The 61,956-nt window shown below is 45.5% G+C and overlaps 1 protein-coding gene across 1 annotated transcript; it reads right to left on the reverse strand.

Moving 5' to 3' along the window:
- Positions 1-3,897: 3,897 nt before the first annotated feature.
- On the reverse strand, positions 3,898-58,294 carry LOC308280005 (scavenger receptor cysteine-rich type 1 protein M130-like). The gene is made up of 16 exons (XM_080720245.1): positions 58,154-58,294; positions 52,371-52,456; positions 52,140-52,247; positions 49,008-49,192; positions 26,639-26,844; positions 26,188-26,364; positions 25,695-25,849; positions 25,327-25,420; positions 24,188-24,493; positions 22,972-23,283; positions 22,394-22,699; positions 17,347-17,661; positions 15,862-16,164; positions 8,286-8,597; positions 6,871-7,173; positions 3,898-4,728 (listed from the first exon to the last, which is right to left on the reverse strand). Exons 1-16 carry the CDS (start codon positions 58,221-58,223, stop codon positions 4,406-4,408), a joined length of 3,561 nt encoding a protein of 1,186 aa, XP_080576371.1. The 5' UTR covers positions 58,224-58,294; the 3' UTR covers positions 3,898-4,405.
- Positions 58,295-61,956: the final 3,662 nt, after the last annotated feature.

Here is a 61,956-nt window from a genome sequence, read left to right on the forward strand (position 1 = left end):
ATTGTAATCGTTACAAATCATTCGCCCGGACTGGTAGAAAATTGATCTGCCTTGCTTGTCGGCGGTGTTAGAAGGAGCGATGATCCGGTCGGACTTGTGAACTATGGGGGAGGAGGGGCTGGGGAACGGACCCGAGGATATAACGGTGGAGGACGTGCTGTGGGAGTGGAGGCTGATTTGTTATGGGTCGTTTGGACGGCCGTGGTGCAGGCTGAGGCGGGGTGGGACGGAGCACCGCACATCTCGCAGGCCAAGGAGGCCCTGGCTGCAAACACTCTGCAATAGAGTTCGTGGTCCAGGGCCCCCCAGTAGGTGGCTTGGTTCAACTGCTGAAGGCAGGCAGCAGCCTTGGTGGAGAATATGATATGGTAATTATAGTACCCCGTACCGCCGAACCGAATCGCCAACTCTAGGACCAAAGTTCGGCCCGGCGGTCGGGGTAAACTGCACAGATAACGTCCGTGTAGAGGGAGAAAGCAAACGCGAATTCTGGTGCCGTCAGATCACGGGACCGGGAGGGGAGGGGCTGGCGGAGTTGTGCTAGGCAGCCGGATGGAGTCTGTATTTGTCTATTGCGTGAAGGGTCTGAAATGGATGGTAGAATGAGTTCTGCTAGGTCAACATACGCACCATTGAGGATCTGCTGTCTGAGATTTGCTGGAACTGGAGAAGGTCGGGTTAGGGTTAGGAGGGTTTTGCGCCTGAGGCGGGGGAGACTGAGGCGAGTGGTGGCGAGCTCTCCGCTGGGGAGGAGCTGCATGAGCAAGTTGGGGTGGAGAAGTGTGGCGGCCCCTGCGGCGTGCACGGCGCCGGGGCGGTGAAGCGCGAGCGGGGTAAGGAGACTGAGAAGTAGGAGGCGTGCGCCGACGTGGCGACCTGTCCGGAGATGGTGATGCAACGGGGCGGCGACGGTGATGGAGGATTTACATGGCGTGTTGGTGATGGAGGATTTACACGGCGTGCTGGTGATGGAGGATTTACACAGCGTGCTGGTGATGGAGGATTTACGCGGCTAGCTGATGGAGGATTCACACGTCGAGCTGATGGTGAAGGGGAGGAATCCGCCGCGACGGCCGGGCTCTGGGTTCGCGAGACGTGGCTTCGAGCTGAGGAGAAGAGCTCCTCGTCCGAAGCATGAAGAATGATCTCTCGCTCCATTGCAGGTAAGAGGAAAGATGCTGCTGTTGTAGCAGCAGCAGCAGCGCTGCAGTGCTAGCAGCGTGCTTCACAAGATAGTAAAGTAGAGGGCTAAAGCTGCCTGATTCCTTCCTATATAGAAATTCTTTATTAGGATAACCCCTTGAGATGTATCATCTCGTTTTCGAGGAGCTCCCACAGGTTTACAAACATCGTACATTTTATACATATACACATAGAACTTTCACATACAGGTAAGACAACATCATCAAGACAAGGGGACAACAACAGAACAAAACAAGACCAAAACAAAACATACTACAAATAGGACAACACTAACAACAGTAATAGAAAAGTACAGAGCACATGGTGGATCATATGGTTATAAAGTTATAATGATAAATTATTCAAAGCACGCACAGGTAATCTCGAGGTAAGAGGACAGCGCAGTTTTGAACAGTTTAAATGAAGTTATTGACCGAATGTGAGCAGGTAGGTTGTTCCAGTCAGAGGGAGCTTTAAACATAAATGATTTTTTGCCAGCTGCGTTGGATATGTTTGGTGGGACCTTAAAGTAAGTCTGTGCACAATGTCTAAGATTGTGATCAGAGGTGTATGGGTCCATATACTGTTTTAAATACTGAGGATAATTGAAATGAATACATTTGAAAATAAACTGTAACCAGTGCTGCTGTCGTCTTACTGTGGGAGATGGTAAGTTGAGATTTTCATATAATATGCAGTGATGGGTCATGTAAGGGCAATCAAGAACAAATCTACATAAGCGGTTGTATATGGTGTTTAGAGGTAGAAGATTGGTTTTAGTAGCAGACTGATAGACTATATCAGCATAATCCATGATGGGTAATGTGACTTGTAGCACTATTTTCTTTCTGGCTGTGAAGGTGAAACAATTTTTGTTGCGGTACAGAACACTTGTGCTGTAATTGATTTTTCTTACAATATTGTCTATGTGGCATTTGAATGTTAATTCTGAGTCCAACCAAAGGCCGAGGTATTTGGTGTGATCTACTCTACTTAAGTGTGTACCATCAAGACAGGTAATAGTAAAAGAATGGTTTAGAATTTCGGGTTTGTTGAGATTATTTTTTGTTCCAAAAAGCATAGTGTTAGTTTTGGTTTTGTTGATGACAAGTCTATTAGCTGAGAGCCATGATTCAAGTTTATTGAAATTAATTTGCAAGATTGACTGATTTTGTAATAGATTTGGTTGTGAGCTATAAATAACTGTGTCGTCAGCATAAAGTTGCACCTTGCAGCCAGAGAGAGTTTTTGGAAGGTCATTGATAAAAATGGTGAACAAAAGTGGGCCTAAGGTTGAACCTTGCGGCACACCTCGTTCTTGTACTACCAGATCAGATTTATTGTCCTGTATGATGACACATTGTTTTCTGTTATGGAGATATGAACTGAACCAGAGTAGGGCATTACGTGAAAGGCCAACTGAGTAGAGTTTGTCTAAGAGCAGATAGTGGTCAACCAGGTCAAATGCTTTGCTTAAATCTATGAAAATTGCTCCTGTAAGGTTGCCATCAGCAGATGAGGAAAGTATGTCATTAGTGAGTTTTAACAGAGCAGTCGTTGTAGAGTGATTTGAGCGGAAACCAGATTGAACAGGTGATAGAATATTGTGTTTACAGAGGTAGTTAGATAATTGTTTGTGAATTAATTTTTCAAATATTTTGGCTATAGAACAAATGATTGAGATTGGTCTGTAATTATTAGAATCAAGTTCACTACCAGCTTTGTGTAGTGGAGTTATGCGTGAGCACTTCCATATGGATGGTATTTCACAGGTTGTTAAAGATAAATTGAATAGATCGCATAGAGGGTACATAAGAATATTTGCCGCTAATTTAAGAAATTTATTTTCAATACCATCTAAACCCGGGCTGCTGGCAACTTTCAACTCATTGATTGCATTCATGACTTCAACAGGAGTAATTTTTCTGAATGTGAATGTACTGTGGCAAGGTGGTGACAAATTAGAGATGACATAGGGATCAGACACTGTGGGGGCACATACTGAGGAGAAATGTTGATTAAACCTTCCTTACCTTTAAGCGAATGAATATACGAGTCGAGAGAAACAATGAACGAAAATGAGTTTAGTTTAGCAAGCGATAGGTTGAGAACACTATATGCGCGGTGGTAAAAGGTTTTTTTCTTTTTCTGGGAATGACCTATATGGACTTTTATACCCTGAGAAATCTCCTAGCTTGTCTGACTGTCAGTACAGGAAGTGATGTCACGTGACATCCTTTTTATGCCCATATGAGTCATTCTGTACCACATCACTGTGACTCACTGACATCACACTGACATCACTTCCTGTACAGAAGACAGACAGTCAGGCAAGCTACGAGGTTTTTCAGGGTATTATGCGACCTTCGGTCGCAACAATTAGAAAAAGGCTTTGATGTGTTTTATCATCAACACACCCACGCACCCACACACAAAGCACATGGGGTGGTGATGGTAGGAGGTAGTAAATGTTTGTACACGTAGTGTAAGAGATAAGTAATTATATACAATGTGTAGTGTTATTAATACTGAATATGAATACAGTATTGAATACAGTAATATTAAAAAATGTTTTTCACAAAGAATATGAAAATTTTTTTTTCTTCACATTTACTGTTTAAAACGCAGATTCTTGACCAGTCACAATAAAGATTCCAATACCTCACAATTGATTCAGAAAACACAGAAAGAAAGCCAATGTCCACACTGTTCGCATAAGGTTATAATAGGAAAAGGGTGATTTATTATAAAATCATAAAATGTATGTACAATCAGACTAGCATAACTATGTCTGATTCCTCAAGCAAATGATAGATAATGGGTTCTTATGCATAGTATCTTTATTCGTTATTCGTGAACCGACAAACAAATGAACATATCTATTTTAAAACTGTCAAATTGTTGTACAAAATAGGTTGCTGACTACTGTACATTGTTATTCAGTTTTGCATAGCGTTTCCCCAAAAACGTATAAATCAAACAATTACCAAAAGAAAAGAAATAAAAGAAATGAAATAACAAGATCATTAAACATATGATATCTAATCTGCTCTACAAGTTGCCACGTGACATTATGTAAACTGCCTTGCCTGAGACCCGTGTCCAGTTTCGTCACGTGTGTGTGAAGAGGAGGAGAAAAGGAGAGAAGGGCTCGCTGCTAGCTGTGTTAAAACATAACTCATAACTTCTCGTGTTCATATCTGGGGTCCATAGGCCCTACAAATTAATATTTACCTTCACAAACAACACCAGCATCTTCACTGTGTTTACAGTTGTGCTTTATAAACCCTCTATGGCTGCAGTGTGTTAGATGTGATTCACTGCCTGAACAGCCGACTTCATCCAACCAGATGTCTCCATTACCCTGTCCAAAGTATGCTCCACATGGTGCTGACAGAGCCTTTCCACAGTCTAACTGTCTACACACAACCTGAGCATCTTTCATATCCCACCCATCATGACACACCGTCCCCCAACTGTCATTATGGTACACCTCCACTCTGCCTGAACAGGAGGTTGGACCACTGACCAGCCTCACCGGAACACCTGAATGAGAAGAAAAACATTAAAACATAAACATTAGCAGCATGAAATAATTCTTCCCTCCATACATGCAGGAGTTTCATCATAACAGAGAATTGGACTGTACACCATGTATGATGAATGACATTACACTAGGACTGTACACCATGTATTGTATGATGAATCATGAAATACGCACTAATTGTATTAATAGTGTGAGACTTAAACCAATGAGGATAAACACACCTCCGTTAGAGCTAATCAACAGTAAAAACAACTCATTGCTGTTGATAAAATATGTTTTATTTTAGGACAGTAGGCTATAACTTGTTTTAACCATTTGGAAAGCAAGGCTGCCTTCATGACACGTGAAGCATAGCATTAATTCATGCTGAACACAAGTTCTGCCTGTTATAATTATTATAACACACTGTAGTTTTGTGGAAAGTATCTTTTCACTAGATAAACTTTTTCCGCTGCCATTGGAAATTGATGGAAACTAGATCTTTCTGGGACCTCCAGGACTTCCTGGGATAGCAGCCTGCATTACAAAACATTGTGAACAATGGAGCGATGGTCCCAAAATATGAGTTCTGTTCAACCAATTTCTTTTGACCAAGTCGACAAATGGGCAGATGACAACATCAACATCCCCAAAATGATTAAATAGAAGGTAGTGATGCGCGGGTCAGCTTTTTTTCATAACCCGCACGACCCACAGCCCGCACGAAACGTAACCCGCCCGCGCCCGCGCCGCAGAACAATATATAAATCAACGAATCCGCCCACCCCGCAACCCGCATTTAAAAAAAAAAGATGGTATATCATCTCCACAATAGCTCACCTTTATATACGGCTCTCTAAGTACCCAGACTCGCTTTACAGAAAGGTCTACAGTAGCACAATATTGTCATGGGCTAAATAAACAAACGTGTTGTTCAAATTGGGGTTTAGCCTATTGACATTCATTCAAAGAAGTTCATTCTCTCTGGGGCATCGTCGGGGTAAGAATGGCGTTTCAGGTTTTATGTCAATCATATTTATACAGCGCCTCGCACTTTAAACAGACAGCAAAAGACAGACAATATTAAATCCAGTTGGTTATTGATTAATCACCAGATTGGAGAGATGGGAGCGACTGGAGTCTCGAGGTGAGCGTGGTTGGTTCATTCAGTCAAAAAATTCCGTCTCACTTGCGAAAGTTGTTTATAAACGGACTTGTGTGGATGACAGAGACATATAAGTGAAATCCTGATCAGCGACACACGCTGAATTATTTGTGCATCTTCTCTGCTGTGCTCACGTTGTGTCAAATGTTGGCAAAATGTGGTTCGCGGCCCCAACAGGAGCGGAATTGGGACGGTCCTCGCACCAAGGAGCGGAGGAGAAACCTCGCTCCTCTCTGGCGCATTTTAAAACTTGCTCGCTCGTCGTGCTCGTATTCAAACGTAGTATTCTTATTCTTATAGGCCTACTCCTTTTAAGAATAAAAGGCAAATAAGAACAGGTGATTATTCTTATTTATTTTTTGCACATGAGAGTGGCGGGCGGGTTGGCGGGCGGGTGGGGGCACCGGGTCAATCCGCGCATCACTAATAGAAGGGCTACAGTAGATTGATTACATCCATGGTAACAATATTCAAGGTAAGTTAGGTTGCAACCTTACTGTGTACAAAGACTTTCTATCTGTGCAGTGCTTGCTCCATCATATCAACTATTTGTTGTTAGATTGTCCCTGATTAATATGCAAAACTCACAATACAGTAATATCAACTATATGATGGCAGAGCAAGCACTAGTCTGCACAGATAGGCTACTGTAGCAAGTCTTTGTACAGAGTAACAGTGTAACCTAACTACCAAAAATATTGTGGATGTACCCTTCTATTTAATCCTTTTGGGGATGTTGATGTTGTCATCTGCCCATTTGGCGATTTGGTCAAAAGAAAATGGTGCTGGCTGGAGGATTAGAAAATGGTGCTAGCTCGAGGATTAGTCTGGCTTGACATGACAGTTAGCTTGATGCAGAATATAGTCATGGCAACCGCACTTGCAATTTCCAACTGCATCGTTCTAGTTGTTATGTATTGTACATTTTTTCTATCCTCACAATGCATCATATATTTTATGGCCATACATTAATAATCAATGCTAGTCTGTGTTTTACCTGAGCAGGTGAGTCCAACAGTCTTGTCAGGTGAGCAGGTGTTTCTAGTTGAGTCTGAGGTTCTACAGTTCAGGAGAGCAGACTCACTGCCTTCACACTGGAACTCTTTGGTCCACATTGGAGCCTTCACTTCTCCATAGAGCGCCCCCTGGAGGACTGAAGGAGGCCCACAGCCAAGCTGCCTACAGACCACCTGTGCATCCTGCTGGTCAAAGTAACCTTCACACACTGAGAGCCACGACTGATCAGACTTCACCTCCACTCTGCCTGAACACTTACTAGTCCCATTCACCAACCTCACCCCTAGGGGGGGAGAGAGAGAGAGAGACAGAGACAGAGACAGAGACAGAGACAGAGACAGACCGACATAGTGAGATCGGACAGAGAGAAAGACAGATACACACACACACACACACACACACACACACACACACACACACACACACACACACACACACACACACATACGTGTAGATGTGATTTAGGAGGACACTTCCGTCGGTGTATGTGTATTAACCGGACATCAAAAAAAAAGGTGGATTTGGGCTCTCTAGACCAATAGAAACACTTCTGCTATTTCAGAATTGTCCATGTTTTAGCAGGACACCAGTTCCGTCGGGTGTATGTGTATTAACTGGACATCAAAAAAAAAAGTGGATTTGGGCTCTCTAGACCAATAGAAACACTGCTATTTCAGAATGAAAATGTTTTATCCAAAATGTCCTGTTAATGGGGTGTGTATTCTTGCCAATTGTCCCCCTAAACCACATTTACCAACACACACACACACACACACACACACACACACACACACACACACAGAGAAATAGAAGAGGCTTTAATGTATTTCATCATCAACACGCACACAGTCGCACTACACACACACGCACACAAGCAAACACACACGCACACACAGAGCATGTGGGGGGGGTATGTGTTTTACACATTACGCATTAAAAATACACTGATGAGCGTGAAGATTTGTGCTGCCATCTCTCTCTCAACTAAGGGGTCCTTGGCCTGAAAACATTGAAGACCCCTGAGGTAGATGATCGGGAGTGGTTGAAAATAATAAAACAATTGAAAAATAAATAAAGATCATTTCTATGTGTCCCAATTAAAAAAGAAATGTTCCACGTTTAAGTGATTCTTGCAGAAAATATGTGATATTTTCACTAATTTATTTACATCTACCAAGTTATCCCACTTACGAATTCTGCGCTTGGCAGATTTTCTTTGAAAGGCACTCAAGCACATTATACTGTAGGTGGATTTTGGTTTCTTTATTTTGGGCTGTAAGAACACCAGAGGGCAGTGTTGGGTGAATTCAGGGAGCATTCCATTGTAGTCTGCCTTACCAAGAAATGGAGGCTGAGTTTCATGTAATCATATTTCATATCTAAATGCATATTTACCTTCACAAACAACACCAGCATCTTCACTGTGATCACAGTAGTTTTTTCCAAACCCTCCATGGCTGCAGTGTGATAGATGTGATTCACTGCCTGAACAGCCGACTTCATCCAACCAGATGTCTCCATTACCCTGTCCAAAGTATGCTCCACATGGTGCTGACAGAGCCTTTCCACAGTCTAACTGTCTACACACAACCTGAGCATCTTTCATATCCCACCCATCATGACACACCGTCCCCCAACTGTCATTATGGTACACCTCCACTCTGCCTGAACAGGAGGTTGGACCACTGACCAGCCTCACCGGAACACCTGAATGAGAAGAAAAACATTAAAACATAAACATTAGCAGCATGAAATAATTCTTCCCTCCATACATGCAGGAGTTTCATCATAACAGAGAATTGGACTGTACACCATGTATGATGAATGACATTACACTAGGACTGTACACCATGTATTGTATGATGAATCATGAAATACGCACTAATTGTATTAATAGTGTGAGACTTAAACCAATGAGGATAAACACACCTCCGTTAGAGCTAATCAACAGTAAAAACAACTCATTGCTGTTGATAAAATATGTTTTATTTTAGGACAGTATAACTTGGTTTAACCATTTGGAAAGCAAGGCTGCCTTCATGACACGTGAAGCATAGCATTAATTCATGCTGAACACAAGTTCTGCCTGTTATAATTATTATAACACACTGTAGTTTTGGGGAAAGTATCTTTTCACTAGATAAACTTTTTCCGCTGCCATTGCCCAAAATATGAGTTCTGTTCAACCAATTTCTTTTGACCAAGTCGACAAATGGGCAGATGACAACATCAACATCCCCAAAATGATTAAATAGAAGGGGCTACAGTAGATTGATTACATCCATGGTAACGATATTCAAGGTAAGTTAGGTTGCAACCTTACTGTGTACAAAGATTTTCTATCTGTGCAGTGCTTGCTCCATCATATTAACTAATGTAGTTGGGACAACTAAAGTTCAGGAGCAGGGCCACACCTTCAGTTCTGTTATCTCCACCTCCTATCTAGTCACCTCCAATCCCTTATCTACTCCTCCCATCAAGCCCCCTCCAATCAGGTCACCTCCGCCAGTATATAAACGCTTCCTAACCATCATTCTCCCTCTGTTCTCGTTTTCGTCAGTCAAGTACGGTACGTAGCGAGCGCATTCAAGCACGAAATTTAAAAAATTAAATAAATAAATAAATAATTAAAATAAACAAATCATCTTAAACAACTAAGAGCCGTCTCACTCACCATGGATTCCGATGAAGTGCTCGACCTCCAGCCATCAGACGAAGATGCCTTTGGGCCAACTCAACCCCAAGTAAGCCCAAACGAAACCTTCTCATATCCAGACGCTGATGAGGAATACAGAGCCGTTTATGAAGTCCCCGACACTCCAGCTTCCACCGCTTCCGTAGCCATTGTTCCACCCTCGTCTTCTCTCCACATTTCCGACTCCAGTACCTCTTCTGACTCAGCCCATAAGTCCCCCACGGTTTCACAAAGAGGCAGAAGTCGCCACCGCCGCGCCACACCGGTTCCACTTTCTCAAAAACCCCGCAGGTCCAGTAACGTCACTCCCGCTCGTAATCTCCACCCTAGCAAGATTCCCCCACCACCCACTCAACCTAAAGATACAGTTATGCCCGACTTGACCGTTGTCACTCTCCAACAAGCACTCAGAAATAGAGGCATTCATTTCCATAGATCAGACAATAAAGCTTCTTTGTTTTTAACGCTAACAACAGCCTGTAGCCCTCCACACAGCTCGCGCAGCCCCCGCGCTCCCTGTCGCTCACTTCCTGGTCACGTCACCACTCCCCACGCGTCCACCAAACGTCGTGACGTCACCACCCCTCCACGACCGAAACCAGTTGGAAAAAAACAGAAATCTGAAAACCACTCAAACCAGCCCAAAGCCTCAACTCGCTCTTCCACCACAAGTAAGAAACATTTTTCTGACTTCTCACAAGTCCAAGATGGCGGTACTGGCACCGGGATGTTAGCATCCCATGCTGCACAGCAAAGTGCCACTACAAGCAGGAAAAATGTTTCTGGCTCCCCACAAATCCAAGATGGCGGTACTGGCACCGGGATGTCAGCATCTCCTGCTGCACAGCAAAGTTCCAGGCATCATTCAAACAGAGTAGGGGGCGCTGGCACCGGGATGTCAGTGTCCCCTGCTGCACAGCAAGGCTCCAGGCCTCACTCCAGCAGAGTAGGGGGCGCTGGCACCGGGTTGTCAGTGTCCCCTGCTGCACAGCAGGGCTCCAGGCATCGCTCCAGCAGAGTAGGGGGCGCTGGCACCGGGACGTCAGCGTCCCCTGCTGCACAGCAAAGCTCCAGGAGCCATTCTAACAGAGTAGGGGGCGCTGGCACCGGGATGCCAGTGTCCCCTGCCGCACAGCAAAGCTCCAGGAGCCATTCCAACAGAGTAGGGGGTGTTGGCACCGGGATGCCAGTGTCCCCTGCTGCACAGCAAAGCTCCAGGAGCCATTCTAACAGAGCAGGGGGCGCTGGCACCGGGACGTCAACACGCCCCCCTACCCACCCCAGACATAGGAAGACAAACGACACGAGGGTCGTCATCGCCACCACGTCGGCGCCCTCCGGTGCCTGCCGAAAACGCTCACGCTCCCCCTCAGGTTTGGACAGTGGTTCCGACACCTCGGTGCCTCCCGCAGCCCGCCGCAGCCGCTGGCAGCCACCATCCTCAGCTGGGGCTCCCGTCCCACCGGATTCAGCACCAACAACGGCTAACCTGCAGCCCATTCAACCGGCTGCCTTCGGCACTAGTCAGATGCCAACACCGTTCGGCACTTTCTACCCCCATCAGCAGTTTTCACAGATGGGGGTTCCTGGAATCGGGACTTCAGTTCCACCAACTACCCACTCCAACCTCCAGCAGCTCCCCATGTGGGGAACCGGCCCGCACGGTGCCGTACCCATGCAGCAACCCTTCCAGCCAGCTCCAGTAGGAGGACTCCAACCAACTACCTTGTATAACCCTGGCCCATCAACCAGCTCTGGCCTCGGTTCACAGCCTTCCGGAGCAAACTATTCTCTAGCCACTGCCTTCCAACCCACCTATCATCCTCAGCCGTTTATGTCCCGCCCTTCTCCAGTATCTACCAATCTCCGCAACCAGATCCTCCATGGTAACTACACAGACCTGGCTCTCCTCATCTCGCCATCCCTCCTCGATTCCTCTTCAGCCAACTCTCCAGACAATAACGACAAAACAAATAAACCATCCCCAAGATCCAGGGATCTCTCCGCCATTGAATTCACCTACGCTTTCTCTCTTTTCAGAGATATAATATGTTCTAAATTCCCAGGCCGTCGCCAAGAACTTGACGACTATCTATCCATCATTCTCAACCTTGCTCTCCGTTTCGGAGGGGACGGATTCTATAAATATCATATCCAGTTTGCCTCCGAAGCCTCCGCTCGCCTCCAGCAGTTTAACCAAAGCACCTACTGGGGAACTCTAGACAACAAGCTCTATTGTCGCACTTTCGCAGCTCGACAAGAAGGGCAGACCCACAATGCTTAAGGGAGGACGTCCGATCTGTAACAACTTCAACGACGCCGGTTGCCTGATGTCCTCATGCCGTTTCCTGCACGTCTGCACCTTCTGCGCCGGAGGCCACGCCCGCCCAGCTTTCCCCCACAATCCCACAAAATTGAGTAAGCACCTTTCCACACCAGTTAACATACCAGCTCTAGCAGCTGCACTTAAAAATCACCCTGACCCTGCATTCGTTCAGTTTCTTATTAATGGTTTCAAGGAAGGATTTCACCCCGGACTCACTGCAGAACCGTCTTCAAATCTGGTATGCAATAACCTTCAGTCAGGTTTGCAAGAACCAGAAGAAGTCGATCGTCTCCTTGCCAAAGAAGTCAAGGAAGGCTTCATGATCGGACCCTTCAACCATCCCCCTTTTGCCACCTTCCGCATCAGTCCCATAGGGATCGCCACAAGGAAATACTCCGGGAAAAAGAGAATTATCATCGATCTCTCAGCTCCACACGGTACCTCCACCCCAAGTATCAACAGCTTAATTCCGAGCGAAGACTTCGCCCTCCGTTATGTCACCATCGACCATGCCATCGCCCTCATCAAACGTGCCGGGAGAGATCCTGGCTCTCAAAAGCCGACATCGTCAGCGCCTTCAAAGTCCTTCCAATACATCCAGACTTCTGGCGGTTCTTCGGCGTCCGCTGGCGAGGAGCCTACTACTTCGCCGTTAGGCTCACCTTCGGCTGCAAGAGCAGTCCCAAACTTTTCGACTGCCTGTCAGAAGCCCTCTGCTGGATTCTCTCTAACAACCACAAAATCCCATACCTGGTTCATCTCCTGGACGACTTCTTGATCATTTCTCCTCCTTCTTCCCCACCCGCTGATGGCCTGGTCACACTCACTTCAGTCTTCAAAGACTTAGGAGTCCCCCTTTCCGTGGAGAAAACCGAAGGCCCATTCACTTCACTCGAGTTCCTTGGGATCACTCTTGACACCCTCAAGTTCCAAGCATCCCTCCCGAAGGAAAAGCTCGACAGGATATCCCTCTTGATCTCCAACTTCCTCATCTCTCCTAGTTGCACCAAACGTCAGCTTCTTTCACTCCTGGGCCACCTCAACTTTGCTATCCGTATCATTCCTCAAGGACGAGGGTTCCTTTCCCACCTCTTCTCCATCGCATCCTCCGTTCCGTCACTCACCGACTCTATTTCTTTCGACAATCCAAGCCGCACCGAACTCCGTCTCTGGCTCCATCTCCTCGGCAACTGGAATGGCATTTCCTTCTTTTACGAAGATCATCTTACTCACCCTCAGGACATCAACTTGTTCACCGACGCCACTCCTTCTGCCGGTTTTGGGGGTTTCTACAACGGTAGATGGTTCGCTGCGCAATGGCCCCCGGAGATGGCAGGAGGACGCCAATTGTCATCTTCTGCGCTCTTCGAAATCTACCCCATCGTAGCAGCCGTCGTCTTGTGGGGCCATGAATGGTCCCGCAAAACCATCGTAATCCACTCAGATAACATCGCTGCAGTGGACATCATCAACAAAGGTCGCTCCAACTCTCTATCCATCATGTAATTTGTCCGCCGCATCATCTGGCACTCTGTCTCCCACCAGTTCATCCTCCGCGCCGCTCACGTTCCCGGTCACACCAACGCTATCGCTGACTCCTTGTCTCGTTTCTCGTTTCAGAAATTCAGACGCTTGGCCCCTCATGCAGACCTCCATCTAACTCCCGTGCCTCCTTATTCGGCCCTGACGTTCAACCTGTGAACCCCTCCTTACTTCCCCTGGTCCACTCATCCCGAAACCTGATCCTCAACAGTTTGGCACCTTCAACTCTCTCCACCTACTGGACAGCTTGGCAAAGCTTTCGTCACTTCCATAATGAATTCAACCTACCGTTTCCTTCTTACGATCTCATCACAGTATCCAGCTTCATCACACACGCGCATTCAGTCTCACGCATCAAGACTCCTACCATCAAGGTCTACCTCAGTGGCATAGGGTTCTTCTTCAAACTTGTGACTGGTAGCTCGGACCAACTTACCAACCACCCTCAGATCACGTACCTTCTCAAAGGTCTCCAACGCCAGGAACCTCCACAAGAACCCCGTCGCCTGCCCCTCACATCTGACTTGCTGGCCGCTTGCATCACTACTCTCCGTTCAGGCTATAGCTCCTACCACGTTCGTCAAACCCTAGAAGCCATGTTCTTACTGGTCTTCTTCGGTTTCCTACAATGCTCCAAGTTCACCTCATCCACCCAGATCTTAAACTCCCGCCGCCACGCCTGCATCTCTGATCTGTCATAACACTCTAATGACACCTTGGCTTATTCCATCAAACAATCCAAGACAAACCAAACCGGCCCAAGTACTCCCGTCTTCATCTTCAGAAACCAAGCTACCCTCAATCCATTCGAAACCATCCGGAACTACCTTCAATACCGGAAGCTCCAGTCCAATTCTCCTTCAGACCCACTCTTCATCTCGGAATCCGGCCTCGTCGCCTCCCGAGCCTGGTTCCTTGGTCATTTCCGCAATATTCTTGTTCTTTCCGGCGTCCCCTCCATACATTATTCTGGGCATTCATTCAGGATCGGCGCGGCCACTTCCGCATCCCGTAACGGCATTCCCGAGTACATGATCCAAATCATGGGCCGTTGGTCTTCACAGGCGTATCTTCGCTATATCAGGTCCGATCTCCATGATCTCAAGGCAGCTCAATCTCGTCTCCTCTAACTGAAGCTTTGGGGGTTCCGTCGTGCCCGGGAGCTACGGCGGGACCCCCGGAGTCTTCCCCACCTCGGCTCAAAGGTTCGGCCTGGACGGCAAAGGATTATCTTCATTATTGTTCTAAATGTTTTTCGTTAATTGTTTGCCTTATTTTTTCTGTTAATAAATGTCTTGCATTAAAAAATGGTGTGGTCCTTGATAGTGAAATGTAGTTGGGACAACTAAAGTTCAGGAGCAGGGCCACACCTTCAGTTCTGTTATCTCCACCTCCTATCTAGTCACCTCCAATCCCTTATCTACTCCTCCCATCATTTTCCCGTTTCTTTCTTTATTAAAAGGGTCCTTAAATTATGACTTCACTGTCATCTGGGCTGGGGAATGACAAAATCATTTGGGGGCATTACTTGATTGAAGAGAAACAACCCATTAAAGCAGGGAGAACAGAATGTTCAATGGAGCAGAGATATTTTGCGCTAGTGCTCTGGTTTCTTTTAACAAACTGGGATAATCTTCGAATAATTTATGCTTGTGTCGCAACGTGAATATCGATATGAAAACAAGGTGTCGCGCGTCAGAGACAGGGGAGCACACACTGAACGCGGACGGCTGCGCAGCGTCGCATCGTGGTATCGACGCACGTTGTGCCGCACGGTAACCCCAACTGGATGCGGCGCGCTGCCACACAGCACATCCATTTCCCCCGGTGGGGAGAACCATGGGAGAACAACATCCATGCAGAAAGAGAGGCAGCCGTCACGGGCCGTCGGGCCGTGGCACGTCGCGACAAACTCTGGAGATAAGATTACAATCCTGCAAACGTATTCACGTTGATGATGTTTAGCGTGAATGAAACCCCACTGATTTATAACTAGTTGCATTGTTGGTGGCTGCTGCTGTTGCTGCTGCTCCGAAAACATCCGCGGTCTGTAGCAACAGCCTATCAGCGCATCGTTGTCAAAGACATGACAGCCCATAATACTTTGTTGCCAGGCATCAGCCAATCACCGCGTCGTTGTCTCTCTCTCTCTCTCACACACACTCAGCGCATGCAATGAAAGTGAATGAATACGAGAAGTGGAAACAAAAACGTGGAGATGTTTTTCCACTTTACTATAATTCGTCCTGGGTCCGGTCGGCGGTGCCTCTTGGTCCGGACATGGACCGCGGTCCGCCTATTGAGGACCCCTGTTCTAGTTGTTATGTATTGTACATTTTTTCTATCCTCATAATGCATCATATATTTTATGGCCATACATTAATAATCAATGCTAGTCTGTGTTTTACCTGAGCAGGTGAGTCCAACAGTCTTGTCAGGTGAGCAGGTGTTTCTAGTTGAGTCTGAGGTTCTACAGTTCAGGAGAGCAGACTCACTGCCTTCACACTGGAACTCTTTGGTCCACATTGGAGCCTTCACTTCTCCATAGAGCGCCCCCTGGAGGACTGAAGGAGGCCCACAGCCAAGCTGCCTACAGACCACCTGTGCATCCTGCTGGTCAAAGTAACCTTCACACACTGAGAGCCACGACTGATCAGACTTCACCTCCACTCTGCCTGAACACTTACTAGTCCCATTCACCAACCTCACCCCTAGGGGGGGAGAGAGAGAGAGACAGAGACAGAGACAGAGACAGAGAGAGAGACAGAGACAGAGACAGACCGACTAGTGAGATCGGACAGAGAGAAAGACAGATACACACACACACACACACACACACACACACACACACACACACACACACACACACACACACACATACGTGTAGATGTGATTTAGGAGGACACTTCCGTCGGTGTATGTGTATTAACCGGACATAAAAAAAGGTGGATTTGGGCTCTCTAGACCAATAGAAACACTTCTGCTATTTCAGAATTGTCCATGTTTTAGCAGGACACCAGTTCCGTCGGGTGTATGTGTATTAACCGGACATCAAAAAAAAAGTGGATTTGGGCTCTCTAGACCAATAGAAACACTTCTGCTATTTCAGAATGAAAATGTTTTAGCAGTCCTGCTAATCCAAAATGTCTTGTTAATGGGGTGTGTATTCTTGCCAATTGTCCCCCTAAACCACATTTACCAACACACACACACACACACACACACACACACACACACACACACACACACACACACACACACACACACACACACACACACACACAGAGAAATAGAAGAGGCTTTAATGTATTTCATCATCAACACGCACACAGTCGCACTACACACACACGCACACAAGCAAACACACACGCACACACAGAGCATGTGGGGGGGGGGGGGGGGGGGGGGGGATGTGTTTTACACATTACGCATTAAAAATACACTGATGATCGTGAAGATTTGTGCTGCCATCTCTCTCTCAACTAAGGGGTCCTTGGCCTGAAAACATTGAAGACCCCTGAGGTAGATGATCGGGAGTGGTTGAAAATAATAAAACAATTGAAAAATAAATAAAGATCATTTCTATGTGTCCCAATTAAAAAAGAAATGTTCCACGTTTAAGTGATTCTTGCAGAAAATATGTGATATTTTCACTAATTTATTTACATCTACCAAGTTATCCCACTTACGAATTCTGCGCTTGGCAGATTTTCTTTGAAAGGCACTCAAGCACATTATACTGAAGGTGGATTTTGGTTTCTTTATTTTGGGCTGTAAGAACACCAGAGGGCAGTGTTGGGTGAATTCAGGGAGCATTCCATTGTAGTCTGCCTTACCAAGAAATGGAGGCTGAGTTTCATGTAATCATATTTCATATCTAAATGCATATTTACCTTCACAAACAACACCAGCATCTTCACTGTGATCACAGTAGTTTTTTCCAAACCCTCCATGGCTGCAGTGTGATAGATGTGATTCATAGCCTGAACAGCTGACTTCATCCAACCAGATCCTTCCATCAACCTGTCCAAAGTGTGTTCCATTTGGTACTGACAGAGCCTCTCCACAGTCTAACTGTCTACACACAACCTGAGCATCTCTCATAACCCACCTTTCATTATCACACACCGTCCCCCAACTGTCTTTATAGTAGACCTCCACTCTGCCTGAACAGGAGGTTGGACCACCAACCAGCCTCACTGGAAAACCTGAATGAGAAGAAAAACATTAAAACATAAACATTAGCAGCATGAAATAATTCTTCCCTCCATACATGCAGGAGTGTCATCATAACAGAGCATTGTACTTTACACCATGTATGATGAATCATGACTTTACACTAGGACTGTACACCATGTATGATGAATCATGAAACACACACTAATTGTATTACTAGCAGTGTTGGGAAGAACGTTACGTAACAAAACTACTTTTCTCTGTAACTAATAACGTAACTCGTTACCTTTCCCCATTCAATAACGCCGTTCTAGTTGCTGTGGTGTAAAGTGGCTTGTTACTTTCAGTGGTCCAAATGAACTGTTTCTCTCCGCACGCAGAGCGGAGTCTGCCTGTCTGCTGCCTGGGTCATAAACTTGCCTCTGTGTCTGTGGTAACTCTCATGGTGCACCCATAGTCAAGTCAAACACATGCCTGGCTTAGCACACTAACTTGATGCACTGTAGAGGAGCAATGATTGGTTGACCTAGCTTAAAGATTCAGGCTAAGCCAATCAGAGACGGCCTTGGGCGGGTCTTAAAAAATACACACAAACTCAAAGCCAAGGCACACACATTGTCACATAAACGGTGAAGAGAGACGGAGGCACGGAGCGGAGAGTTCTCCTGTCTCCAAATGCTGGCGAGATCTCGAGACAACAGCAGCTTTGGAACTTGGAAACATTATTTTAACTTTGTGGAGATAAATGGCCCTGAAATCTACTCCACCAAAATCGCCACAGCATGTCACCCAGAGTGAACCAAACTGATTGATTGCCAAGCCACGTAATGCAAGTGCTAGCTAGATATGAAACATGCTTGATCAATGATGCTTTCCATGCAACCTTTGAGTCTGTTAACGCAGTCTGTTGCCTTCAGATAACTACTAAGTGTTGCACAGCAAAAAGGCTACAATGAATATATGCCTGTCAACATTTCTAAACATATCTTTAGCTTTATTGTTCCATTGCATTTCTATATGCATAATTGCTACAATGTCAGGGAGTTGTATTTTTTTCTTTATAAGGTCATTATTGAAGCCCCCTTAAAAAAAAAGAAAAAAAGTGTAACAGAATGCTTCGTTTTGATATTTTTTTTTAAAGTAAAGTAAGGTAACTAGTAACGAGTTACTTTTATAATTTAGTAACTAGTAACGTAACAAGTTACTTTTTCAGAGCAGTAACTAGAAAAGTAATAAGTTACTTTTTTAAAGTAACTTGCCCAACACTGATTACTAGTGTGAGACTTAAACCAATGAGGATAAACACACCTCCTTTAGAGCTAATCAACAGTAAAAACAACTCATTGCTGTTGATAAAATGTTTTATTTAGGACATAACTTGTTTTAACCATTTGGAAAGTAAGGCTGCCTTCATGACACGTGAAGCATAGCATTAGCAGCAGCAGCGAGAGCCTAGCTAGCCGAGAGCCTGTATCTTACAAGAAGTTGGCGGCCCTTCGGGCCACTCACCTCTAGAGTTCGGCCCACTCACCTCTTCACAGCAACATACTGTCTGTCTGTCTGTCTGTGTGTGTGTGTGTGTGTGTGTGTGTGTGTGTGTGTGTGTGTGTGTGTGTGTGTGTGTGTGTGTGTGTGTGTGTGTGTGTGTGTGTGTGTGTGTAGGGGTGTGTGTGTGTGTGTGTGTGTGTTGCTAAAATGAAAACATTGAAATAATGAAAATAAAACATTGGCAGGCCTATTATAGTAACTAGTCGGCGACCTGGCCAACTCGGGAACGATGTAAATAGGGAATGAATCCCCCGCCCTTTAATGCAAACCCCATTATACCTGTTGTCATAGAACCCGTTTTGACCATCTGTTTGCCTGTGTCCATTTATGCCCATATATGGAGATATCTGTATCTGTCTGTCTGTCGGCGTCCATTTTATGTCCATATATGGAGATCACTGCAGATATAGTTCTGGGTCCATTTTATGCCCATATATGGAGATATCTGTCTATTTGTGTCCATTTTATGCCCATATATGGAGATCTCTGTATCTGTCCGTCTGTGTCCCTTTATGCCCGTATATGGAGATATCTGTTTATCTGCGTCCATTTTATGCCCATATATGAGATCTCTGTCGCTTTTTGTTTGTTTCTTCTTTAAGCAGAATACACAGCCTGCTTAAATCTGCATCATTCAAGTCATCCTCCCAGTCCCACGCTTTGTCGCTTGTCTTATGTTTGTTTTTGTCTCTTTTATTTTCTTTTTTGGAGCGGACCCCATGAATGCCCCATCCTTTAATGCAAACCCCAATATACCTGTTGTCATAGGACCCGTTTTGACCATCTGTTAGCCTTTGTCCCCACCCTTTAATGCAAACCCCAATATACCTGTTGTCATAGGACCCGTTTTGACCATCTGTTTGCCTTTGTCCCCTTATGCCCATATATGGAGATCTCTGCACACACAGTACCGGTTGCGGAAAACTCTGATGTCAGACATCAGCTCCGCATTCGGGGATTCATTTTATGCCTATATCTGGAGAAAGCGTGTGCCGGTGGGAAGAACGGTTCTCGAGATTCACATACATACATACACATTCACAGAGATTTTTTGTTGACTCATGTGGCGTACGTGATGTCACAGCCTTTTATGAAGTGATGTCACAATGAGTCAGCGCTTGCGCCGATTTCCTCTGGAACAGTCTGATGTCAACAATCAGCTCCGCATAAGGAGATTCCGAACGTTTCGCGCCGGTTTCGGAAAACCGCGAGTCGGGTCGGGTCGAGGCCCGGCACTGCACTCCGCGCGGCGGCGGGGAACGCGCGTGCCGAATCTGAAGCCGGTGGGACGAACGGTTCTCGAGATACGCGGATTACAAACAAACAAACAGACAGAGATTTGTCGCATTTATAGATAGATAATAATAACACAATTAGGCCAAAACTTTTTTTTTCAAAAAACTTTTTTTTTCTCAAAAATTTTTTTTTTCTCAAAACACTATTTTTTCTCTAAAAAAATTTTTTTCTCAAAAAAATATTTTCTCTCAAAAAAAGAACTACCCATATTTGCCCATTACAAATCCATTTCATTGCTGGTATACCGTGAGGGCCCCCGAGCTCTAGATTTGAGGGCCCCCGAAGGGGGCCCGAAATTCTAGTAATTATTAATTAGTGTGGTTGCCCGAAGCTTTGGGGAAACTATCTTTTCACTAGATAAACTTTCCGCTCTATAAACCTTTCCGCTGCCATTGGAAATTGATGGAAACCAGATCTTTCATTGTTACAAATGGAATTCAATGGGGGAGTGGTGCTAGCTCGAGGATTGGTCTGGCTTGACATGACAATTGACCAGTCGCTATGCCCCTCCTAAAACCGTCCTTGTCCAATGCCAAGTTAGCAACAGGTTACTAAGACAGGTGACTTGGCAAGCTGCCATGGCGGCGTGCATCGGTGTACCGAGTCTGGCTGCTAGATAGAGATGGGATTTATGGTTCTTTGAAGTGAGCCGGATCTCTGAGATCCGTTCCTTTCAAAGAGCCGTTCAAAAGACTGGCTCATTTTAGTAACTGGTTACTTTGAAGATTTTGATTATCATTGCAAATCACTTCCACCCTGATAGGCCTATACATTTTGGCCATTGGATACATTTCTGGCATTTGAAAATAGCCGATCTACAAGCTCACAATGTGTCACGTTGCGATGCATTGTGAGCTTGTAGATCGGCTATTTTCAAATGATTTTTCTACATTTTACTCATTGGAAAAACTGTGAAACAGGACATTCTGCATAACGAGTACGTTCTAATATTGGTACTTTAAGTACATTTTGATACCAATACTATTTTACTTTTACTCAAGTACATTAACATTCCAAACTTGATTGCAGTATTGATATTTTTAAATTGAGTACTTTTCCCACCACTGTTCATTAGAAAGGAACGGCTCCCTACTGTGAACCGAATCCTATCGTTCATTTAAAGAGCCGTTCAAAAGACTTGATTCGTTTGTGACCGTCCCACCCACTCGCTCTGTGTCAAACAAACACTGAAACAAAAACAGAATGGATTACACTGACCTACACAAACCCACGGGGGTTACCAACTCTAGCAGCCAGACTCGGTACACCAATTTACGCCGCCATGGCAGCTTGCCAAGTCACCTGCCTTAGTAACCTGTTGCTAACGTGGCATTGGACACGGACGGGTTTAGGAGGGGCATAGCGACAGGCTCATTAGCTTGCTGCAGAATATAGTCATGGCAACCCCACTTGCAATTTCCAACTGCATCTTTCTAGTTGTTATGTATTGTAAATTTGTTGTCCTCATAATGCATCATATATTATGGCCATACATTAACTCAGTCGGTGCCGTATGTAAAGTGGGACCTCTTATATTGCCGTTTCGCCAACAAAGGGTTAAAAAAATAGTGTGCACGCTGGTGCACACATTCGTGCACAGATCATGCACTATGCATGTGCATGCTTTTCACAGCTTTCAAACAAAAAAAATCTGCTTGGAAATCCGTTCAGGCATTCAGGAGAAAGCAGCCCTTGTGTTTTCTTCAAATGTAAACAAACATGGCTGCCATGTTTGAAAGATGGGGTTGGTATGGGGGTTAAACATGCAATTTCGCGATCGCGATCATGCCTAGTACATTGTTGGAGATCCATTTTTTTTTTATTATTTATTATTTAAAAAAGAAAGACGTCCAGAAGACGTCTGGCAGGGAAGGCCATAGTTAAAAAGACGTTTTTATTATAGAAAACGTTGTGTTTTACCTGAGCAGGTGAGTCCAACAGTCTTGTCAGGTGAGCAGGTGTTTCTAGTTGAGTCTGAGGTTCTACAGTCCAGGAGAGCAGACTCACTGCCTTCACACTGGAACTCTTTGGTCCACATTGGAGCCTTCACTTCTCCATAGAGCGCCCCCTGGAGGACTGAAGGAGGCCCACAGCCACGCTGCCTACAGACCACCTGTGCATCCTTCTGGTCAAAGTCACCTTCACACACTGAGAGCCACGACTGATCAGACTTCACCTCCACTCTGCCTGAACACTTACTAGTCCCATTCACCAACCTCACTGACTCTAGAGAGAGAGAGAGAGAGAGAGAGAGAGAGAGAGAGAGAGAGAGAGAGAGACACACACACACACACACACACACACACACACACACACACACACACACACACACACACACACACACACATACACACACAGAGTCTTTAATGTGTTTGATCATCAACACGCACACAGTCGCACTACACACACGCACACACAGAACACATCAGATGTTTGAGAAGTGGTAAGTTCCGTTAATTCAGTTCAGTTAATAATAATGATACCAAATAAATATTTACCTTCACAAACAACACCAACATCTTTACTGTGACCACAGTCTTCATGTCCAAACCCTCCGTGGCTGCAGTGTGTTAGATGTGATTCACTGCCTGAACAGTTGACAACATCCAACCAGATCCTTCCACCACCCTGTCCAAAGTGTGCTCCACCTGGTGCTGACAGAGCCTCTCCACAGTCTAACTGTCTGCACACAACCTGAGCATCTTTTATATCCCAGTAATCATCACACACTGTCCCCCAATAGTCTTTATAGTAGACCTCCACTCTGCCTGAACAGGAGGTTGGACCACCGACCAGCCTCACTGGAAAATCTGAATGAGAAGAAAAACATTAAAACATAAACATTAGCAGCATGAAATAATTCTTCCCTCCATACATGCAGGAGTGTCATCATAACAGAATTGTACTGTACACCATGTATGATGAATCATGACATACACACTAATATTTATAGTGTGATACTTTAACCAATGAGGTAAAACACGCACCAGTCCTTTAGAGGTAATCAACTCTAAAATCACAACTCAACTCTCTCTCTCTCTCTCTCTCTCTCTCTCTCTCTCACACGTGCGCACGTGCGCACACACCCACACCCACACACAAACACACACACACACACACACACACACACACACACACACACACAGCTCTATTATGCAAATTAGGACAAAATAACTTTTTTTTATAAAGTTTTGGAAAGCAAGGCTGCCTTCAATCTATGTGAATCATAGCGTTAACTCATGCTGGACACAGTTGTGCTTGTGTATCAATTATGACGTATTTGACCTAATGATTTTATTATCCTGTCTTGTTTTTTTTTTATGTATTTCTATGGTTCACTAATAAAAGTTGAATTGATATATATATATTATATAGTATATGTATATATATAAAATATAAAAAAAAAATATATAGGCTATGTAGGTTATTATGCCTAATGATTATTATTGCATTATGAGTTCTTATAAGTGCTTATAACTGTACTTTCATCGTATTATAAGCAGATTATGATGCAGTTATACTTGACGTAAAGCAATTCATAAAAGTCTATATAAAAAGTTAGGATCATTGTTATGAAGCACGGGTATTTATGAGCTTCAATAAATATAATAGTTATACAGTGTTATGAACAGATTGTAATACATAACAAGTATTCTTATAATGCATCATAGATAAGAACTTAATCAATCCTAAAGTGTAGTGTGTGTCTTTTACCTGAGCAGGTGAGTCCAACAGTCTTATCAGGTGAGCAGGTGTTTCTAGTTGAGTCTGAGGTTCTACAGTTCAGGAGAGCAGACTCACTGCCTTCACACTGGAACTCTTTGGTCCACATTGGAGCCTCCACTTCTCCATAGAGCGCCCCCTGGAGGACTGAAGGAGGTCCACAGTCAAGCTGCCTACAGACCACCTGTGCATCCTGCTGGTCAAAGTCACCTTCACACACTGAGAGCCACGACTGATCAGACTTCACCTCCACTCTGCCTGAACACACACTAGTCCCATTCACTAACCTCACTGACCCTGGAGAGAGAGAGAGAGAGAGAGAGAGAGAGAGAGAGAGAGAGAGAGAGAGAGAGAGAGAGAGAGAGAGAGAGAGAGAACGTCGCACTTTAACAAACTCCTCCTAGGGGGTTAATCGGATCAACTTCAGATTCGCTCAGCATACTCGAGACACCTTAACGATGAAAAGTTGTGCGAATCGTGAGTTTTCGTAAAACGGCGTGACCGTGGCGAAGCGTCAAATTTCCTTCACCAAACAGAAGTGCCCCCTCTTCTGATTGGTCGATACTTGATTGTTCCTTTTTTTGGCTATTACTCATCAACCGTTTGTTGTACAAACTTCTGGGTGGAGTCATTTGACTTGTTTCAGAGTCCTTCACCTTAATTGGTTTAACTTAGCCCCGTCCCCTCTTCTGATTGTCCGAAACTTTATTTGGCATTATCTCGTCAACCGTTTGTCGTACAGACTTGTGGGTGCAGTAATTTGACTTGTTTCAGAGTCCATCCCCTTAATTGGTTTAAGTTAGCCCCGCCCCCTCTTCTGATTGGCCGACACTTTATTTGGGTTTATCTCGTCAACCGTTTGTCGTACAGACTTGTGGGTGGAGTATTTGACTTGTTTCAGAGTACTTCAGCTTAATTGGTTCAGCTTAGCCCCGTCCCTCTTCTGATTGGCTGCTGCCCCTTGTGACGTGGGTAGAGCTGCGAGGGCCCGGTCATCGCTGCTTGCAGCTTTAATAATCTTTGCAATTACGATAGGGACCTCACACTGTGTGTGCTCGGGACCTAATAAAAATTGCGATTACAATAGAATACTACATGAATATAGAAGTCATTGTTCAGTCTCTACTCACAGCAGTCAGCAGGTTCATCTGACCGGTCCCCACAGCCATCTACTGAGTCACATTTCCATGACAATGGAATACACTTGTAGTTCTGACAAACAAACTGAAGGGGGAGACATAGGATTGTGCTTAGAATCAGTTATGCATCAAAAGCAGACATGAGACAGAGCTATATTTTCGTCCATGCCTTATCCCTAAATTTCTTTCCCCCCCCCCTTTTTTTTTGTACTATTTTGAAAAACATTTACAAATACTTCAAATAGCCAATCTACATCAACACATTGTGAGCTTGTAGATCAACTATATGAAATATCTAAAAATAATAATTGAAATAGTAAAAACTATTGTTAAACGTTTAGGGATAAGGCATGTATCACCTGGCTGGCAGTGCAGCTGGACATGCACTGCTTGTCGTCAGCTGACCAGTAGGAGTAGAAGTCGGTGGGACAGGAACACTTGTAGCCTCCTCCAGGTGAGAGCAGACACAGGTGACTGCAGCCTCCATTGTTGCTCTGGCATGGATGACCAGACACTGCAGGGTGGAGAAAACATGCACACATGGAATGAATATGAGAACACACACCTATATGTTTCTACACAGCTTTAGAAACCTGTAGGACCCAAAGAACAACTATGTGGCAAAGTATTCATAGTGAAAATAGCTGTTCTATAAGTTTTGTGTTGTGAACTTGTAGATCAGCTATTTAAATACTTTTTCGTAGGTAAAATAGATGATAGGCTCAATACAATAAAAATGACCAGGATAGTGATGCCAGATTATGACAGATACAATTACTTTTCATTACAGATGAAATGATACAATAATGTAGAGTAATAATGAGAGTGGTGTATACAGTAGGAGGTACAGACCCTCAGGTTGTCTATAGGGATGGTAGATGAGGAGGTCTAATGGATAGTTCAGGTTGCTGATGACTGTGGTCTTGTTGGTTCCATGAGTCTTGTTGGCTCTGTAGATGGAGCCTCTGTCGTTCCAGTAGATGTGATCCTCAAACACAGTGATAAAAAAGATGTTGTCCTGACTCACAACTATGGACACACAAAACCAAAATAGTCTCAATATTATAAGATAAACCAACTAAGTATTATAAATAATGTTATATAACACTAGTCAAATGAATAATTATAACTAATAGTAAATGGGTAGATGCTGTCCTCACAGCTGTGTGTGTGTGTGTGTGTGTGTGTGTGTGTGTGTGTGTGTGTGTGTGTGTGTGTGTGTGTGTGTGTGTGCGCGCGCGCACATGTGTGTGTGTGTGTGTGTGTGTGTGTGTGTGTGTGTGTGTGTGTGTGTGTGTGTTACCTATGTGTCTGTTGGTTCCATCCAGGTTGGCAAACTCAATGTGTTTCTTCTCGTTGGTCCAGTAGATGTGATCGTTGATGTAGTCTAACGTCAGGCCGTAGGGCTTGGAGATCTTATCTTTCACGATGACCGTCCTGTTAAAGCCGTCCATCCCCATCCTCTCTATGTGGGGGTTATTGTCACTTATGTCTGACCAGTACAAGTATCTGTCAGGGAGACACTGTGTCACTTACAGACCAGTACGGTGAACGCATGGGAACGGCGTTCCCACACTTCTCTAACCCCCCCAAAAATAATTCAGGGGTAAAAGTGCTTTTTGTTTTACATTTAAAGACAACAAATTTGTAACAACAGCATAATATTGCGTTGTGCGACTTCTAGCTTATCTCTCTATTGGTCGTGAACTCGTGATGTCAATGCGCAGCTACAGTGAATGCTTTATAAGGACTACATAGGATGTAGAGGAAGCAGGGGCGTCAATTGGGTATGGCAGGGGTATGCAGCTGCCATACCCTGGGTTCAGGGGAGGAAATAAAAGTTACTTTTAAATATAAATACATGAATGTCTCTTTGTCTATCTGTGCTGGTTATTATGTTGTTAAAATCATAGACTGTAGAAAAATATGGACGAAGCGACGCCATTGGTTTCTATGCAGCGCAAATGGCACTTTTCCACGCCTTGAAATGGGTGTCGCCATCATAGAAATAAATAGAATTGTAAAGGCACCAGAGATGCTATTGGCTGCCAACGGTCACGTGCAACGCAAGGATACTCGGGAGAATGTGTTGACCTCTGCCGAAAATATAGCAGACGAAGAAGAAAACGTGGACCGCCCACAAGCCAGCCAGCGAAAAACAAATCCAGTATGGCTGACACAGACGGACCGCAGTGACAGTAAATGTCCGAAAAACTTTTTTATTTTACCACGGACTACGGAGATTTGTGCACCGAAAGTTTGGACTGCAGCCGCCGCTAACCTGACCGGGCCGTCTAGGACTCTGTACCCCGCATTGGAAGCCTTGTTGAGGACTCTACTTTTGAAAGTGCCCGTGCAGTTCCACTAACGCTATGGACCAGAGCTAATAATAATCCAGTTGTCCACTAGACTTTTCACAAAGCAAAGAGGCATTCGTCCAGATAAATATGCATGGGTTTATTCATATTTATTAACAGGGATTTGTGATGTTTATAGGACTGAAGTTGCACTAATAGTTTTCATTCACACCTCTTAACAAAAGCTGTCAACAATGTCAATGTGACACCTATGTTAACAATGCGATTAATGTATAGGAATGGATGCAATGTGCATATGAATTGTCCATTGTGACTACAGTCTATGATTGTGACATGCTAGGCTACAGTAGTGAGAAGCTGGATTAATGAATTGATTCGTGAACTAATTATTGAGCTGACATTATGCAGTATGAGGTTATTTCAATCAGCGATCGCTAACGTAAATGCGCTTGATTTGTGTCATTTTTGTTTGATTGAGGTATTTACAGTAGTAGCCTACATCATTCAGCCTATTCCTCCTCTTTGATTCAGTCAATTTCATTCTGGTTTATATTTTGGAAATAAAATGTGAGATCAACCAATGCCTATTTGTGTGCGTTCCTATGCTAATTTGTGTGACATTTGTATGTGTGAATGTAAGTGCTAACTTTGTTTGACGTGCAGACTGTGACAATTATACTGTAGCCTGTCGTTTTCAAATGTTTTAATTAATACCATTTGGCGAGGCGCTAAATGTTGAGTGTTTCTTTTGTTTAGTTTTATATTCTATTATATGCTATACCACTTTATATACGAGTGGTTACTTGGGGGAAATACATTATTATACTAGCCGTTCTAAACCTACAAAAAGCCAGATAATTGCCATAACATCACGTCGCCGAAGCCTACTATGACCAACTTCAAATTCCAGAAGAGCTCCCGACCAAGATCTCCCATACTCAGCTGGCTCCAACAACAGGTATGAGGTATGCCAAGGGATACAGGATAGCAGGACATGCAACTTATGTAAAAAGTGCTGTTTTCAGTTTCCAAAATGTTACATGAAATATTTGATAAATGGTCTGAAGTAGGCCTAATGTAAAGTAAGTCTGTGGTGGGCATACATGACAAATTATCAAGAATGCCATATGCCAATGTTAAAGACGAGTTCATAAAATAATATAGGCTTCCATAACTTCCATTGGCTTAGAACATAGGCTATTTTGGCAGTGAGTGGCGGCAGTGGCCACTGATAATCTGTAGGCTCATGTCGATCACGGATTGATGTGGCACGCCATACTTGCACAAATCATGACGAGAAAAATAAAATAAAGACGCATTGTTTTGGTGGCATTATATATAGGCTCTCATAAGTTGTTACACAATCGGGCAGGTATAGCCTTAATTCATAATAAATAAATACCAAGTCGTGTGGCTGATATGCCTATAAGACTAAATAAATTATAACAAAAACGATGTTTTAACATTTATAGCCTATAATTATACAGAATTGCCTATATGTGTGTTTATTTATGTCCTCGCTCATTTTAATAGCTCTGGATTAAGAGCGTCTGCCTATATTGTACAGTGTAGCCTGGGTTTGTATAATAGTTTTATATTGTAACAATGTTTATACGCCGTTGTACAAAGAAAACCGACCTACAAGCTAACAGTGCGTCGCATTACGACCGACGCTGGTGAGCTGATGTGGGCAAAGGCTGATCTGGGATCAGCCGCGCCCCTGCAACTTTATCATCTATTTTAAAATAAATTGACCAAATTTCGACAAAACGCATATGATGGTGATTGAAAGGCAATTTTTAACTAGCGATAGGAACCATAAAGTATTCATGAAAATGTTAATTAAGGCTAGAACACAAAGGGGAAAATGAATGGGATCCAATGGAGAACAATTCTTTTTGCAACCGACCGGGGGGGGGGGGGAAACAGCGCAACTAGCGGCCAATCATAGGAAGTTTTACTTCCGTATTGGAGTCATTTTAAATCGGCAGAACTTGCCCCTTGGTTAAAATACAGTAAAATAACTACAAATGCAAAGTTTTTACAAAATGCTCACTTCCACATTTCAGCTGCACAGGTGCAATGTCTTATTGTTAATTGTGGCACATTTACTAACATGCCAAGTTTAGCTGCACTTGAACAACCGTTCCAGGCTGCCATATATCCCGCCCAAGAAACCGTAGAAACGGGGGGAAAAAGGAAAATGTACTTCTCAAAATAAATGAATGATGCCTGTTGATAAGGTATGGAAACATAACTGGTGTCTTGAACGCGCGCGTTCAAGACACCAGTCATGTTGCCATACCTTAGCTTTTTCTGAACTGACGCCACTGAGAGGAAGAGGCGTTCCACGCACACTTGTGCCACTAGTCAACTGTAATATGCTCAGCTCATCCCATGCAGCCTGGCAGAATGCGAGCACGGCTTTAGTTTGATGAACCTAATAATAACATCACTCCGTTTGTGACTGCATACAGAACGTGTGTCGGCTCTAATGTTCATCAGACAGCATGGACCTCCGCTCCGGCTCTGGAAACAAGAGCCCTGTAAGGACTTGGTTTGCGAGCGCATCTCGCCACTGAAAGCACTCAAACCAGAGTGGCACACCCTGTTGTGTCAGATAACCCACTCTGGGAGTTGTTATAACTAAACAGGGGAACTTACTCCAATCTTTTTGGTTAATTTCTGTTAGGGGCCCCGGAGCACCTGCTCGTGACCCCAAGGGTGTGGCACCCAGGTCATTCAAGCCATACTACAATGACCGTGACCACCGCGATGCCCGCCGCAAGGGAGACAACCGCCAGGAGAAGCGCAGAGGATCTGTGGGCTCAGACAGACAGCAGTCACCTGGACCCACTGCCACTGCGGATCGCCAAGCCATGCCACCACCTCCACCACCCCAACAACAACCTCTGCAGCAGATGCAAGCTCCGGTGGCACAGCTTGGGCCTCACATGGCCTTTTATCCCATGCAAAACCTGCAACCTCTGTACCCAGCACCTGCCCCAGTGCAGGCTCCAGCCCAGGCACCTACAACCCCTGTGACCTCTGCCCCAAAGGAGAAGCAGGCCGGGAAGAGGAAGGAGAAACGCAACCACGTTCCTCGCCAGTGAGCTGGTGAAGAAGTAATGTTATGGCCCAATATATTCTCCATATGTTAATCAACAAAAAGGGACATACATTTTATTATGCAGTTAGTGTGCTAGTACTGTAGATGCATATATACTGCAAATGTAGAAAAGCTTCCTTTAAGCATAGGCTGTTGATTTCTGATATACTGTATAATGTATGCTGTATTTCTGATATACTGTATGTGCATGTAAGAACTACATATATACGTGGTTTCTTCACTGACATGAGTAAAGGTTAAAAAATGAATGTACTCATAGTTAGAACATGACATACTGGTTACACTAGCCGCTTCGTTGCCTGCACCTGCGAGGCACGGCCTTGGACTTGGGGTGGAAAAGGGGGGGTTGTAGATGGTGCCAGGCGGTATCATTGACTCCCCGACATTCCTGTACCGCGCTAACGAACCGTTATCTTCTTATTGCCAACATGAGATAACGCTTCCTGAGGGAGTAAAGGGCAACATGTCGACTTCTAACATGTGAACCGGAGAACTCCCCAAATTCACGTGGACTGGGGAGTTGGTCTGGCCTTCAACTGTCTCCATTGCGAAACATCGTGCATGTTCATGCATGTACGTGCACAAGCGCGTGCCAAATGTGTGTGTGCTAAACTGAAGTTGTGTGTGTGTAACTCTATTGAGATGTTGTAGCGGAGCACCCTATAAAAGGCTGTGTATCCGTAGCTCTGGGCAGTTCTTTTCTGTCTACTTAGAGAGAGTTTGACTCTGTTTAGTTAAGTACACATACTGTACTTCTTTTTGATTTTCATTACCAATTTCTGTATTGGTGAGCTTATAATTTGTAACTGTTTTTACTTCACTAAAAGCTTTTTATTCACTTTTGCTTGGTGTCTGTCTGAATTCATTTTCCAGAGTTTACAACTTTTAAGGTTTTGACTTTTTAACTTCCCTTCGGGGAAGTTCCGCTTCCATGGGAAAGAGGTGTTAGCACCTCAGGGCACTCAAGGCAACTTCTGGCTGTTGGAGCTGAGTTAGACTTTTGGTAAGAATCAACAAGTATATTTTCTTAATTTAAAAGTCTTTCACCTTCTCAGTGACTGACCCTGCGCGGGCAGGTGTCAGTTGGGTATGCTTGGCAGACAATAAAATACAAATTCCCAACCCTAACCGGACGGACAGTTTGTCCGCAGTGGGCTCTTTTGTATTAAATAAGTCAAGCTGCTTTTCTCCAAAAAACAGTCCCTGGGAGAAAGCTACAAGGTAACAGTTTCACACTTTATATTGTCTTTGTGGTTTTGGCATTCTCCATCCAGACTTATGGTCTACATTTCTCAAGAGAGGTGCAATATTCTTGGTCTATAAAATAAAGTAGCTGTAGATAGTAATAATATTCACCAGTTAAAGAGGGTTTCATAGACAGTTCAGTCTTTATTCAGAGAAAGTTGTATTCGTACAGTAATAGGTGCATATACAGTAATAGTAGGTTTATACAAATGAGAAAGGTTATAACACCTGTTTGTGTTAACTTAAAGGTATAGTGTAGTGTTAGTGACAGTGTTTATTAAAAAGAGATCTGGTAACTTTGTGGGCCTAGCAAGCTTACGGAGGGTTCCGGGCGGCTTAGAGGAGTGCTTTAAGGTGAAAGGGCATTCAGTAGCTCCGAGCTCATTACATGGCGTCCCTGGGTGGACATTGATTGATTATTGATTATTGATTAGTAATTGATTAATTAAATTCGTGTCCACCGCCACATAAAGAATAGCCGAGAGACCCTTGGAATATAGTTATTACTACAGAAGTAAAGGATAGTTAATATTATCAAGGCTTAAGTGTTTTTATTCACAAAACTCCCCGGAGCGTCGGAGATTTTGAACATAGTGAAGTGGAGGTCTGTGTGCGCAGCAGACGGCCAGTAATCGGTAAAAAACATCTCCATTAGGAACTAGATAAAATAGCAGTTGAGAAACATCTAATAATATTATAACAACCTTTGCGACCAACCTAAAAAGTTTCAGGCATGGACTCTGCCTATCCCACCGCCACAGACAACGCTCCTGCGGGAGCGGTTGGCGGGGCGAGGCCTGCCTCCCCTACTCCCTCGACTGGCACCATGGCACCCCCATCGGTGGACTCGTGGGACGAGGACATTGACAGCAGTACCTACGACAGTATGGGCGTAATGGCCCCAGTAGTACTGCATAACACATGCGGAGGACAAGCGGCCCGTTACGAATCCAGTACGGGGAGCGCATATCCTGATCTCCAAACGTTGCTGAATTGGAATCAGGGAGCAACGCGAGCCGACGCTACAGCCCCCCTTCCTTGGCTACATGGCCCCACAGGGACCGGTGGCCTAGAATGGGATCCCCAGACAAACGACGGGGAACAGGCTGAACCTGAGCTGCAGGGGAGACTTCCCCCGCCGCCTCAGGTGCTGGACACTTTCTCCTGGCAAATCCCCGCCAGGACACACACCATAACCCCCGAGAGAATGGTGAAACTAAAGATTTCCTCCGAAAGGTTCGAACAACTCGTGCCTGCAGGAAACAGGCCCTTTGTGGTGAATCCCGCAAATAGGTACCTAGACAACAATGCGGGCATGGCGGCAGCCATAGCACACGGTGCAGGTCAAAGCTACGCCACATGGTGCCGAAACATAGTGGAGTCCAGACCAAACCGAAAACTCGAGAATGGAGAAGTACTGGTATGTGCACCATACCAACTTGCCCATAAAGGATATCAAGGTATTATCAACATGGCTATGCAGAATGTTGCTAGAGGCACCAGGGAGGAAGACCAAAGGTCTACCCTTCTGGCATACTATGGCAAGCTCTTTGCTCAAGCCTATGACATGCAAGTTTATAACCTAGTTATGACCTTGTTTGGAACTGGTACGTGGGATTACGACCAGGCCCTCAGCATTTGGTGCTTTATGGAGATGTTCCAAGGCCTGCCCGACGACCGGCTAGAAATAACTTTGCTGGTCCCAGAGGCATGGCTGGCTAACACTCTCCGTCGAGCCCAGATGGAGGCCTGGCCGCCACACCAGAGGCACGGGTGGGGCGACACATTCGCAAACGCCCGAAGGACTAACGTGGTGCAAGATCTCATACAAAGGGTGGAGAGTCACCGCATAACGGCCAATCGAACTTGGCCCATGACAGGCGAACAAAACAATGGGATGAGAGGCCCTCCCCCGGAGGACCGGAATGTGTGGTTAACCACCTATCCCCCGGCAGGGCCTTCACAAAGCCCACTTCCCGCGGAGGAACCTAGGGGGCAGCCTCGAGAGGTGAGAGGTCCTGACCTCGGAACCACACCGCTCCAAACCCCCCAGGCCCCCGTTGGGGCACCTAGACAGCTGCCGGCACCCGGTCCCCTATACCAGGATACAGGCCGGGTGCAGACACGGTCACAGAGAAGAGGGGACGCCCACAGGGATCCACCGCCCCTCTACCGGGGAACTATCCCTCTGGACCCCTCAAGGATTGTGGCGCCAGAACAGGCCCCGAGGTCATCACCTGACCTCGGGAGGCCTTTGGCCGCCTCAACACCGGGACAGGTTGAACAGCCCATACCTATGGAGCGAAATCCTGTCTCACCTACATCCCGACGACTCGAGGTGTCAGATCACGGGGCATTCCCCGGACCCTCCAACGAGGATCTGGGAGTGGTGCTGGAACCCCCTAGGAACACCCCCATGGAGATCGACGTTCAAAATGGGGACCTAGTGGAACACCCCACTCATGGCCTGTGGGCAATACTCACCTTTACAACCACGTCTTTGTCAACGACGGAAAAGTGGGAGACGTATCTCACAGGAAAAGGTGGTACTCCATACAGAAACCTCCGAAAGGACGTGATGGAGGCCAGAATACCATACAACCTGGATGCCGGTATACCTGTGGTGACTCCCTGCCTGGGAATCCTCCCGGGTGCCTCCAAAATAGTCCACCTGGCTCTTAGGGAATCCACGCTACAACTTAGAGCCCTCAAAGACCAGGAGAAGGCTAAAATGGAGCGGGACATAAGGAAAGCACTGCTCGCACGGTCCTCTTTCGAGGGGACCGGAGCGCCAGGTAACCCCTACAGACTGGCGATCATGATGAAATGGGGTAGATTCAAGGTCCAAGGCTTGAGGAAGACATGGATGCAAGAGGCCATACTGGCCGCCATTTATTCCCTCAGAAACACACACAACATGTTCATTCGGTTGTTGGTGAACGATGGGGACTTCGAGGCAGTCTCGGCTCTGGTACGGGCCAGAGAGGCTGCCGAGGCTTCAGAGGCTGGATCCGTCAGGTCAACGGGCCGAAACAGCCAAAGAAGCAGTGCCGGTGCGGAGTCCCGATCTGGGAGCTCTGCTCCAGGCACCCCAAACCGCTCCTTCTCCGTCACGCGGAGAGAGCAGAACCAAAACCAACCCCCAAGGGGTAGACAAGCTACTAGAGGGACCCCTAGGGTGCGGTTCAACCCGCCACCGCAGGCCCCTCGCCCGCTTGAACCCCCAGGGATTCTAGTTCGGAACTCCCCCCGTATCGAGGAGGAGGAAGAGAGCGAGGAAGACTCCGACCCGGACTACGAGCCGGAGGACGAGGAATCCCAGTCTAGGGCATCCTCAAGGGCCTCTTCGGTCTCTGAGTCAGAGTCTAGGTCAGGCTCTCGTTCCAGGTCCAGGGAAAGGCAAATGTACCCTCGGGGCCCGCCTCCCAGAGCTAGGAACAAGAACGCCAAAGCCCGGCTACTGAGGCCTCTAAAAGTGGAATCTCCACTGAAAGGCAAGCTCTTCCAAACCCGCAGTGGACTTAGCTGGACCACGGGTATCGAAGGTGTCCCGGCTGGGGACGAAGGAGAGCTTAGGGGCAACGAGTCAGGACAAATGTGCGACGGATACCCTGTCGAGTGGGAAACCGCCAGAGCACTGGCGCGATCACCCTCGGCGGAGAGAGTCCTCTGGCAACATGGCCTGACCGGGTCCTTCAAGGATGCTTACCTGCACGCGGGTTATGAAGCGATGCGGGAACAGGTCATACTGAGGGATCAGGCAATGGCAGAGCCTGCAAGGAGGTTTGTACATTACAACAACACCCCCTCGGATCCCGGTATAACCATGAGGGAAGATTTATCCCCATACCAAGCCAGGCGGGAATATTCATTTCCTTCCAGATTGGCACCCACCCCAATAACAAGCAGCACCAGAATGGGTGCTTCGTTTCGCCCGGAAGGGAACCGGCTCTCGGGCCAAGGCCACCTTTCAGGGGAAGAATCATACGTTAGCGACCTCCTTAGCAAGGCGCAGTTGATGAAGAATTTGACCACGGCGAGAGACCCGGGCGAGACGCAAGCAAACTACTTGCGGAGAACAATCCCTCTATTTGAGGGGTCTATACTCTATCACGATCCAGAGGCAGCCCGCATACTGGGCCATGTCAGGGGCTTGGACGTCCCCGGAGGGGCCTCCCTCGAGTCCCTGAGCTCAATGGACGTGAGAATTCCCGGGGTGAACCCTGGAGAGAGGATGGTGGAAGAATTAGCCACCCTGGTAGCGGAGGGGGAATTGAACTTGGCTGTTGCAGCCGATAAAATCTCCTGCTCCGTGCCTATCAACCAAGCTACCCTCCTGCTGGAGAAGTTGTTCTCTAAAATCCCAGGAGGACTAAACCTGGCCGTGGGCTGTGCCCACTGGACACAGGCGCAGCTACGGACTGAATGTATGAAGTACGATCAGACCAAGGCGCTGCTCTCATTGAAGAAAAAACATGGGAATCAAAAAGGGTCAGAGCAACCCAAGCCGCAAGGCAAGAAGGCCCCGAGGAAAGAAACCCAGCCTAAGGCTGAGACAACCGAGGCCAAGGATTCAAAAAACGGGGAGCGGGGAGCCACCAAAAAGGCTCCCCCGAAAAAGGCTCCGGCGCAGAAACAGGCAGGGAAGGGGGGACCGAAGGTCCCGACCTTCCTGCCTGCAGAAGAATGGGCCGCCCTCCCACAGGAGGAGAAGGAGGCACGGATAGCTCTGAGAGCGGCGGCAAGAGCCGCGCGCGAGGCTCAAGAACAGGAGAAGGAACAGTGACCGAGCCTCCCTCAGCTATCATACACCTGACAATAGACCCCACCAAACGACCCCTGTTGAACGCTATAGCAAGCAAGACAAGGGAGTCAGATGGGAAACTTTTGTGTCAGTTAGGGACAGACCAGTATCGTTTAGATACCGGGGCTGAAATAACACTGCACACAGGTATTCCCATTACGGGATCCATGGAGGTGGAACTAGGTGATGGCTCAATCACCACTATGGGGACGGGGGACAAGCATGGAATACACGGGGTCGTTGGCCCCGTATATGCAGAACCCTTGATAGCCCCCAAAGACCTGATCATGATCAACCTGGAGGAAATAACTTCAGATGATTATGAGAAGGAATTCCTTTTCCCCGGTCTTGATACCCCAGAGCCACCTAAGAACGTATGTATTAAATATAGCCTTAAATACATGCGTCCCATAGATGTGGCAAAGGAGATTGAAAAGATTGTGGAAGCGTCGGACGGCCAACAGAAAGACCGAATCAGAGGAATTCTTAAGAGAGGCCGTCATGCGACGCATAAGAATGACGCTGGCAGGGTCGACCCCAAGTATACATATACTATTAGGGGTCGAGTGCCAGACAGACAGCCCCAGCACCGAGTAGACCCTCGGTGCAAAGCCGAGCTCACAGCTACCATCGATGAGCTGGAGCAAGGCGGGCAACTGAAGCGACTGGACTCCGCCCTCACCAACACACCTATCCTAGGGGTTCCAAAACCAGGTGGGGAAGGATGGAGACTAGTACATAATCTCATTGCCCTGAACGCGAGGTCGACCTCGGATACCAGGTCAATGTTCAACATTGCGCAGACAACCAGGAACTTGCCAAATAAACGGTTCAAGTCCTGTCTGGATCTGAAGAATGGCTTCTGGTGTGTGCCAATAGACGAACTGTCCACCCAAAAAACTGCGTTCACCTGGAACGGAGTCTCCTATGGCTGGACCGTTTTACCACAGGGCTTTAAGTCTAGCCCCTCGCACTTTCAGAGTGTCGTTGAGGACATCCTGAAAGGCCTGGATGTCACGGTATATGTGGACGACATTTACTGGACAAATGAGACTGAAGACGAGCACCTTGACCTGCTAGACCAGGTGGTCACCCGTCTGGCTTCCTCAGGGCTCAAGATTGGCCTCAAGAAATGCGAAATCGCAAAATACTCTTTGAGGTATCTGGGTTTCAACATAACAGACACTGGGAAATCGGTCAGCAAAGAGTACCTAGAACAAATCGCTGCCCTTCCCCAGCCTACCTTGTTGGCTCACCTGGATCATGCCCTGGGAAAGTGTGGTCACATAATGAACCACGTCCCGGGGTACGCTGCCAAGGCAGCACCCCTACATAGACTCAAGGGAAAGGCACTACAGGGTAAGAACCCCCGCAACCGGAACATACCGATAGCGGACGCCAAACCCCACTGGTCTATATTCCAAACCCATGTGCTGGAACATTGCACCGATTTGGAGAAAAGAGACCCCGGGAAGCACTTGGAGGTTTTCCCTTGCCTGGAAGGTGAGGGAATAACTCTCAGGTGCATGAACCGTTTGGGCAAAGCCCCATGTCTCTTTTTGTCCATGCAATTCTCCAGCCCAGAGCAGAGATATCCCGACCAAGAGCGAATTCTCTGCGGAGTATTCAAGTTCTTGAACGGACTGAAAGACCTCGCTCAAGACCGAGACGTGATAGTCACCACGGAGTACCCCGCACTGCAGTGCGCATCCAAGGGGACTATCTCAGGGTCACGAGCCATGTCGCAGAGGTGGGGACACTGGGCCGGAATGCTTACTGACCCTCGGGTTAAGTTTATAACCACCGGCACCAAATGCCCCATCGAAGCAAAGCCTAAGCCCCAGGCCCCCGTGGAGGAACCCCCCTGGGTCCTGTACACTGATGGGAGCCAGCAGAAGGCCGACGGTGACCGGGCCAAATGGGCATTTGTCCTTAAACACAAGGACAAGACCGTGAAATCATCCTCAGGATGGATTGACGGTTCGGCCCAGATGGCCGAGGTGACTGCCATACTAGAGGGAATTATCACAGCTAGGGGTAAACATATCCAGAAGCTGTTGATCGTGACCGATAGTGACTACTGCTACCAAGGTGGGGCTGAGAATCTAGAGTTCTGGGAAGCCAAAGGCTATGAGACAAGCTCAGGCCGCCCCATGGCTCATGGTGAACTCTGGGCCCTTATAGTAGAGCAATCCAAAAACATGAGGCTCTCATGGAAATGGATTAAGAGCCATACGGATGGAGAAGGCATCCACTTCACCGGGAACCGGGAGGTGGATGCCCTGGCCCAGCGCAGACAGCTGGCCAATGCAGTTGGGCTGAAACGCCTGCGCCTAGCCCTGCCGATGGCGTGGGGCAAAGGCAAGGTGGTGGAAGTGCCCGAAGACGAGGCCGACCACATAATCCGGACGATTCATGTGGGTCTCGGTCACGTGGGCAGCCAAAGGCTACTCAAGTACCTGCGGACGCAGGATTTGCTGATCCCAAAAGCTAGGCAAAGAGCTATCACAGTGCGTAAGGCATGTGAACGCTGTGCCCTAGTAAGGGGCACAAAACCGGAATTTGTACCTCCAGGGCAAATTGCGGTGCCCATAGCGGGCACGAATTTTTCCGCCGATGTGTTTGGGCCTATGTCCCAGACAACGCGGAAAGGACACAAACACGGGCTGGTTATCGCTGATAACGGGCCTGGTGCCATAAGGGTGTATCCTATTAAGACACCTACTGCGGCGATCATTTGCCACTGTATATCCCAATTCCTACGGGAAGAGAACGGGGTACAGTCCCTGCGAATGGACAATGCGACTTATTTTACGCACACTAGCGTTAAGTCTTTGCTGGAGGATGAGGGTATTCAGGTGGAATACTCAGTTCCGTACCATGCTAAGACTAACGGAGTTGCGGAGAGGGCTGTTCGCTCAGTAAAAGAACAGATAATTAAAGAGGGCATGGAGAGCTCTTGGGATGAGCCTTCTCCTCTTCTCAAAATTCACCAATCGGTCAACCTTGGGAGAGAGGAGAAGAGATGTGTGTCCAAAGATAACACGGGTGTCTCTTGTCCTTTCTCCACAGGTGAAGCTGTTTGGGTGCTGAGAAAACCCCTGCCAGGAAACCCCAGCAAGAAGTGTGAATCAAAAGACACCGTTGCTGAGATCCTTGGCCCACATAGGCTTAGGTTGGAGAACTCGGGCATAGTTCATATAGACCAAGTTCGCAAGACCAGGTGAGCACTGAGAAATGGCCGAAGCTTCGGGTTGTACACCCTTAGTCAGGGATGGTGAGGTTGCGCCAGGCATGGGGCAGGTAACTGTTGGTTCTCGTAAGGAGATGCCCTTCGCTTTGGAGTGCGCCAGACAAAAAGTGTTGATCTGTGTAGCGCCAGGACGGTCCCCAGCCTCTGGGGACAGTGGAGTTGGAAAGAGTGCCAGCGCCTGGTTAGGCGTGTCCGATGGAGCGGTGAAGTTGGCCAGAGAGGGCTTCATGCCAACGGTGAGGTCAGTGGTGCATAATCCAAGCCTGGATATGGCAGAGGATGGATGGTTACCTAAACCAGAGTATGTGGCGGGGCCTGCGGGCCACCCCATTCTCTGGCAAAGGTATGGACACAGTCTGGGGAAGTGCATGCTATGCCTGATCCCAGTGACCAACCTGCTGTGGCAGGGTCCATCTCGCAACCGCCCGCCCCAAGTGCCGCATGATAGCAAACCCCTCCTTCGCCCTGGTGGCGAGGCCTTTACCTTTGGGCCTAAAGAAGGACCCAGGGGATGTAGAGCGTTGGTATGCCCGGGGTGCTACGTCCTGTACGGACCGCGCATTGCTCTGGCTGCCTATCCTGTCATGACCGCTGAAACAGCGGCCAGTTGCTCATGCACATGGCTAGGTTTCGCCCTGGCCAAATGCAAATACCATGAGGGAGTGAAGTTGAACTCAGGTATCCATCTGACCAAGGGCGGTGGTTTCCTGCAAGCCGGTGACGCACCGGTTCGCAAAGGAGCCCACGGCCGTGGAGGTATCACCTTCAAGGGCAGCATGGAGAATCTGGACAGTCTGATGGAAACCTCCCTCGAGCGAACTCTCAGCCTCTCTTTCCCCAGGGCTATGCCCTCCAGGGGATCCAGGTTGTATTCAAACCGTGGTCCAGATACTTTCTGGGTGAAGGACACGGAGGAGCGAGCCAAGCTTTTCCCCAAATATCAGTTGCCTAGCGAAGCTAGCAATATCAAGGGGATGGACCTGCTGCTTGACTGTGCTAGTCTGTTTCGTATGATGCTGGCGGCCAGGGCCCTTCTGGCGATACCTGGCCTGGTGGCAGTGTCGTTCCAAACAGATATGCCTAAAGATGGCGATACACCTGACTGGTTTACCACAGTCAGCGGGGAGTTAAATGATAAAGGTTTCAGAGAGACCTTATCAACCAAACTCCTGGTGAGGAATGGCCCCGTTGTGACCCGCAAGGGGTCAGGAGGTGAGCCTATCGCTGTGGGGTCTACTATCCGGCCTGCCGGAGGGGGAGAGTACCAATTCGTGGTTTTCTCAATCACTCTGGAGGTGGGGGCTATGCCACATCCCATTAGAGGGATCTCTGTGGACATAACCCCTGGTACCGAGAATCCAGTGGTGGGAGACCCATTAAGGGTCTCACGGATCAAACCACGCAGGGTGCACTTCCAGGGCAGTGCAGGGTTGGGGCCTAAGGGGGATACCCTATGGAAGTTCTTGGCTGGCCTTTCCCTTAAAAAGGAGAGAAGGTCAAAGGATTCCGAGTAATTGATGCTGTTCCACGGCGGGCCCCTAACCTTGTTGCTCTCTCTTTCAGGTAATCCTGCCGGTAAGAGAGAGTGAGAGGGGGGGAAGCCGAGATGGATGCCCGCCTGGTCCGTATAGCCCTGTTGGAGGCTCCTGGAATGGGTAGGACAATCACCTTGGCCCGCTCAACGCATCTTGAGGAGTCGAGAGAGGGCCTGATATCCTCGACAGAAGAGGAAACCGTGCAGTCTGGGGAACCAGTAACAGAGCCCGAGGGGATTGCACCTAGTATGGCTCACAAGCCCAAGGTTTCCATCACCAACCTAATCACCAGGCACATTATGAAGGGGACCCTTCTGATAATGGCAGTGGTGATGGTGCTGGGATTCGTAAGGGCCCTCAAGTACCCCAAGACTCGCATGGAATGGGAATTCAGAGACCCAACTATCAGAGAGCATGAGGGGGTGCCGGTAGTATACGCACGTATAACCAGCCCTATCCCCTGTGTTCCTGAAAATCTCACTGACCGGTGGTTGGCCTATAATAATTATAAGGCCACGGCACTGGGCAGTAGCCCGCCCGCAGGCGGCTGGGGTGAGCCCCCAGAATGTTCAGTAGCCAGCATGGAACCTGAGTGTTGGGTGCTTGAACCTAGACATGGTTGTAACGGTCATATCACATGGCAGGATCTCAGTGACCAAGTAGACGAGGTATCCCAGGGGGCAGAGGGGGCGGTAGTACTGAGAGTCTACCCATCCGACCCTGTCGGTGAGATATCTACAAGCGTCAAACTGGCCAAAGGGATTCAAAAAGTATACCAATGTACCACGGTCACTGCCCGATCTCGCTACAGCAGTGAGAAGGAGTGGGGACTGTGGGAAGACATATCCAATTGCTCCGATGCCTCAGTGGATGGAGCCGAGGCGGTGGAACTACGGATACATCGCAGAGAGTTAGCCTTGGAAGGGGATATAGCCGCTGAAAAAGTGACTTTGCTCACTGTTTGGCCACCGTCCCCTGAGAGGGAACTCCAAGCGCTGCTGAGCTACGTGTCACCACTGAGGAATAATTCCTCTTCCCCGAGAGCAAGGAGGGCTACGCCTGGCTACAAGCCACCACCGGTCACCGACCAAGCGGGTGGCTGTCCCCACAGAATCACTACCAAATGGTTTAAGTGGATTGTGGGGATAACCAAGCCAGGCAAGAAGATGTACTCCTACCCACCTGGCTTGCTGTGGATGAAAAATCGGCCGCTCGCTGGTGGGAAAACTCTATACTACATGGACACTCCGGTGTTATCAGCTGACCAGGTTGGGGCAATAGAGGGTCCATGGGGAACCAAGGTGGTTGATTCATTGCTCACGTGTGTAGCAGCCAAGCTCGACCCCACCGACCTCCCATGGAGGGGACTTACGGTGGAGAAAGTCATCAAACGCCTAGCGAACAAGATGGGGGAACTAATACCCATCTGTCGTGAAGGAAAACGGATGGGGATCCCACGGGACTCCCTAACTGTCCGCACGAATGGGACTATAATCCCTGGTCAATCCTCATGCAGAGTAGACTTCAGAACTATGCTGAGGAGGTTTAGGGTGTTCCCTGACTTGACAGCCTCACAGACCTCGTGGGGTAAATGGGATCATGAAGGGCCTTTAAACAACATAAAAAACTATGCGGGTTTGGGCCTGACGAACGAAGAAGTGAAACTCCTCGATAAGTGCTGGGCTAGACCTGGGAACACAGAGGAGGAAAGGCTGAAGATGTTCCTTCATCAACAGTTTGCGGCCCAAGTTTTGGGATTCCAACTGTATTCATGGCGCCAATTAATCGGGCGGGGTGAAGGGACATCAGGGGCCAACCCTACTCTTTACCCGGGCTCCTTCATGGTCACTCTGGGGGGAAATAACAAAGATCCTCCAGAAGAGACCAGGCCGAACCCTAATATCAATCCGGACAAGACTGAAAGGCCTGTTCGGGAATGGATATTGGATTGGAAGAGGGAAGACCCCCAAAAGCCGTTCTCTAGACTACCAGAAGACGATCGGAACCAAGGAAAAATCTCTCTTCCTCCACCCCTCATATTAGCGAAGAAAACCGACACTGGTTTTATCCTGCGCTGGGGGTTGGAACCTACGTACAAGGCCACAGGAGCCCAGGTGGGAGCGTATCCTCAGACTACATATGGTATCAGGGGAAAGCAGTATTGTACCTTGGAAGATCAGAGCCAGTGTACAACCCAAGACACTCATCCAGCAACCCATGTGGATGAGGCGACTTCTGCCATGGTGGATATAGCTTCCACCAGAACCATAACCCACGTGACCGAGGGCGATGGTCATGAGGTCGCATGGATCAATTGGGGTCCCCTTAAAAGGGACCAAGCTGCCGAAATAGGTTGTGACGCTAAGAAAATGGTGGCACGATATTATGTCACACGCAATCCTCCTCCCCAGGAGCATGCATGGAACAACATGCACTGGTATGACTCTCCTGTGTTGGAGAAAAAATATGATTCCTGGAGGTGGAGGCCTGTGATAGGAAGACAAGAAAGGGAGTTTGTCAACCCAACAGAGGGAGTAGGGGCACCGGCGATGTTGGTACGTTGCTACCAGGCCTCCCCTACGTCTCCACTAGGACCGAAGCAGGACACCCTAGACTGGGCAGGGCGGACTGAACGGTGTGGACCCCTTGATTCTGTGTCAGCTAGGCTCTTGGACAAGGGGTTTCCTTACTTCTGGCCGCCCGATGCGTACCTACTGAATCGTTGGGGATTTGCCAACGGTCCATTTTGTAACAACAACGGCAAAGGCAATTGCCATTGTTATGGCACCTGTGGACAGGCTGGTTGGGTGGGAGCCCTTTTAGGGCCATGTGATTCAGTGTTCATGGACTTCGGCACGCCATGGGCTCCCCCATCTGATTACCTAGTCTCAGGGAGGCCATCATTGAATCCGGGAATCGGATGGACGGCCCGAACATTCTCCATGCAGGCCGTGTACCCCAAAACTCATGCAGTCAACATGACTAATGGTACGTGTCACCCTAACCGATGGCCTGAGGCGGATTACAGGAAAAGGCCTAGGACCGGCTGGGGTGATTTCAAGTCGGCCACATTTCTGTTAACCTCAATAGTAGGTTATGCGGCTATCGACATAGGAGAGTCCGTAAAAGAAGGGACTATAGAGGCGTTCGAAGAAGTCACATCTGTATTTCAGACCTCCTGGAGAGTTGTAGCAGGTGTGCTCAAATGGGCTATCCCTTGTTTGATGTTACTGGGATGGCTTATCGTGTTCTCAGTACTGTACCGCCTGGGCCTCCTAGGGGGCGTGGGCAGAGCTCTCAAGGACATGCTGAAATGGATGTGTGCAAAGAGAGGAGGAGCTCAGAGGGAGGGGCGTCCCCTCCCATGAGGAGGAGCCGTGGCCTGAGGCGCTGCATAAAAGGAGCCCCTCAGGCTAGCTTTTGTCATAACTCCCGTTGGCTGTTATATGGACGTTGCTCAGGCACTTAATATTCTGCGTGAAGAATTTAAACCCATCTACGACCTAGCCATGGCCAGCGAGAGACAAGAGCAGATCATCAGCCTGGATGACATGGACGATGACAATCTTCTTGCCATGGATCCTGAGGAAAATGACTTACTTTCCGAGGGCCAACCGGAGGAGGACCGGAGTGGAGCAACCACTCCGGCTCCAATGGATGAACACTCTGAGCCCTCTGGGCTCGAAGGAGGGGCAGTCTGGAGGGTGGTGATTCCTCCCCCTGCCGATACCCAAGACGACGAGGACGAGGAGGCTGGGATGCCCAGAATGCAGCTGTATAATACTAAAGGTGCTAAAATCGCCGATGACAGCCTGAAAATCCCCCAGGTCTGGGAGGACATCGTGGGCATTCGCAGAGGGCATATGTCCAACAAAGATCCGTTCCTGACACCCAACTGGGAGACCTACGTGCTGCTGAAAACTGTTTCCATCAAGCGGTCGGTGATCTACAGCCGCTTGGTGGGAAACAACTGGCGCTCCATCGTTCCTGTGTGCGTGACCACCTACAGGGTCATGCAAAACAACCTACGCTACCAGTCTGGCGAAGTGTGGGCAACTATCGAGACCCAGGCAGCAGGGCGAAACCGCTTCGGCATCCTGGAAACCATCCTGGGCCCCAGGATGATCCGGGGAAAATGGGAGAAGAATTCCCAGGGGATTCGAGAGGTTACTCGAGACCCCAAAGTGTGGCCATCCGATGATGTTGTGGCTGCACTCGAGAAGAACCAGGGTGCCAGAGGGGGTGTTAGGGGCCCCGGAGCACCTGCTCGTGACCCCAAGGGTGTGGCACCCAGGTCATTCAAGCCATACTACAATGACCGTGACCACCGCGATGCCCGCCGCAAGGGAGACAACCGCCAGGAGAAGCGCAGAGGATCTGTGGGCTCAGACAGACAGCAGTCACCTGGACCCACTGCCACTGCGGATCGCCAAGCCATGCCACCACCTCCACCACCCCAACAACAACCTCTGCAGCAGATGCAAGCTCCGGTGGCACAGCTTGGGCCTCACATGGCCTTTTATCCCATGCAAAACCTGCAACCTCTGTACCCAGCACCTGCCCCAGTGCAGGCTCCAGCCCAGGCACCTACAACCCCTGTGACCTCTGCCCCAAAGGAGAAGCAGGCCGGGAAGAGGAAGGAGAAACGCAACCACGTTCCTCGCCAGTGAGCTGGTGAAGAAGTAATGTTATGGCCCAATATATTCTCCATATGTTAATCAACAAAAAGGGACATACATTTTATTATGCAGTTAGTGTGCTAGTACTGTAGATGCATATATACTGCAAATGTAGAAAAGCTTCCTTTAAGCATAGGCTGTTGATTTCTGATATACTGTATAATGTATGCTGTATTTCTGATATACTGTATGTGCATGTAAGAACTACATATATACGTGGTTTCTTCACTGACATGAGTAAAGGTTAAAAAATGAATGTACTCATAGTTAGAACATGACATACTGGTTACACTAGCCGCTTCGTTGCCTGCACCTGCGAGGCACGGCCTTGGACTTGGGGTGGAAAAGGGGGGGTTGTAGATGGTGCCAGGCGGTATCATTGACTCCCCGACATTCCTGTACCGCGCTAACGAACCGTTATCTTCTTATTGCCAACATGAGATAACGCTTCCTGAGGGAGTAAAGGGCAACATGTCGACTTCTAACATGTGAACCGGAGAACTCCCCAAATTCACGTGGACTGGGGAGTTGGTCTGGCCTTCAACTGTCTCCATTGCGAAACATCGTGCATGTTCATGCATGTACGTGCACAAGCGCGTGCCAAATGTGTGTGTGCTAAACTGAAGTTGTGTGTGTGTAACTCTATTGAGATGTTGTAGCGGAGCACCCTATAAAAGGCTGTGTATCCGTAGCTCTGGGCAGTTCTTTTCTGTCTACTTAGAGAGAGTTTGACTCTGTTTAGTTAAGTACACATACTGTACTTCTTTTTGATTTTCATTACCAATTTCTGTATTGGTGAGCTTATAATTTGTAACTGTTTTTACTTCACTAAAAGCTTTTTATTCACTTTTGCTTGGTGTCTGTCTGAATTCATTTTCCAGAGTTTACAACTTTTAAGGTTTTGACTTTTTAACTTCCCTTCGGGGAAGTTCCGCTTCCATGGGAAAGAGGTGTTAGCACCTCAGGGCACTCAAGGCAACTTCTGGCTGTTGGAGCTGAGTTAGACTTTTGGTAAGAATCAACAAGTATATTTTCTTAATTTAAAAGTCTTTCACCTTCTCAGTGACTGACCCTGCGCGGGCAGGTGTCAGTTGGGTATGCTTGGCAGACAATAAAATACAAATTCCCAACCCTAACCGGACGGACAGTTTGTCCGCAGTGGGCTCTTTTGTATTAAATAAGTCAAGCTGCTTTTCTCCAAAAAACAGTCCCTGGGAGAAAGCTACAAGGTAACAGTTTCACACTTTATATTGTCTTTGTGGTTTTGGCATTCTCCATCCAGACTTATGGTCTACATTTCTCAAGAGAGGTGCAATATTCTTGGTCTATAAAATAAAGTAGCTGTAGATAGTAATAATATTCACCAGTTAAAGAGGGTTTCATAGACAGTTCAGTCTTTATTCAGAGAAAGTTGTATTCGTACAGTAATAGGTGCATATACAGTAATAGTAGGTTTATACAAATGAGAAAGGTTATAACACCTGTTTGTGTTAACTTAAAGGTATAGTGTAGTGTTAGTGACAGTGTTTATTAAAAAGAGATCTGGTAACTTTGTGGGCCTAGCAAGCTTACGGAGGGTTCCGGGCGGCTTAGAGGAGTGCTTTAAGGTGAAAGGGCATTCAGTAGCTCCGAGCTCATTACAATTTCTTAATTAATGTGCTATGCAAAACATTACGTTTACCACTTTCACTGTCTGTTATATAATGCATTAATGTTGATTGAATATTGTCTACATTGTTTACATTTCTTCTATCCAAATGAAAAGCACAAAGTAACATCATGTGAGACAAAACGATTAAATATTGAATATAATTGCACCCTTGTCGTTTACTTTTAGCCTATAATGGATACAATTAGACAGAGAACCCCACAGAAAACGCCACTCGCATGCGCATTGACACGCGTGCGTGTGCGTGCGTGGGGCGTTCCCCCACTTCCACATTTAGCACTACAACACTGCTGACCAGTACAAGTATCTGTCAGGGAGACACTGTGTCAGGGTCACTATTCACAACTAATCACACATACGCTGACTACAGTACAGTTTTACTGAGGTTAGGGTTAAGGTTAGGTTTAGGTGTATCTCCGTCCCCCAGACTTTTGGCACCTCGGCGCAGCCAATCACAAGCTTCGGTCTGCCTTAAAGGACAACTTTGTTTTTTACAACAAGGGTTCATATTTTAGATTGTAATTAGAGAAAAGAAAAAGTGAGTGTTAAAATGTTTTCATTTGCTTCATTCTATTGTTTTATCGCGTTTACCATGCTAAAATGTGGGGCATGCGTACACATGGGGGCATGCTTACAAGTGGCTATATATGTATTTTTAGACACAATAAGCAGTTTCTGTATTGCTATTTACAGTAACACTTCTAGCCCCCATAAGTCACATCCAACCATGAAAGGTTGCGTTGTATCTTGGGAATGGGCTTATTCTGTGTAAAATGACATATTTAGCCACTTGTACGCATGCCCCCAACCTCTGAAATAAGAATCTCTAAAACAATAGAAAGAAGTAAATGAAATAGTTTTAACACTCATCTTTTATGTTCTTTAATTACGATCTAAAATATGAACCCTTGTTGTACAAAACTAAAGTTGTCCTTTAACCCAGTTGCCTTTTTGATACACTCGGACTGAACGACCTGCAAAAAACACTGTCCCGTACATCCACAGAGTGAGATTGATGATGTCACCACAGTGCTCTTACCCGTAGCGTACATCCACAGCCATGGAGCGTGGATCGTCCAGACCGGCGTTGACCAGAACTGTTCTGTACAACCCGTTTAGTTTGGACACCTCTATGGTCTTCCTGTCACTGTAACACCAGTACAGGTTTCCTGCCACCCAATCAACAGCCAGACCGAATGGTTCTCTGATCGTGTTGTGAAGGACCTGTCAATCAACCAGACACTCTGAATATAATCAACTTATTATGCTTTTTTTTCCAAAGTGAGGACGCTGTGGGGAGGGAGAGGAGGGGTAAGAAAATGTAGAAATGATATAAAAAAAATAATGGGAAGTTGTGGGTGAGGAAACAAAATATTTTGTGCCAGGGACCGCCATACAAAAATAGCAGATCTACAAGCTCACAGCATGTTGATATGTGTGTGTAGCTTGAAGATCTGCTATTTTCAAATGGTTAATGTAAATTGGTAAAACTTGGTGTAAAGTTGTCACTTTTGGGGGGGGCTTGTTTTCATAGACCTAGTCCAGGGGTGGGCTAGAGCTCTTCACGGGGGCCCCGACTCCGAAATTACCCGAGGACCCGAGAGACCCGTACCGGGTTCGGTCAGTGTTTTATCATAGTCACTCGGAGCCGGGTCGGAAACGGACACATTTCCCTCGGAACACCTCGGAACACGGGACTGTAATCATCATGTGTATAACCCGAGAGGACCCGATAGGACCCGTAGTGTGTGTGTGACGTGTGTGTACTTTTTTATGCAAACTGTAAAGCAATCAATCAATGTGTGCGCTGGCGTGCACTGCTGCGCTATGACCAGGATAAGGAACGAACTGGAGTTCTGTTTAACCTAGGCTGTGCCCTGGGCGGTGTTTAGGCTGTCATAGGATCAGATTCAGGTCAGTTATTAGCCGCGAGGCAGCGACATGAAGAATGGCTGTGTAACTGTGAGATGATAATGCTGGTCTAAGATCAGATTTACAGCGGGGGGAAAAAGAACTTGGTGCGTGCATAATGCATGCGTGTGCGTGATGCGTAGCTTCTCCTGCTGTCAGGCTGATGAGAAAGTACAAGTTAAACCATGACAAACAAACCGAAAATGAGTTACCTCTGTAGATAGAAAATAGCTTAAAAGTATTCCTTTATCCCTGGCTTTTGTTTCGATTTAATAATAGATTCCTTGGCAGCCTTCTTCTGCCTGTCAATCAGTTAACAGTGCACGCCGCACGGCTGCTGTGAATGAGGGATCTCGCCATCTTGGTACATGAAAGAGGGGTTTAATAATGATTGAATGGACGGGTCTCTCGGAACCTCCGAAATAAAAGGATTTCGGGGTAACATGTCACGGGTTACGGTCGGGTTAGGGTATGTAAAAAAAGAAAGAACGTCAGAACGGGACGGAATCGGGTCCCGGGACAGAATCGGGTTTGGTTTTGTAATTTGATTATTATTTCGGAACAGGTCGGCATTTTTTTGGACCCTCGAAGAGCTCTAGGGTGTCAACTTTGATGATGGAGAGGGCCACTACATTTTCACACTCACTCCAGAGGGCCACAATGCATATACATAGCAAGAATAGGCGATCTACAAGCTCAAAACGCGTCGCAGTACGGCGCGTTTTGAGCTTGTAGATTTGCTATAAAAATTGGAATCCTGAAAATTCAAATGCATTTATATGTTCTTATGTTAACGTTATGAGAAAAAAAATGAAATTATTTAGCTACTAATATAGACTGAAGTAATTAAAGCGGGTAGTTTTTAACAGTTGAAATCAATAATATATCAGTACTCCAACAACCTGCGGGCCGCATTAAGTGAAGTTGGGGGCCGCATGTGGCCCCCGGGCCACCAGTTGCCCATATATGACCTAGTCACTGGTTTCGCTTGCAAAATCTGGCAACACACTGATTACAGCTGCAGCCTGCTAGGAGGAAGTGAAGTTGAATGAAGCAGCAGAAAAAGGCAAATGGGCCGTCCTGGAAAGGCCCAGGAATAAGGTGAATATACATATTTTCAGTTATTTGAAAATAATTCATTTGTGAGCTTGTAGATCGACTATTTTATGTATTTAATTTTTTTAAAACCTTTTATTAAAGGGATATTCCACTTTCAACAGGGAAACACCTTATGGGCTTTTCTCCCCACACACCCAACTTCCCAACTTCAAACTTAATTTTAACCATGATAGATTAATTAAAAACACAAATAATTTTTTCATAATACCCTCCTAATACGTGAACAGGCCGTGTTTTTTCGATAACTTTTTTCATTTATTTTTAATAATTATTTGGGAAAATTGAATAAATGAAATGAAAATAAATGAAAAAAGTTATCGAAAAGACACGGCCTGCTCACGTATTAGGAGGGTAGTAAGAGTCAGCAGAAAAAATAATGGGTGTTTTTAATGAATCTATCATGGTTAAAATTAAGTTTGAAGTTACAATGGGTGTGCGTGGGGAGAGGCCCTGCATGGGCCTGGAGGGCCTGGTAACATTTACATCAAATATCTAAATATTGAATCAAGCAAATTTGAAACTGTTCAGGGTGTTCATAAAAGCCTGATTAGACGATAAAATTACCAAAGGTTTTTTTGAAAGTGAAATATCCCTTTAATAGGGATAGACAGTACTGTAGGCTGACATGAAATGGGGAAAGAGATGCAGCAAAGGTTGTCAGGATCAGGACTCAAACCCACGACACGCTGTGAGGCTACACTGAGCCTAGGTGTCTGGACCGCTGTGCTAGCAGCCCGGGCCTACATCAGCTATTTTCAGAAAACTACTTGGAATATTTTTCAAATCTTATGGGGGTCCCTGCCCTTGCACAACATAATGTTCAGATGGGGGTCCATGGCCAAATACATATTAATCTGGGGGTCCTTGACATTAATTAGTTTGAGAACCACTGTTTTAAACAACATTATTGACAGAAAGCCCAAATAAGCAAGTAGACTTTAGAAACAAGACCAAAAGAACACAAACTACCAATATTTACAGTTATTTGACAGAAAAACACTGTAAGAGACTGAGCCACCATGTTCTCTTGTTTGATATTCAACACTGATATCACAAAGTATTTACATTACAAATATAAGTATTGTTCATTTGGTTTCCCTTCCCTGTCATTCATCCTCATCGTTGTCATTGTCACACTGACCTGGACGTCACGGCCACTGATGTGCATGCGTCTGATGCTGGAGGGGTTCTGTTCTGTCCAGTAGATCATCTGCTGCTGATAGTCAAAGTCCAGATCCCAAGCATCGGTCTGTCGCAGCACATCAGTTGTGTTAGTCTCAGACAGGAATACATTCCAGCATGTCTAAAGCAGTGTGTGTAGAATATAGTATAGGATTACATAGGATGTGTTTTAATGTCTAATGGTTTTCACCTGTTTGAGCCTTGTGGAGCTGGAGCCGTCCAAGTTGATCTTCATCAGGTTGGAGCCGGTGGCTACGATGAGGGAGGGCTCCACCTCTGGAGAAAGTGAGACATTAGATTTGAGTTGGTTTACATTTTAAAATACACACCCCCTGCAAAGCAAACCTATTTAATAACAATATTTCACTGTTCTTACTCTTTTTACTTTTAAAATGTTGTGATGTGTTGCCTCTCTTTGTCCAACACACTGCTGTATTTACTGATTGACCTTTTTATTCACTGTAAATACTAATATCACCATATTTCACTGGTTCAAAGATGAACAGTGTTGGAACAAGACATGTTGTAGTGGGGGCTGCTATGTAATGGTTTGGTCCCACATTTTGACACAAAACACTGCATCGTTACATTTGCATTGCCATGGCAAAGAGAGATGTACAAGCTTGAGCTGGTGGACCCTACTTTTAGAACCACTGGTTTAAAGGAGGACTTCACCACTTTTCTGTATTTATATAATAGGTCCTCACTAATGTTCATGATAAAATAGCAACACATTTTTCTACTCAGTCTGGGTCTCTTAGGAGAGTTGTGGGCGGGTCAGAAATCCATCCACAGTGACATCGTTGTTTGACACACTGACAGATTTTTTTTTAAACAATATTTGGAAAAAAGTTGATTTGTATTATCGCGAGAACAATGGCTTCCATTATAACATTGCAACTTTTCAGGAACATAAAGCCTGCAGTTTCTACTAGCTTGGATTCCCCATTCATGATCACTGGTGGATGGATTTCTGACCCGCCCACAACTCTCCTATGAAAAAAAAGTGTGCTATTTTATCATGAACATTAGTGAGGTCCTATTATATGAAGACAGGTTGAAAAGTGGTGAAGTCCTCCTTTAAGTAAAAGTAAAAGTAGCAATACCACAATATAAATACTGTGTTACAGCTCCTGTATTAAAACTGAATTCATGAAGAATTGGCATCACTATTTGCAGTGCCAAAGTCAAAGAACAAACTGTCCTATCTTTATTGACAATCCATATGCATATGACTTCAGGTGTGTCTGTGTGATAACAATTATGCCGGGGGTTTTCAAAGTGGGTGACGGGGCACCCTGGGGTGCCGTGACACCAGTCCAGGGGTGCCGCGAGATCATTTGATAATATTTGGAATTTATTTGGACACTTGAAAAAATATGATCTAGTATAATTTTAAACTTGAAGTACAAAGTTATGTTCAGTCAGTTCTAACCAAAATTATCTCAACGTTTTCCTCACAACATAATCACTAAAATATTGTCACTTTCGGGCAGAAACCTTGTATCTTCAAGTTGTGTATGTCTTTTGCCCTGCTTCATCATACAAGACCGTCGCACAAAACTAGTGAAAACAGCCGATCTACAAGCACTGTGTGCATTTTATAGATGATGAATACAAAACGAACGGTTTTGGACATACAATGTTTCCACCCGACAACAACGATATGCTATAAATATAAGGTGCTCGGAGTGAAAATTATAAAGTAGGGGTGCCTCGGATTAAAACAATATTTATGGGGTGCCCTGCGACAAAAAAGTTTGGGAACCCCTGAACTATGCCACACTTCACTGAAGCATGTGATTATTGACTCTATTTCTTTCCTCTGCAACATCGTGACCTTTACACATATTTACATAAGACATTTGCATATGCGCAAAACATTTTTGTATTTACACATGACCATGTTTTTTTCATGAGTTTGTATGTTGAGGTCATGGTCTACTCTGGACTACTGTATGACTTACAATGACATTTCCTCAATGAAATTAGTACCTTTATCAGGTTAAATGGCATGACATTGAAGTGGAATTAATTTAAATAAATTGTCTTCCCACCATGCAACCTTGGCAAGAAACATCCATAAGAAACAGAAGAAAAACGTTTGAGTCTGATGTGTTTTTGACAGCATTTGATCGCCGTGAAACTTTGCATGCATACTCTCAGTAGACCAAGGAAAAACCTGCACCCTAAATGCAGTGTTGGGAAAGTTCACTTTAAAAATGAACTAGTTCAAGTTCAAGTTCAGAACTTCTAAAATGAACTAGTTCATTTTTAGTTCATAATTCCCCATTATGAACTAAAGTTCATGGTTCCCCAAAATGAACTACATAGTTCTTTTTTAGTTCTTTTTTTAACCATATTTTTTTTTTATACTTTTGGCAATTCAAAAAAAAGGGGAAAAAATATATAAAGGTCTATATATATATATATTATATATATAGACCTAAACATTTATATATTATATAAATGTTTAGACGTTTCTGCATGCTATTATTTGTCAAAATTATTGACTCAACCCATATTATATAGAAACACACAGCAATAATTTCATCCAACTTAACATTGAGGTGCCCACAACATCAGTCTTCCTGCACCCTTATTGTGAAGGACTGCATGTAATAACCATGTTATTGTCTCATTGTGTGAAATATCATAATATTCAAAAACAAATATTTGACTCCAATTGATTCCCCACACAGTATTGACTTGATATAGCAATACAAAATAATATATATATTACACAGCAGTTGTGGGAAAACTAAGACATTGTTCAAAAAACACAATTCCGATTTTGGTAATAGGGCAAAAAATATATTTTTCTTCAATCTACTGTCTTGATACTCTAACCAAAATTGTGCTATAGACCATAATCTACAAATTGGAAGTGAAAGAAACTTTAACACACATTTGAAATGAAAACAAAAAATTACATGTACAGGGAACCCCACTAGAAAAAAACAAAAAGTTACATGTACAAGGAACCCCACTAGAAGGCAGACGTTTCTAAACCGTGCACAGCATGATCCGCGTTGGTTAAAATAGCTGATCTACAAGCTCACGTTGTCTCGTGGATGCGACGCGTTGTGAGCTTGCAGATCAGATATTCTCGCCGTGCAACACACATAGGACAAAGTATAGTCAGTCAGGCTTGCGAGACGAGGAGGAGATTCACACACACACACACACACACACACACACACACACACACACACACACACACACACACACACACACACACACACACAGTGCAGGAGCAGAGTGCAGAGTAGACAGCACTGCATATCAACGGAGCCTCCGACGAACGTTCACGAGGCACTGCTGCGTGCAGTGCCTACTATTGGAGCACGTGAATGAAAAGAGAGACGAGAGGAGCAGAGGACAGACGACCGCGGAGGCGCGGACCGCCGCATGAACGGCCGACGAACGCCGACGAACGTCGTTCACGGGCGTCAGAATGACCGCGTTCGACAATATCGTTCATCAAGCGAAAACAATTACGTTCAGTTCACGTTCGCCCAAAATATGAACGTGTTCATGAACGATCGTTCTTTGAACGCGTTCGGGTACAACACTGCCTAAATGGAAGCACTATAATAGGCCACTTCACGTTCAGGCCTTTAACCATTGAACTGTAGGTCGTACAATCCGAATCCCTGGTTCATGACGCAACTCACACAGATCGGTACATAATATCTCTGGAGTCATGTGATCTTCTTTCTTTCTTTCTTTTTCCTTTATTTATTCAGGGGAGCCCATTGAGAGCAAGCTCTCTTTTTCAAGGACACCCTGATCACATCATAAAAATAACACAAGCAATGAAAAATACAATAGACAATCAAATCACAGTATAACGTTACAGATGCAAGAAGTACATAAACATATACCGGTACAGTATATAGTTCTTACACAAAACATGTACATTCACTATGTAGTGTGCCCTCAAGGAGCACTTTAACTCATTCTGTGCCAGATGCCAAAATGGCTCCAAGGTAGCTGTGCCGAGATTTTGTATGTTTTTCTTTAAGATTTTTTTTTTATAATTTTTTTCCCCACAGAAACAGACACAGTTGTTGTGATTCAGTGGCAAAAAGAATTTTGGCAATCGGACAAATGGTTCCAGAGATAGAGCTGTTTGAATGAAAAAAAGTGTCCATCCACTAGAATGGACACACATGAACACACATTTTCTCAATCAGCTAAACGAGGGAGCGAACACACAAACAGAGAAAAGCATCTCTCTGATCTCAGGTCATTTTGACATCTTTAGAAAAAAAAAATGATTTTTTATTTATTTATTTTTTTCTATGTAAAAAACACAAAAACCGTCATAAGCCGTCATTGGCACACAGGGCTATTGGAAAAAAACCCGTCATAAGCAGTCATTGGCACAGAATGAGTTAAATGTCCCTATTGAGACCAATCAAACCAGTTTCAGAGAGTCCTGGAGTTTATCCCACTTGTGTGGAGCATAATACTTGTGAGCGAGTTGCATGTCCAGTGACTTTTGGTTCTACCAACGTGGATAAATACAAAGGAAGTTTACGGCCTTATAAATAAATAAAATACAGTGTTGCTCTCTACGAACTGTGAGAGATGGCCAACCTACTTTTTCATATAATAAGCAATGATGGGTACGATAATCATCACCAGTTATAAACCACAAGTCACGGTGGTAGACAGCATCAAGAGGCTTCAGTGTGGAGAGTGAGGCATGCATGTACAGCACATCACCATAATCAAAGACTGACATTATAACAGATTGAACAATTAGTCTTTCTACTGGCAAGAGAAAAACATGACCTATTTCTAAAAGGACAAATTGGGTTAATTTGTCCTTTTAGTTTTTTAGTTAGGTTAGGTGCTCCACATGGACTTTAAATGAGAGCTTGTTGTCTAGTCAGATGCCCAGATATTTGTACGACGTAACCTGTTCAATGTGTTCGCCTTTAAGAGTGAGAATACCTGTAAACGCATTTGTGTCTGCAGATCTGGCATTTTGTTTTATTTGAGTTTAAAATCAGCTCAAGATGTATCAGTCAGATTTTTCAGATTCCATTCCAATTGGCTATTACTGCCTTCCAAATGTTGCAGGCCCATGTGCAGGGTAGGCAACCCGCCCTGGTGGGAGCTCACCTTTCTACTTATTAGTATGATTGTCTCTTCCAGGCCAAAGGCCGTGGCGCCATCAAGGCTTTCCAACATAAACTTTAGTCGACTGTAGATATAGTTTGACTAAGATTGTATGATATTTAGTTAACTAGGTCTGTAGACTAAAACATTTCAAATGACTGAATTCAAATTGTAACCAAAACTAAATCAACATTTGCTGTTAAAATTGACACTGATCAGTACAAAGAAAGAAAAAATGCTCCTCCGTAAATGATAATGTTCTTACTAGGAGTGTAACGATACAATTTAATAGCGATTCGATACATATCACGATACATGGTTGACAATACGATACATGGACGATATTGGTGATAATTCATGGCGATGAGATACGATTCGATTTAATTATTTAAAATCGATATAGTAACTATTTAGCAAAGAAATTAAATCTGTGTGAAAGGTGTGGATAGTGCAGGGTTTTAAGGGAAACATGTATTATTATGGCTATAAATAAGTAAACACAGTGATTATCTGCCAAATACATGGACATTGTATATTGACAAACCTGCACCTTGACATGGACCCAGAGATTACACACATTTATCGATAAACCAGTGTAGCTATATGGAAAGGAAAAGTAATGAAACCCCTCCTTTTAAATTTTCTTCTTAAAAATGCTAAATACAATGCACAAGTAGGTAGTATCGATACAATCGATTCTTTACACTGCCGATTCGATACGATACAAAATAAAACGATACGATTTGATTTTAGCTGTTTTAATTTCGATATACTTTGATGTTTTAAGTTAAAAACGATATTTCGATACAGTTACTATATCGTTACACCCCTAGTTCTTACCTTCAGCTTTCACTAAGTTCAGAGTATGTGTCCATAGGAATACCAGACAGCTTTGCGTTATCAAATGCATCTTGTTTCTTCAGTGAACAACACTTTAGAACATACAAAGGCTAATGTGCAGTGGGATTTGTTTCACTCTGGTAATCATTGGCAGTAATCCATTGAGCAAACAAAACAGTTTGTGCTTATCCAAAAAGCAACCTTTCAAGGTTCAATAAAAAGACACAATACAGCTGGGAGCAGCATATACTGTATAGGCATAGACATTTTTATACCTCAAGCTTCTTCAACAGTTTGATAAGATAACAATTAAATTAAATTAATTTAAGATCGAAAGGTGGAATAGTAGTATAATCTTATATAATAGGGATAAGTAAGGAATAATATAAGGCAAAACAGCTATGCACAGCTAACTACCAACAGTCGGACGAAGTAGGCCTTACATCTTCTGATGCACTTGAACACATCATCATCAGTGATGAACCTGGGTTCATCGGGTGTATTTGGGTCTTTCTACCTCAGACAACCTCAGTTGATCAGACTGCAGCCTATATATCAAAATAAAGGCCCTCTTACATCGAACAACTTTGGAAAGATTTTGGACAGATTTGGAAAGATTTCTAAAAGACTACCCTCTCACACTATAAGATTTGAAAAAGACCCCCCCCCCCCCCTCCACACACACACACACACACACACACACACACACACACACACACACACACACACACACACACACACACACACACACACACACACACACACACACACACACACACACACTTTCTGGGCCCTATACACAAATCTGTGAGACAGACATCTGACATAATTTGACTAGCCTGGACTGGCAGATTTATCTGGTTCCAGACTACATTAACAGGAGATACAGTATACAGTATAGGCTCCTGTCCTGGCCTACAGGGGCGTCACAAGGGGGGGGAGTGGGGCTGAGTTATCATGACCCAAGTTGGAGGGGACTGTTGTGCCCTATTGTTGAGAAATGTGCACACTGGCAGTGCTCTCTTTGACGTTACTGACGTCAAAGATTGGTCCATTTTGTTCCAAAAATGTGTTGTGCAAAAGTTGACCCGCTGGTGGCGCTATAACAGGCCAATGTAAGAAGGGTGGTATCTGTTCCTTGACCTATTGGGAATGTGCTTGCAAGATTTCACGCACATTGCAGGCTGTGTTCATGATTTGAGGTGTTTTTGGCTTTGGCCACTTTATCGCTGCTTGCAGCTATATTTATTATTATTATTTTATAATTTTTTTGTGTGCACTTCATAGGCATGTTAGATAAAGGTCCTTAGATTGCGTGTAGAATGTTTCATGCAAATTGCAAAAAAAATCCTAGAATAAAAACGGGTTTAAGCGTTTTACAAACTGCTCAAAATTATATAGCGCCCCCCTTTGGCCATTTGGGGTAAGATTGGTTTCAGTGATATTTGAACTAACCCTCTACACTATTTTGTCATGAAAATCTGACTTTGCATGTATGTTTTAGAGGCAGAAGAATAATTTGCATAAAAATGCAATATTGTTTGAATTATTTAAAAAAGCATGTTTCAATGTTAAAGAAATCCGATCTGACAGATCTTTAGATATCGGTCCAAAGTTCACGTAAAAAAGGTTTTGTGCACGTGACGCGAAAATTCCAGAATAAAAGCGGGTTTACGTGTTTTACAAACTGCTCAAAAAGGCGGAAAATCGAAGGGCGGAGCTTACTTAACAACGACACAGATGTCTTCCGCTTGAGTCAAAGCACGCGTGTAACAAGTTGCATGTCTTCAAACGAAACGAGTCATGACTTATGCCCGTTTGAAGTTTGAATTTTCAGACGCTTCGTATAGCGCCCCCCTTTGGCCGATTGGAATAAAATTGGTTTCAGTGATACTTTGACTAACCCTCCACATCTTTGCCAAATGCCATGAACGTGTAACTTTGCATGTATGATTTAGAGGCCGAAGAATAATTTGCATAAAACCGCAATATATATTGAATTATTAAAAAATCATTATTTAACGTACAAACTTCTCACCACATAGCCTGTGTAGATATAGGTTCAAAGTTCATGTGAAAAAAGTTTTGTGCACTTGACGCGAAAATCCCAGGAGGAGATAGATTTTTACTGTTTTTCATATAATTCCAAATTGTGGGAGACGTAAAGGTCAGAGGTCAAAAGTTAGAGGGTAAAAGTTGTTCGGCATGAGGAGACGCATAAGTGTATACAGGTTTCATGGCTGTATGTATAACACAGCATGAGCTATACCTGTTCAAAGATCGCACTTTCGAAGGCTTCCTACAGCGCCACCATTTGGCCGATTGCTATAAAAAATAATAGCACACTTCGCCACTGTAAACTGAACACATTGATGTTTTTATTTTCATTTTCTCACTAAGTATGTAGGAGTAGAAAGGAACCGAAAATCCCGTCTACTTACTAGATAAATAAATAAATAAATAATGACAATATCTAAAGTGTGCTCGCCAGGTACTGGCGAGCCCACAATGACAGCACAGATAACTGGTACAAGGTCTACGAAAAGGAGATTCTAGAAAGCCAAGGCTTATTTCCACAGGAACCACACTTTATGCAATCTGGGAACCCATCAATGGTTGACAGGTCGGTGATAATGGGTTGGCATAACATCAAATACAATGGTAGAAAAAGAGGGGGTGGGGGCGTGGAGCATGGAGGCAAAGCATCATCTTGCAACCTGCTATGCAAAAGTGACAGGTTGCCATGGCCATGGAAACTGCCTAGTAACTGCATCATAGCCAATCCCATGATATGATGCTATAATCACCAATCACGCTATAACATTTACCGCTCAACTTACTTGGCTCCACCCAAATACATTTCCCGCGATTGTTTCTTCTCTGGCAAAATGGAACAAAGTCGGTCATCAAGCCTGAACAATCTTGAAAGAAGATTTAATCATATTTTCAACAATATGCCTGAAGAACAGCACGTCCAAGAAAACAACTCGATGGTCAACTCGATGGTTGACAGGTCGGTGATAATGGGTTGGGATTTAAAAATGGTTTAATCCCCTTAATAAACCTGTAATACATAGTGTGATTATACAGAGAGGATGACGGCCCAGTGGAATGCTAGTGTCCTTTGTTCTCTAAACCCCGCGCACTTGATTGATTGATTGAAGACTATTAGAAGTTTGCATAGGAAAAGGAACAGTTTCATGACAGTAGGTTCACTGGTACAACTTGAGGTGAACTAAAAGCAGGGGTCCAAGAAAGTTGAAGGTATACTCAACCAAAGAAATACTTGTTCAATTGGGATCCTTTTCATAACTCATATAACATTGAATGCCAAGTCATAGTGGTATGTGCGCGCGACCCAAGACTAAATAGTAGTCTAATATCCAAGGCACGGCTATGACATTCTAAAGTGTAGGCTAGTGTTATGGAGGCGAATCGGACCTCCCTACCCGGGCTTCGAACCCGGGCCTCACACACTAGGGTCCAATATCTTAACCATTACTCCAAAGGTTATCCCTATCATGGAATGAGAGAGATATTAGACTCTTGACACTTCAAGGCTGGGGCTGCGACTCTCTCCGCCACACTAGACCATACCTGCCAAAACTCCTATTTTTGGAAGAAGTCTCCTGTTATTTGACCATGTCTCCTGTTCCAGAATGCCCCCAAAACAGAAGATCTTTTTTTTTTCAGTCTTTATGGGGATTTCAGACTTTTTATGTGATAAGTAAGCCAAGTGTCAAAGACCTGCTGATATATACCCACGCCATTAAGCCTATACTGTAGTCCCTTGGCTATTTGAT

This window comes from Nannobrachium achirus, assembly GCF_963921795.1.
Source record: "Nannobrachium achirus genome assembly, chromosome: 24".
In the NCBI taxonomy this organism is placed as follows: Eukaryota; Metazoa; Chordata; class Actinopteri; order Myctophiformes; family Myctophidae; genus Nannobrachium; species Nannobrachium achirus.

What these genes read in the sequence shown, in the direction of transcription:
- LOC308280005 (XM_080720245.1), bottom strand. Translation starts at nt 58,223, where the DNA reads ATGCATTTGATAACGCAAAGCTGTCTGGTATTCCTATGGACACATACT. An exon ending in GAACTTAGTGAAAGCTGAAG is followed by an intron (nt 52,457 to 58,153) that starts GTAAGAACTAGG and finishes CACTTTCTCCAG; the next exon opens with AGGTGGAGCCCTCCCTCATC. An exon ending in TGTTGGTGTTGTTTGTGAAG is followed by an intron (nt 22,700 to 22,971) that starts GTAAATATTTAT and finishes CTCTCTCTCTAG; the next exon opens with AGTCAGTGAGGTTGGTGAAT.